This window comes from Schistocerca serialis, chromosome 4 (assembly GCF_023864345.2).
Source record: "Schistocerca serialis cubense isolate TAMUIC-IGC-003099 chromosome 4, iqSchSeri2.2, whole genome shotgun sequence".
Lineage (NCBI taxonomy): Eukaryota > Metazoa > Arthropoda > Insecta > Orthoptera > Acrididae > Schistocerca > Schistocerca serialis.
The window spans coordinates 707,327,780-707,391,022 of NC_064641.1; the positions used below are offsets into that span (position 1 = coordinate 707,327,780).

At 52.0% G+C, this 63,243-nt stretch overlaps 9 non-coding genes across 9 annotated transcripts; 3 read left to right on the plus strand and 6 right to left on the minus strand.

Moving 5' to 3' along the window:
* Positions 1-25,566: 25,566 nt before the first annotated feature.
* Positions 25,567-25,638, minus strand: Trnaw-cca (transfer RNA tryptophan (anticodon CCA)). The gene has a single exon. It is a non-coding gene; the product is annotated as a tRNA-Trp (tRNA).
* A 118-nt stretch (positions 25,639-25,756) lies between these two features.
* On the plus strand, positions 25,757-25,828 carry Trnaa-cgc (transfer RNA alanine (anticodon CGC)). The gene has a single exon. It is a non-coding gene; the product is annotated as a tRNA-Ala (tRNA).
* A 4,283-nt stretch (positions 25,829-30,111) lies between these two features.
* Positions 30,112-30,183, minus strand: Trnaw-cca (transfer RNA tryptophan (anticodon CCA)). The gene has a single exon. It is a non-coding gene; the product is annotated as a tRNA-Trp (tRNA).
* A 118-nt stretch (positions 30,184-30,301) lies between these two features.
* Positions 30,302-30,373, plus strand: Trnaa-cgc (transfer RNA alanine (anticodon CGC)). Its single transcript has one exon. It is a non-coding gene; the product is annotated as a tRNA-Ala (tRNA).
* A 6,016-nt stretch (positions 30,374-36,389) lies between these two features.
* Positions 36,390-36,461, minus strand: Trnaw-cca (transfer RNA tryptophan (anticodon CCA)). Its single transcript has one exon. It is a non-coding gene; the product is annotated as a tRNA-Trp (tRNA).
* A 9,110-nt stretch (positions 36,462-45,571) lies between these two features.
* Trnaw-cca (transfer RNA tryptophan (anticodon CCA)) lies at positions 45,572-45,643 on the minus strand. Its single transcript has one exon. It is a non-coding gene; the product is annotated as a tRNA-Trp (tRNA).
* Positions 45,644-45,761: 118 nt separating this feature from the next.
* On the plus strand, positions 45,762-45,833 carry Trnaa-cgc (transfer RNA alanine (anticodon CGC)). The gene has a single exon. It is a non-coding gene; the product is annotated as a tRNA-Ala (tRNA).
* A 276-nt stretch (positions 45,834-46,109) lies between these two features.
* On the minus strand, positions 46,110-46,181 carry Trnac-gca (transfer RNA cysteine (anticodon GCA)). The gene has a single exon. It is a non-coding gene; the product is annotated as a tRNA-Cys (tRNA).
* An 11,846-nt stretch (positions 46,182-58,027) lies between these two features.
* On the minus strand, positions 58,028-58,099 carry Trnaw-cca (transfer RNA tryptophan (anticodon CCA)). The gene has a single exon. It is a non-coding gene; the product is annotated as a tRNA-Trp (tRNA).
* Positions 58,100-63,243: the final 5,144 nt, after the last annotated feature.

The window sequence follows — 63,243 nt, forward strand, 5'->3', positions numbered from 1 at the left end:
TCATTGCAAATCGCTTAGCAGAGCATTTTGCTACGAGTTCCGCTTCTGCGCATTACCCCCAGGCCTTCCGCTCCATTAAAGAGCGGCTGGAACGTCGGAGCCTTTCGTTTCGCACCAACCACCCGGAATCTTACAATGCTCCATTCAGTGAGTGGGAATTTCGCAGTGCCCTAGCTGCTTGCCCTGATACCGCTCCTGGGCCAGATGGCATCCACTGTCAGATGCTGAAACACCTTTCAGTGGACTGCCAGCGGCGCCTTCTCGATCTTTACAACCGTCTTTGGGTCGAGGGGGAGTTTCCGTCGCAATGGCGGGAAGGCATTGTCATACCCGTTTTGAAACCTGGAAAGAACCCTTTAGAGGTGGACAGCTACCGTCCCATTAGCCTCACCAACGTTCTTTGTAAGTTGCTTGAACGGATGGTGAGCCGGCGCTTGAATTGGGTACTGGAGTCTCGGGGCCTTCTGGCTCCGTCTCAGGGTGGGTTCCGTAAAGGCCGCTCCGCCGCCGACAATCTGGTGAGCCTGGAGTCGGCCATCCGTACTGCCTTTTCCCGCCGTCAGCACCTGGTCGCTGTCTTTTTCGACATGCGGAAGGCGTACGATACGACGTGGCGTCATCACATTCTTTCTACGCTCCATGGATAGGGTCTTCGGGGTCCTCTGCCGATTTTTATCCGCAATTTTCTGTCGTGTCGTACCTTCCGCGTAAAACTCGCGGCCTCGTATAGTTCCTCCCACGTCCAGGAGAACGGTGTGCCACAGGGTTCCGTTTTAAGTGTCTGTCTGTTTTTAATAGCCATTAACGGTCTTGCTGCGGCCGTGGGAAACTCTGTCTCCGCTTCCCTGTATGCTGACGACTTCTGCCTTTATTACAGCTCTCCCGGCATTGCAGCTGTTGAACGTCAGCTACAGGGCGCTATCCGTAAGGCGCAGTCTTGGGCTGTAGCCCATGGGTTTCAGTTTTCGGCAGCCAACACCCGCGTTATGCATTTCTGCCGGCGCCGAACAGTCCATCCTGATCCGCGGCTTTATCTTGCCGACGAACTCCTTGCTGTGGTGGAGACCCACAGGTTTTTGGGGGTGGTTTTCGATGCCCGGTTGACTTGGCTGCCTCATATCCGGCAGCTTAAACAGACGTGTTGGCGGCATCTAAACGCTCTGAGATGCTTGAGCCACACCCGCTGGGGCGCCGACCGCTTTACCCTGTTGCGGCTCTCCCCCTGCGGGTTCGGGGGTTAGAATAGGCCCGCGGTATTCCTGCCTGTCGTAAGAGGCGACTAAAAGGAGTCTCAAACGTTTCGGCCTTATGTGATGGTCCCCTCTCGGGTTTGACCTCCATCTATCTAAATTATTCCGAAGAGCGAGCCAATTGGGGAAGGGCACCTTACATGGTGCACTGTATCCTTCGTGCAATTAGACCTATAGCCGTCTTTCTCGTCGTTGCCATGGTGTCCCGCTCGTTTTCGATCTCTTGGGCGATTACCACGCTGCCCTCTGCAGTGTTTCTTTTAACTGTGACGACGACCTTGGCCATTTTTGCACCTAAGATCCAGCACGGTAGCCAGTCCGTTGTGGTGGGGTCGCCATGTACCCTCTTGGTTGTAGCCCCCTGACAACACAGGGATCGCTCTACTGATGCCTGCGCCGTTCACTCCCCACGTATGCCAAGGAGTAGATGCCCATCTCCGTGGGGCATCAGGACTCCCGGCAATGGCCATCCTGCCAGGTGGCCTTTGCTGTGGCTGGGTGGCGCCCGTGGGGAGGGCCCTTGGTCGGAGTAGGTGGCATCAGGGCGGATGACCCGCAATGAAGCGTGGTACATCATCTCTCGCTGGTGGGCCTCCACCAGCAGTCTCTAAGCGATCGAGGTCTAACCTCAACGTGAAGAAATTGGATCAGAGATCGTTTCCCTCCCTAGCTACTCCATGGGAGGAACGACTTGCTAGAGAAGGCAGTGGAGAATATTCACCCCGGTACCTCGTGTGTACGCGGGTTGATGGAGAATCTTTCATGTCGACCAAGCCCCAGTTTTTTGTGGAGCATTTAGAGGACAAGTTCGGGGAGGTGGAGGGCCTGTCCAAGATGCGCTCGGGTTCTGTGCTCATCAAAACGGCATCCTCTGCCCAGTCCCGGAGGTTGCTCAATTGTGACAAGTTGGGGGATGTTTCAGTTACCATCACGCCGCATAAGAGTCTCAACATGGTCCAGGGTATTATATTCCACAGGGATCTTCTTCTGCAGTCCGACGATGAATTACGCGCCAACCTCGAACGACGAGGTGTTCACTTCGTCCGGCGCGTCCATCGGGGTCCGAGGGATAATCAGGTAGCCACCAGTGCCTTCATCTTGGCCTTTGAGGGTGATGTCTTACCCGAAAAGGTTAAGGTGATGGTTTACCGTTGTGATGTGAAACCATATATCCCTCCTCCGATGCGGTGTTTTAAATGCTGGAAGTTCGGGCACATGTCATCTCGCTGTACTTCCAGCATCACGTGTCGGGATTGCGGACGTCCTTCGCATCCTGATACTCCATGTGCTCCGCCTCCCATTTGTGTTAACTGTGGAGAACACCATTCCCCCTGCTCACCGGACTGTCGGATCTTCCAGAAGGAAAGGAAGATAATGGAATATAAGACCCTGGACCGCCTGACCTACACTGAGGCAAGGCGGAAATATGAGCGGCTACATCCCGTGCCCATGATATCCACCTATACCGCTGCTGCACAAGCAGTCCGATCCTCTCCCGTGTCGTCACGTACTGCTGCCTCTCAGCCATGTCTCAATGCACCGGCCCCCTTGGTTGTTGGGGGCACTTCGCCCACTGTTGCTCCATCTACTCCAGGAGCAACACCACCCCAACCATCGGGGACATTCGTCCCCCCTTCCCAGCCGGAGAAGCGTAGGGCTTCTTCGGCCACTCCAGCCGGGAAGGGGTCCCTTGGGGCCCTCCCTTCCCAGGCTTTGCCCAGTGTCAAAGCGGATACCCGCAAAGTTTTGAAACAACAACCGGTCGCTGGTCATAGGGCTTCACGGTCGTCGTCCGTCCCTGAGACTGACCCAGTGGGGCCCTCCCAGCCAGACCCTCCCAAGGCACAGCGTGCGAAGCCGTTGAAGAAAAAGGCTCCCAAGCAACCTGACATTGCGGTGGCACCTGTCCCACCGCCACCCTCAAACTCTGCGTCTGAGGACGAGGTGGAGATCCTGGCGTCCGCTGAGGACCTCGATCTCGCCAGTCCCTCCGGCGCCATGGAAAGCACTGGCGCAGGTGCTCACTTGGAGGCAGCAGGTGACCCAGCGGCGTAATCTGCCTTCCCAGTCCCGTCACGCCTTTCCCAGCCATGGACAACACCATCCTCCAGTGGAACTGCAGCGGTTTCTTCCCCCATCTAGCTGAGCTCCGCCAACTTATCAGCCTTCACCCTTTCTTCTGCATTGCTCTCCAGGAAACTTGGTTTCCAGCAATGCGAACCCCCGCCCTCCGTGGCTATCGGGGTTATTACAAGAACCGAGCAGCTTATGAAAGGGTGTCTGGTGGCGTCTGCATATATGTTCTTCACACTCTGCACAGCGAGTCTGTCCCTCTCCAGACGCCTTTAGAGGCTGTCGCTGTCCGCGTGTGGACGCCACAGGCTGTTACCGTCTGCAGTCTTTACATTCCACCGGATGGTGATGTCTCGCAGCACGTCCTGGCTGCACTGGTCGCCCAATTGCCGCCACCTTTCTTGCTATTGGGCGACTTCAACGCCCATAACCCTCTGTGGGGTGGGTCCGTGGCAACAGGTCGAGGCACCATCGTTGAGCATTTATTGTCGCAGCTCGATCTCTCGCTGTTAAATGATGGTGCCTTGACACACTTCAGTGTGGCGCATGGCACCTACTCCGCCATTGACCTTTCAATCTGTAGCCATAGCCTCTTACCATCTGTCCAATGGAGTGTGCATGACGACCTGTGTGGTAGTGACCACTTTCCGATCTTTTTGTCACTACCACAGCGCCACTGTTCTGGGCGCCCTAGCAGATGGGCTCTGAATAAGGCTGACTGGGACTTGTTCTCCTCCACTGCCGCTTTTGAGCCTCTCTCTACCGATGACATTGATGCGGTGGTTCAATCGGTCACCACCGGCATCGTTACTGCCGCCGAATCTGCCATTCCCCATTCCTGTGGGTCCCCTCGGCGGAAGGCTGTGCCTTGGTGGTCGCCTGAGATCGCTGAAGCGATTAAAGATCGCCGGCGGGCGCTCCAGCGTCACAAGCGACATCCCTCCTTAGCGCACCTTATCGCCTTCAAACGGCTGCGTGCGCGGGCCCGCCTCCTTATCCGCCAAGGCAAGAAGGAGTGCTGGGAGCGGTATGTGTCCACCATTGGCCTCCATGTTACTCCCTCGCAGGTCTGGGCCAAGATTCGACGCGTCTACGGCTATCGGCCACCTGCCAGCGTCCCTGCGCTCTCACTGAATGGAGCCGTTTGTACCGACTCCGACGTCATTGCAAATCGCTTAGCAGAGCATTTTGCTACGAGTTCCGCTTCTGCGAATTACCCCCAGGCCTTCCGCTCCATTAAAGAGCGGCTGGAACGTCGGAGCCTTTCGTTTCGCACCAACCACCCGGAATCTTACAATGCTCCATTCAGTGAGTGGGAATTTCGCAGTGCCCTAGCTGCTTGCCCTGATACCGCTCCTGGGCCAGATGGCATCCACTGTCAGATGCTGAAACACCTTTCAGTGGACTGCCAGCGGCGCCTTCTCGATCTTTACAACCGTCTTTGGGTCGAGGGGGAGTTTCGTCGCAATGGCGGGAAGGCATTGTCATCCCCGTTTTGAAACCTGGGAAGACCCCTCTGGAGGTGGACAGCTACCGTCCCATTAGCCTCACCAACGTTCTTTGTAAGTTGCTTGAACGGATGGTGAGCCGGCGCTTGCATTGGGTACTGGAGTCTCGGGGCCTTCTGGCTCCGTTTCAGGGTGGGTTCCGTAAAGGCCGCTCCGCCACCGACAATCTGGTGAGTCTGGAGTCGGCCATCCGTACTGCTTTTGCACGCCGTCAGCACCTGGTCGCTGTCTTTTTCGACATGCGGAAGGCGTACGATACGACATGGCGTCATCACATTCTTTCTACGCTTCATGGATGAGGTCTTCGGGGTCCTCTGCCGATTTTTATCCGCAATTTTCTGTCGTGTCGTACCTTCCGCGTGCAAGTCGCGGCCTCGTATAGTTCCTCCCACGTCCAGGAGAACGGTGTGCCACAGGGCTCTGTTTTAAGTGTCTGTCTGTTTTTAATAGCCATTAACGGGCTTGCTGCGGCCGTGGGAAATTCTGTCTCCGCTTCCCTGTATGCTGACGACTTCTGCCTTTATTATAGCTCTACTGGCATTGCAGCTGTTGAACGTCAGCTACAGGGCGCTATCCGTAAGGCGCAGTCTTGGGCTGTAGCGCATGGTTTTCAGTTTTCGGCAGCCAAGACCTGCGTTATGCATTTCTGCCGGTGCCGAACAGTCCATCCTGAGCCGCGGCTTTATCTTGCCGACGAACTCCTTGCTGTGGTGGAGACCCACAGGTTTTTGGGGGTGGTTTTCGATGCCCGGTTGACTTGGCTGCCTCATATCCGGCAGCTGAAACAGACGTGTTGGCGGCATCTAAACGCTCTGAGATGCTTGAGCAACACTCGCTGGGGCGCCGACCGCTCTACACTGTTGCGGCTCTACCAGGCGTTAATCCAGTCCCGTCTGGATTATGGGAGCCTGGCTTATGGCTCAGCCTCCCCATCTGCGTTACGGGTGCTGGACCCGATTCTCCACAATGGTATCCGCCTTGCCACTGGTGCTTTCCGCACCAGCCCTGTGGACAGCGTACTAGTGGAGGCAGGTGTACCTCCACTGCGGTTCCGACGCCAACGTTTGCTGGCCGCTTATGCTGCCCATGTTCTCAGCTCGCCCGGGCATCCAAACTATCGCCTCCTGTTCCCGCGGTCGGTCGTCCGTCTGCCAGAACGTCGGCCCCGGTCTGGTTGTACCATAGCGGTCCGCGTCAAAGAGCTTCTCTCTGGGCTCCAGGGTTTCACTGTTCCACCTCCTTTCCGGGCTACTTTGCATACACCCCCATGGTGTGTTCGTTGCCCTAGCCTTCGGCTCGACCTGGCACAGGGCCCTAAGGACTCAGTCCCTCCAGAGGCCTTCCGGCGCCGCTTTTATTCCATCCTGGCCATGTATCAGGGCTCTGGTGTTGTTTACACTGACGGTTCGATGGTTGCTGGTCGTGTCGGATATGCGCTCACTCTAGGGGACCTTTCCGAACAACGTTCCTTGCCGGATGGCTGCAGCGTTTACACTGCTGAACTGGTCGCCATCTTTCGTGCCCTAGAGTATATCCGCTCCTGCTCAGGTGAGTCCTTCGTTATCTGTAGCGATTCCCTGAGCGGTTTACGAGCTCTCGACCAGTGTTTCCCTCGTTCTCGTCTGGTGATGGCTATCCACGAGTCTCTGCATACTCTCGCCTGTTGCGGCCGCTCTGTGGTCTTTGTGTGGACCCCCGGTCATGTCGGTATCCCGGGTAACGAACATGTTGACCGCCTGGCGAAAGAGGCCACCAGCAAGCCATCTCTGGATGTTGGCCTCCCAGAGACTGTTTGCGGGCAGTCTTCCGCCGCAAAATCTTGGCGCTATGGGACAATGAATGGCGCGAACTGACACTGCGCAATAAACTCCGTGCTGTCAAGGAGACGACGGCTGTGTGGCGGTCATCCCTGCGAGCCACTCGCAGGGACTCAGTAGTTCTTTGCCGGCTCCGCATTGGCCACTCCCGGCTGACACACAGTTATTTACTGCGCCGGGAGGACCCTCCTCTATGTCGCTGTGGGGCAGCTTTGACAGTGGCCCACATTTTGCTGGCCTGCCCCCTTTTAGCTGTGGTCCGGCAGACATTTGCGCTGCCTGCTACGCTCCCTGCCCTTTTAACAGACGACTCCACTATGGCTGACTTAGTTTTACGTTTTATTCGGGCAGGGGGATTTTATCATTTACTCTGAGTGTTTCTGTTTTATTTTATTGTTTTGTGTTGACTCTGGCCTTTGGCCTATGATTTTCCACTGGTTTTTTAATGTGTTTCTAAGTGGTTGGCTTTTCCTTATTTATTTCTATGGTCGGCCAACCACCGTCACACTATGTGTGGTTTTAGTTCGATTTGTCTTGTCCTTGTCTCCGTCTCTCTTGTTCTGTCTCGTCTGTGATCTCTTCTGTTCCTCTTTTTTTATTCTCTGTGGGTGTTCTTTGTCTTTGGAAAAAGGGACCGATGACCATGGCAGTCTGGTCCCTTTCATCCCCCAAACCAACCAACCAACCTGTTGCGGCTCTACCAGGCGTTAATCCAGTCCCGTCTGGATTATGGGAGCCTGGCTTATGGCTCAGCATCCCCATCTGCGTTACAGGTGCTGGACCCAATTCTCCACAGTGGGATACGCCTTGCCACTGGAGCTTTCCGCACCAGCCCCGTGGACAGCGTATTAGTGGAGGCAGGTGTACCTCCCCTGCGGTTCCGACGCCAACGTTTGCTGGCCACTTATGCTGCCCATGTTCTAAGCTCGCCCGGGCATCCAAATTATCGTCTCCTGTTCCCGCGATTGGTCGTCCATCTGCCAGATCGTCGGCCCCGGTCTGGTTGTACAATAGCGGTCCGCGTCAAAGAGCTTCTCTCTGGGCTTCAGGTTTTCACTGTTCCACCTACTTTCCGGGCTACTTTGCATACACCCCCGTGGTGTGTTCGTCGCCCTTGCCTTCGGCTGGACCTGGCACAGGGCCCGAAGGACTCAGTCCCTCCAGAGGCCTTCCGCCGCCGCTTTTATTCTATCCTGGCCACATATCAGGGCTCTGGTATTGTCTACACTGACGGTTCGATGGTTGCTGGTCGTGTCGGGTATGCGCTCACTCTAGGGGACCGTTCCGAACAACGTTCCTTGCCGGATGGCTGCAGCGTTTACACTGCTGAACTGGTCGCCATCTTTCGTGCCCTAGAGTATATCCGCTCCTGCTCAGGTGAGTCCTTCGTTATCTGTAGCGATTCCCTGAGCGGTTTACGTGCTCTCGACCAGTGTTTCCCTCGTTCTCGTTTGGTGATGGCTATCCACGAGTCTCTGCATACTCTCGCCTGTTGCGGCCGCTCTGTGGTCTTTGTGTGGACCCCCGGTCATGTCGGTATCCCGGGTAACGAACATGTTGACCGCCTGGCGAAAGAGGCCACCAGCAAGCCGTCTCTGGACCTTGGCCTCCCTGAGATTGATTTGCGGGCAGTCTTCCGCCGCAAAATCTTGGCGCTATGGGACGAGGAATGGCGCGAACTGACAATGTCCAATAAACTCCGTGCTGTCAAGGAGACGACGGCTGTGTGGCAGTCATCCCTGCGAGCCACTCGCAGGGACTCGGTAGTTCTTTGCCGGCTCCGCATTGGCCACTCCCGGCTGACACACAGTTATTTACTGCGCAGGGAGGACCCTCCTGTATGTCGCTGCGGGGCGGCTTTGACAGTGGCCCACATTCTGTTGGCCTGCCCCCTTTTAGCTGTGGTCAGGCAGACATTTGCGCTGCTGATACGCTCCCTGCCCTTTTAACAGACGACTCCACTATGGCTGACTTAGTTTTACGTTTTATTCGGGCAGGGGGATTTTATCATTTAATCTGAGTGTTTCTGTTTTATTTTATTGTTTTGTGTTGATTCTGGCCTTTGGCCTATGATTTTACACTGATTTTTTAATGTGTTTCTAAGTGGTTGGCTTTTCCTTTTTTATTTCTATGGTCAGCCAACCACCGTCATTCTCTATGTGGTTTTCGTTCGTTTTGTCTTGTCTTTGTCTCAGTCTCTCCTGTTCTGTATCGTCTGTGATCTCTTCTGTTCCTCGTTTTTCTTCTCTGTGGGTGTTCCTTGTCTTTGGAAAAAGGGACCGATGACCATAGTAGTCTGGTCCCTTTAATCCCCCAACCAACCAACCAACCTGCTATACGCCCATTAATCTGTACCAAGGATTGTGCGCCCCCATAAAACCTTCGAATGAGACCAGTAAAACGGTCTGGAAAACCCATTTGTTCCAGTACAGCATACAGATAGTTGTGGCGCACCTTATCAAAAGCACTGTCAAAATCAACCGCCACCATCGCCGCTTTAAGCCGGCACTCCTCCGCCAGCGCTATCACATCACGGCATTCGCCAGTAGCTGTTTGCACATTCACCGATCCACCCGGTGTCGTCTGTTCTGGAGAGAGAACGCTACGAATTAACATACGACATCGGGACGCTAGCAACCGTGCAAAGATCTTATAGTCGGCATTAAGCAGGGTGATGGGGCGATAATGTGTGACCGTAATTCCTGGCTTCGGTTTATGTACTGGCACCAGGAGGCCGTCCATAAAAGCCGGTGGAATAGGCGCATCGGAATTTAACATCTCGTTGTACATTGCCGTCCATCGCGGTTCCATTTCGTTGCGAAATTCTCGATAGAATTCAGCAGGAAGCCCATCAATGCCTGGGGACCGATTCAACTCACCTTGTGCGATCGCATCATGTACTTCCTCACAGCTAATGGCTTCCAGCAAGGTTCCCGCGGCTTCCACCGTCAGTGTACGGGAGACGGACGTGGCTATACGGTCGATGTCATCGACAGAGGCTGCTTCTTCCCGATAGATGTGGTGGTAATGGTCGACGAATGCAGAGACAATGTCCGCTTGACGCGTCACTCTTCTGTCTTCGCGGGTAATTAATTCTCGTACCAAAACTCGTCGTCGGTGCTTTCGTTCATTCACGACGTGGTGCATGGAAGGAATCTCGTGCCTTATCGTATCGTGACATCTGGCGCGCACCATGGTTCCCTGAAGATGGGAGACGACCGCCGTGTGGCGTTCCTCCCTGCGGGCTTCTCGCAGGGACTCGGTAGTCCTGTGTCGGCTGCGCATCGGCCATACGTACCTGACGCACGGCCATCTCTTGCGTCAGGAGGATCCCCCCCTGTGTCAGTGTGGGTCCCGGCTGACGGTCGGCCACATTTTGCTGGAGTGTCCTCGACTGCGCACACTCCGGCAATCTTTTAATCTCCCGGGCACTTTGGCTTTGGTTTTATCTGACGATGCCTCCAGGGCTGATGACGTTTTAAATTTTATCCGTGGTAGTCCGTTTTATGGTTCGATTTAGGGAGGTCCTGCACCTTTCCCTTTCTGTGTCTTTTGTCCTTGTGTCTGTTGCTGTTCTTGTGTGCCGTGAGATGGTTGACTCTTTCCCATTTTTGTTCTCGTGGTCAGTCAACCAGTCTCCGGCCATCTTCCTTTCTTCTGTTTCTTTCTGTCTGGTGTGCCTCTGTCCTGTTCTTGTTTGTAGTGCTTGTTGCTGCATTTGTGTTCTTTTAGCGCCTGGGGGGACGTCTCCCCCCCCTTTGGTTTTTACCTGCTCCGTCGCTTTTGGGCTCACCTGATTTTGGAATGGGGGACTGATGACCTTCGCTGTTTAGTCCCCGTTAAACATCCCAACAACCACCACCACCCTGAAGATGTTTCCGAGCTAAAGCCACTAGTTTAGCTTTTATCCTTTTGCGTTCGATCCAGATGTCCTGTCCCGGCGGACCATCATCCAGGTCGCGCAGTGCTGCAAAATAAAAGTCGGTGGTACGGCGGCGCCATTCTGCCATCTCCCTGCTATACGAGATGAACGTACGGCGAAGTGCCGGTTTAGCACCAGTCAGCCACCAATCAAGCATCGTCGTATACCTTCCAACCCTTCGCTCGCACATCGTCCATGTCTCAAGGATCCGTTGACGGCATTCAGGATCATGTAGATGTTGAATATTTAGTTTCCACGGGGCCTTACTGTTCCACACCTCTCTACGGGGAAGAAGCACCGTACAGATGTAAGCGCTGTGATCGGAAAATGCCAATGGCCAGCGTTCCGCGTCCTGGACATCATTTGCATGAGCCCGTGAGATATAAATGCGATCTAATCTGCTCGCCGAATGACTTGTCACATAGGTGTATCCCGGTGCAACTCCATGTCGTAATTCCCACGTGTCGCTAAGTACAAGATCGTTGACAACGATTAGCAACTCCTGGCTGATGTTTGCTTGTGGCCATTGGTCTTTCTGGCTGAGAACACAGTTGAAATCTCCACCAACTATTACACATTCATAACGTCCATGGAATAGCATAAAATCGCGCCCTTTCCCGCCGCCGATTGTTTCCCGACGGTGCATAAAGATTGATGATGCGTGTCCCAAACGTCGTGAAAGCCATTCCCCTGGCCGACGGAAGATAACACACGTTTTCCACTGGGAAGCCATCTCGCACGTAAATTGCCACCCCACTCCCATTGTGATCTCCATGTGACGAATAGGCTCGGTAGCCTGCGATGTATGGGAGTGCAGCTATGTGGACTTCCTGCAGCAAAGCAATATCCACATCAGATGCCCAAATCGTTTCCTTCAGTAGGTGTATTTTGGCCGTGACGTGAACGCACGTCATTGATATTTAATGTCGCAATACGGTTCGCATGGCGTTGAATCCCACTCTGTCGAGGCGCAACAACATCTCCCTGCATCGGCGCTAGGGGCTGAGTGAGAAGACGTTCTCTCGCCCCTCTCCCTTCACCGTCAGCAATTATTAGGCCACCCCCTGCGGGTTCGGGGGTTAGAATAGGCCCGCGGTATTCCTGCCTGTCGTAAGAGGCGTCTAAAAGGAGTCTCCAACGTTTCGGCCTTATGTGATGGTCCCCTCTCGGGTTTGACCTCCATCTTTCAAAATTTATCCGAAGAGCGAGCCAATTGGGGAAGGGCGCCTTACATGGTGCACTGTTTCCGTCGTGCAATTAGACCTTTAGCCGGATTTCTCGTCGTTGCAATGGTGTCCCGCTCGTTTTCGATCTCTTGGGCGATTACCACGCTGCACTCTGCAGTGTTTCTTTTAACTGCGACGACGACCTTGGCCATTTTTGCACCTAAGATCCAGCACGGTAGCCAGTCCGTTGTGGTGGGGCCGCCATGTACCCTCTTGGTTGTAGCCCCCTGACAACACAGGGATCGCTCTACTGATGCCTGCGCCGTTAACTCCCCACGTATGCCAAGGAGTAGATGCCCATCTCCTTGGGGCATCAGGACTCCCGGCAATGGCCGTCCTGCAAGGTGGCTATTGCTGCGGCTGGGTGGAGCCCGTGGGGAGGGCCCTTGGTTGGAGTAGGTGGCATCAGGGCGGATGACCCGCAATGAAGCGTGGTACATCATCTCTCGCTGGCGGCCAGCCGCCAGCAGTCTCTAAGCGTTCTCGGGCTCAATTTAATGCTGAAAAGTACAATCCGAAAACGTTCCCCTCTCTGGCCACGCCGTGGGAGGAACGTAAATCTCAGGATGGCAGTAGCACTTATTCGCCCCGATTCTTAGTTTGTACGAGAGCTGATGGGGAGTCTTTTCTCTCAACAAAGCCTCAGTTCTTCGTCGAGCATTTAGAGGACAAGTTTGGGGAGGTGGAGGGCTTGTCAAAAATGCGCTCTGGATCGGTCCTGATCCAAACGGCATCCTCTGCCCAGTCACGACGGTTACTTGCTTGTGACAAGTTGGGGGATGTTGCTGTTACGATCACACCGCATAAGAGTTTAAATATGGTCCAGGGAGTTATTTACCATAAGGACCTTCTTTTGCAGTCTGATGACGAGCTGCGCGCCAACTTAGAGCGCAGAGGTGTACATTTCGTCCGGCGCGTTCATCGGGGTCCGAAGGAAAATCAGATAGCTACCGGTGCCTTCATCTTGGCCTTCGAGGGTGATACGTTACCGGAAAAGGTCAAGGTGATGGTCTACCGATGTGACGTCAGGCCCTATATTCCTCCCCCGATGCGGTGCTTCAAGTGCTGGAAGTTTGGCCATATGTCTTCCCGCTGCACTTCCAGCCTCACATGTCGAGATTGCGGACGCCCGTCTCATCCCGATACTCCATGTGCCCCGCCTCCCATCTGTGTCAACTGCGGGGAGCACCATTCACCTTGCTCGCCAGACTGCAGAATCGTCCAGAAAGAACGCAAAATCATGGAATATAAGACCCTGGACCGCCTGACCTACACCGAGGCAAGGCGGAAATATGAGCGGCTACATCCCGTGCCCATGACGTCCACCTATGCCGCTGCTGCACAAGCAGTCCGATCCTCTCCCGTGTCGTCACGTACTGCTGCCTCTCAGCTATGTCTCAATGCACCGGCCCCCTTGGTTGTGGGGGGCACTTCGCCCACTGTTGCTCCATCTACTCCAGGAGCAACACCACCCCAACCATCGGGGACATTCGTCCCCCCTTCCCAGCCGGAGAAGCGTAGGGCTTCTTCGGCCACTCCAGCCAGGAAGGGGTCCCTTGGGGCCCTCCCTTCCCAGGTTTGCCCAGTGTCAAAGCGGACCCACGAAAAGTTTTGAAACAACAACCGGTCGCTGGTCATAGGGCTTCACGGTCGTCGTCCGTCCCTGAGACTGACCCAGTGGGGCCCTCCCAGCCAGACCCTCCCAAGGCACAGCGTGCGAAGCCGTTGAAGAAAAAGGCTCCCAAGCAACCTGACATTGCGGTGGCACCTGTCCCACCGCCACCCTCAAACTCTGCGTCTGAGGACGAGGTGGAGATCCTGGCGTCCGCTGAGGACCTCGATCTCGCCAGTCCCTCCGGCGCCATGGAAAGCACTGGCGCAGGTGCTCACTTGGAGGCAGCAGGTGACCCAGCGGCGTAATCTGCCTTCCCAGTCCCGTCACGCCTTTCCCAGCCATGGACAACACCATCCTCCAGTGGAACTGCAGCGGTTTCTTCCCCCATCTAGCTGAGCTCCGCCAACTTATCAGCCTTCACCCTTTCTTCTGCATTGCTCTCCAGGAAACTTGGTTTCCAGCAATGCGAACCCCCGCCCTCCGTGGCTATCGGGGTTATTATAAGAACCGAGCAGCTTATGAAAGGGTGTCTGGTGGCGTCTGCATATATGTTCTTCACACTCTGCACAGCGAGTCTGTCCCTCTCCAGACGCCTTTAGAGGCTGTCGCTGTACGCGTGTGGACGCCACAGGCTGTTACCGTCTGCAGTCTTTACATTCCACCGGATGGTGATGTCTCGCAGCATGTCCTGGCTGCACTGGTCGCCCAATTGCCGCCACCTTTCTTGCTATTGGGCGACTTCAACGCCCATAACCCTCTGTGGGGTGGGTCAGTGGCAACAGGTCGAGGCGCCATCATTGAGCATTTATTGTCGCAGCTCGATCTCTCGCTATTAAATGATGGTGCCTTCACACACTTCAGTGTGGCGCATGGCACCTACTCCGCCATTGACCTTTCAATCTGTAGCCATAGCCTCTTACCATCTGTCCAATGGAGTGTGCATGACGACCTGTGTGGTAGTGACCACTTTCCGATCTTTTTGTCACTACCACAGCGCCACTCTTCTGGGCGCCCTAGCAGATGGGCTATAAATAAGGCTGACTGGGACTTGTTCTCCTCCACTGCCGCTTTTGAGCCTCTCTCTACCGATGACATTGATGCGGTGGTTCAATCGGTCACCACCGGCATCGTTACTGCCGCCGCATCTGCCATTCCCCATTCCTGTGGGTCCCCTCGGCGGAAGGCTCTGCCTTGGTGGTCGCCTGAGATCGCTGAAGCGATTAAAGATCGCCGGCGGGCGCTCCAGCGTCACAAGCGACATCCCTCCTTAGCGCACCTTATCGCCTTCAAAAGGCTGCGTGCGCGGGCCCGCCTCCTTGTCCGCCAAGGCAAGAAGGAGTGCTGGGAGCGGTATGTGTCCACCATTGGCCTCCATGTCACTCCTTCGCAGGTCTGGGCCAAGATTCGACGCGTCTACGGCTATCGGACCCCTGCCAGCGTCCCTGCGCTCTCACTGAATGGAGCCGTGTGTACCGACTCCGACGTCATTGCAAATCGCTTAGCAGAGCATTTTGCTACGAGTTCCGCTTCTGCGCATTACCCCCAGGCCTTCCGCTCCATTAAAGAGCGGCTGGAACGTCGGAGCCTTTCGTTTCGCACCAACCACCCGGAATCTTACAATGCTCCATTCAGTGAGTGGGAATTTCGCAGTGCCCTAGCTGCTTGCCCTGATACCGCTCCTGGGCCAGATGGCATCCACTGTCAGATGCTGAAACACCTTTCAGTGGACTGCCAGCGGCGCCTTCTCGATCTTTACAACCGTCTTTGGGTCGAGGGGGAGTTTCCGTCGCAATGGCGGGAAGGCATTGTCATCCCCGTTTTGAAACCTGGAAAGACCCCTCTGGAGGTGGACAGCTACCGTCCCATTAGCCTCACCAACGTTATGTGCAAGCTTCTCGAACGGATGGTGAGCCGGCGCTTGCATTGGGTACTGGAGTCTCGGGGCCTTCTGGCTCCATCTCAGGGTGGGTTCCGTAAAGGCCGCTCCGCCACCGACAATCTGGTGAGCCTGGAGACTGCCATCCGTACTGCCTTTGCCCGCCGTCAGCACCTGGTCGCTGTCTTTTTCGACATGCGGAAGGCGTACGATACGACATGGCGTCATCACATTCTTTCTACGCTTCATGGATAGGGTCTTCGGGGTCCTCTGCCGATTTTTATCCGCAATTTTCTGTCGTGTCGTACCTTCCGCGTGCAAGTCGCGGCCTCGTATAGTTCCTCCCACGTCCAAGAGAACGGTGTGCCACAGGGCTCTGTTTTAAGTGTCTGTCTGTTTTTAATAGCCATTAACGGGCTTGCTGCGGCCGTGGGTAATTCTGTCTCTGCTTCCCTGTATGCTGACGACTTCTGCCTTTATTACAGCTCTACTGGCATTGCAGCTGTTGAACGTCAGCTACAGGGCGCTATCCGTAAGGCGCAGTCTTGGGCTGTAGCGCATGGGTTTCAGTTTTTGGCAGCCAAGACCCGCGTTATGCATTTCTGCCGGCGCCGAACAGTCCATCCTGAGCCGCGGCTTTATCTTGCCGACGAACTCCTTGCTGTGGTGGAGACCCACAGGTTTTTGGGGGTGGTTTTCGATGCCCGGTTGACTTGGCTGCCTCATATCCGGCAGCTCAAACAGACGTGTTGGCGGCATCTCAATGCACTCCGATGTTTGAGCCACACCCGCTGGGGAGCCGACCGCTCTACCCTGTTACGGCTCTCCCAGGCGTTAATCCAGTCCCGTCTGGATTATGGGTGCCTGGCATATGGCTCAGCATCCCCGTCTGCGTTGCGGGTGCTGGACCCAATTCTCCACAGCGGGATACGCCTTGCCACTGGTGCTTTCCGCACCAGCCCCGTGGACAGCGTACTAGTGGAGGCCGGTGTACCTCCCCTGCGGTTCCGACGCCAACGTTTGCTGGCCGCTTATGCTGCCCATGTTCTAAGCTCGCCCGGGCATCCAAATTATCGTCTCCTGTTCCCGCCATCGGTCGTCCATCTGCCAGATCGTCGGCCCCGGTCTGGTTGTACAATAGCGGTCCGCGTCAAAGAGCTTCTCTCTGGGCTTCAGGTTTTCACTGTTCCACCTACTTTCCGGGCTACTTTGCATACACCCCCATGGTGTGTTCGTCGCCCTTGCCTTCGGCTGGACCTGGCACAGGGCCTGAAGGACTCAGTCCCTCCAGAGGCCTTCCGCCGCCGCTTTTATTCTATCCTGGCCACGTATCAGGGCTCTGGTATTGTCTACACTGACGGTTCGATGGTTGCTGGTCGTGTCGGGTATGCGCTCACTCTAGGGGCCGTTCCGAACAACGTTCCTTGCAGGATGGCTGCAGCGTTTACACTGCTGAATTGGTCGCCATCTTTCGTGCTTTAGAGTATATCCGCTCCTGCTCAGGTGAGTCCTTCGTTATCTGTAGCGATTCCCTGAGCGGTTTACGAGCTCTCGACCAGTGTTTCCCTCGTTCTCGTCTGGTGATGGCTATCCACGAGTCTCTGCATACTCTCGCCTGTTGCGGCCGCTCTGTGGTCTTTGTGTGGACCCCCGGTCATGTCGGTATCCCGGGTAACGAACATGTTGACCGCCTGGCGAAAGAGGCCACCAGTAAGCCATCTCTGGACGTTGGCCTCCCAGAGACTGATTTGCGGGCAGTCTTCTGCCGCAAAATCTTGGCGCTTTGGGACGATGAATGGCACGAACTGCCAATGCGCAATAAACTCCGTGCTGTCAAGGAGACCACGGCTGTGTGGCGGTCATCCCTGCGAGCCACTCGCAGGGACTCAGTAGTTCTTTGCCGGCTCCGCATTGGCCACTCCCGGCTGACACACAGTTATTTACTGCGCCGGGAGGACCCTCCTCTATGTCGCTGTGGGGCAGCTTTGACGGTGGCCCACATTTTGCTGGCCTGCCCCCTTTTAGCTGTGGTCCGGCAGACATTTGCGCTGCCTGCTACGCTCCCTGCCCTTTTAACAGACGACTCCACTATGGCTGACTTAGTTTTACGTTTTATTCGGGCAGGGGGATTTTATCATTTACTCTGAGTGTTTCTGTTTTATTTTATTGTTTTGTGTTGACTCTGGCCTTTGGCCTATGATTTTCCACTGGTTTTTTAATGTGTTTCTAAGTGGTTGGCTTTTCCTTATTTATTTCTATGGTCGGCCAACCACCGTCACACTCTGTGTGGTTTTAGTTCGTTATGTCTTGTCCTTGTCTCCGTTTCTCTTGTTCTGTATCGTCTGTGATCTCTTCTGTTCCTTGTTTTTATTGTCTGTGGGTGTTCTTTGTCTTTGGAAAAAGGGACCGATGACCATAGCAGTCTGGTCCCTTTAATCCCCCAAACCAACCAACCAATATGGATTCCACGGTCGGGTTCAGTGTCCTCGTTTCGGGTCTTCGTTTTTGTTGTTCGATCTTCCGGAGGAGCTGCTTGTGTCGTCTCCGCCAATTCTTGGCCTATCTGTTTCGCCTTTTCACGCAAGATTGGCGCGATTTCTGCAGCTCCCTGACGGGCTATTCGACGTTTCTTCCGTTTCTTTGGTGAAACAGTTGTAGGCTGCTGGTCATTATCCTCCGATGTGGCAACTGTGTCCTCTTTGTGGTACCCGACTTCTTCGAGTGGTTTGCACATGCCTTCTTCTGCCGTCTTTGACAGGTGTGCAGAACAAGACCAGGCTGTTTCCTCGTCTTGTGAGTGTGCTGGACCTGTAGCTTCTATGCTGCTAGTATCCATGGCTACGGTACCATCGCGAACGTCGGCATAAGCAACTACCGCCTTGTCGAAACACATATCTGGGGCGACGTCACTGCGAATTGCGGCGGCGTACGTCACGGGTAGCGTGGCCATCTGACTAGGCGGGTCTCGCTCCCCAGTCGGCAGTTGCGTCACACGCCGTTGAACACACTGCGCGCGGACGTGTTGGGTCGAACCACAACCGCCCCCTGCGGGTTCGGGGGTAAGAATAGGCCCGCGGTATTCCTGCCTGTCGTAAGAGGCGACTAAAAGGAGTCTCAAACGTTTCGGCCTTCTGTGATGGTCCCCTCTTGGGTTTGACCTCCTTTTTTCTTCCAAATTTCCGTCGTCAGTGCGTGCCATTTGGGGAAGGACACCTTACGTGGTGTTTTTGTATTGGTCCATCATGCTCAACCATCTTGCATGTTCCCTATTGTCGTGTGGGGGGGACTACGCCCAATGTCTTCTGGGTTGTCTCCTTCTCGCCTTGTGCGCGCTCTTATTCTTAGCGCCTACGACAACTGTGGACCCTTTAAACACCTAAAATCCAGCACGGTAGCCAGTCCGTTGTGGTGGGGTCGTCATGTACCCTCTTGGTGGTAGCCCCCTGACCACGCAGGGATCGCACTACAGATGCCAGAGCTGTTTCCTCCCCATGCATGCCAAGGAGTATGTGCCCATCTTGTCTGGGGCACGGGGACTCCAGGCAACGGGATATCGGCCAGGTACCCGTTGCTTTGGCTGGGTGGCGCCCTTGGGGAGAGCCCTCGTTCGGAGTAGGTGGCATCTGGGCGGATGTGGCGCAATGAAGCGCAATAAATCACACCAAGCTGGTGGTCGCACGGCCACCAGCGTCTCTAAGCGGGGTAGAGTCGACTTCGATGCTGCGCAATATGACCCTCAGACGTTCCCCTCGTTGGCTGCGCCATGGGAGGGACGCCGGTCTAGTGCCAAGCGGGAGCCTTATATACCGCAATACCTTGTCTGCAGCAGGACAGATGGTGACTCCTTTCTTCCGACGAAGCCTATGTTTTTTGTGGAACACCTGGAGGATAAGTTTGGGGAAGTGGCAGGGTTGTCAAAAATGAGGAATGGGTCCATCCTCCTCAAGACGTCCTCCCCAGCCCAGTCACGAGCGTTGCTCTTGTGTGATAAGCTGGGTGACGTCCCTGTTACCGTCACTCCCCACAGTAGCTTAAATATGGTCCAGGGGATTATTTACCATCGTGACCTCTTGTTACAATCCGATGACGAGCTGAGAGCCGACTTGGAACGACGTGGTGTGCATTTTGTCCGTCGTGTCCATCGAGGACCCAAGACAAACAGGGTGGCCACCGGTGCCTTTATCTTGGCCTTCGAGGGTGATGTCTTGCCCGAGAAGGTCAAGGTAATGGTTTACCGTTGCGACGTGAAGCCATACGTCCCTCCCCCGATGCGGTGCTTCCAGTGCTGGAAGTTTGGGCATATGTCCTCCCGTTGCCCATCCAGCGCTACATGTCGAGATTGCGGACGCCCGTCTCATCCCGATTCTCCATGTGCGCCCCCGCCTGTATGTGTCAACTGTGGGGAGCACCACTCTCCATGCTCGCCGGATTGCCCCGTTCTTCATAAGGAGCGGAAAATAATGGAATTTAAGACCCTGGACCGGCTTACTTATCGAGAGGCTAAACAGAAATATGAAAGGTTGTATCCTGCTCCCCTTCGAACATCTTATGCTGCAGCCACGTTATCGTCGCCCGCACGAGCGACGGTTGTCGCTTCATCTGTGCCGCCTTCAGTGGGCCCTCGGGGCCATGTATCTCTGTCTGCCCCCCTTGTGCCTGGGGGCAAGCCTTCCTCTCTTGCCCCCTTAGCAGTTGGGGGCAAACCCTCTTCTGTCGCTCCCCCCAAGCTTACTTCGGGAGTGACATCTGCTCCACAACCGGGAGGCTCGATTCCTCCCCCTCCTTCTCCGGCGGCGTTGCCTCCGCCGGTTCCTCTCTCGCGGAAGGGGTCCCTCGGGGCTCTCCCTTCCTCCGTTTCTTCTCCTTCCCAGCCAGATGTCAGCCAGTGGCTGAAGGTTCCGCCACCTGCTGGTCGTAGGGCTTCTGCGTCGTCGTCAGCCTCTGACGCTCCTTCAGAGAAGCTCTCCCAGCCCTCTCACCCTAAGGGCAGACGCGAGAAGAAGGAACGGAATGTGTCCAAGAAGAAGGACGTTCCGGCGGTTTCAGCACCGCCTGCTGTACATAGTCCTGGCTCCGGGGATGAGGTGGAGATCCTCGCCTCTGCCGCGGATCTCGCCCTCACGGAACCCTTGGGGGCCTCTCCTATGGACTCCGCTGACTCTCCCCCAGTGGCGGCGGTTGGCTCTGAAGCGCTGTCTGCCTCTTAGTCGCATTCACGCCCTCCCAGTCCCTTCCTGCTTCCATTCTCCAATGGAACTGCGGCGGTTATTTCCGCCACCTGCCAGAGCTCCGGATGCTTCTGAGTGATTCCCCTGTTCTCTGCATTGCTCTGCAGGAAACTTGGTTTCCTGCACTGCGGACCCCCGCCCTTCGCGGTTATCGGGGATACTATAAGAACCGTGCTGCCTGTCAACGAGCGTCAGGTGGGGTTTGCCTCTTTGTTCACCACTCTGTCTGTAGCTCGCCAGTACCCCTTCAGACGCTCTTAGAGGCAGTTGCTGCCAGGGTTGAGCTCTCGCCGGCTGTTACTGTTTGCTCTGTTTACATTCCTCCGGATGGGGAGCTCCCCCGACATGTCTTGGCTGAGCTGCTGGCTCAACTCCCGCCACCATTGCTGCTTCTGGGCGATTTCAACGCCCACAATCCTCTATGGGGTGGGACTGTCTCCGATGATCGCGGTCGGGCCGTGGAGCATGTGTTGGCTCAGCTCGACCTTAGCCTCTTGAACACCGGTGCTCCCACGCATTTCAGTGTGGCCCATGGCTCGTTCTCGGCCATCGATCTCTCTATTTGCAGCCCTGGACTTGTCCCATCCCTCCACTGGAGGGTGCATCCTGACCTGTGTGGCAGTGACCATTTTCCCCTCTATTTGTCACTGCCACAGTGTCATTCTTCTGGGCGCTTGCCCCGCTGGGCTCTCCACAGGGCTGACTGGCCAGCTTTTACTTCCGCTGTAACCATTGCGTCTCCCCCACAGGGTGACATTGACGAGGTGGTCCGTGTTTTCACCACGTCCATCATTTCGGCGGCCGAGGCTGCTATCCCCCGTTCCTCTGGCCTCCCTCGGCGGAAGGCTGTCCCCTGGTGGTCGCCGGAGATTGCTGAGGCTATTCGCGACCGTAGGCGGGCTCTCCAGCGTCATAGGCGGCACCCGTCTCTGGAGACCCTCATCGCCTTTAAGAGGCTCCGTGCCTTCGCCCGTCGTCTTATTGCACGGCGTAAGCAGGAGTGCTGGGAGAGGTACGTCTCCTCCCTGGGCTCCCGTGTCTCGTCCTCGCACGTGTGGTCCCGGATCCGGCGGATTTATGGCTCCCAGACCCCTATGGGTGTCCCTGGGCTCTCCTTGGACGGCGCTGTCTGCACGGACGCTGCCGCCATTGCTGAACGGCTAGCCGCGCACTTTGCTCAGAGCTCTGCGACTGCATCCTATCCCCCCGCCTTTCGCTCTCTAAAGGAGCGAGCCGAGCGGACGCCGTTCTCATTCCACACGCGTCATTATGAAACGTACAATGCTCCTTTCAGCGAGAGGGAACTCCTCGCTGCCCTCGCCGATTGCCCTGATACAGCACCAGGACCGGACTGCATCCACGCGCAGATGCTGAGGCATCTCTCCAGGGACTGCCAGAGACACATCCTCACCATCTTTAACCGCATTTGGAGCGAGGGCGTGTTCCCGTCGCAATGGCGAGAGGGTCTTATTGTCCCCATCGTGAAGCCCGGTGCGGACCCACTGGCGGTGGACAGCTATCGTCCCATTACCCTCACCAACGTTTTGTGCAAATTGCTCGAACGTATGGTGGGGCGGCGTTTGTGTTGGGTCCTTGAGTCGCGCGGTCTCCTCGCTCCATCCCAGGGTGGCTTCCGTCGGGGCCGGTCTGCAGTGGACAATTTGGTGCGGCTGGAATCTGCTGTCCGTACGGCTTTTGCCCGACGTCAGCACCTTGTTGCTGTATTTTTCGATCTGCGGAAGGCGTATGACACCACATGGAGGCATCACATCCTCGCCACGTTGCATGGGTGGGGTCTTCGTGGTCGGCTCCCGGCTTTTCTTCAAAGCTTTTTATTGCGCCGCTCTTTCCGGGTGCAAGTCGGTGCCACCTCTAGTTCCTCTTATATACAGGAAAATGGGGTCCCGCAGGGCTCGGTGTTGAGCGTCTCGTTATTTCTAGTGGCCATTAATGGTCTGGCTGCAGCAGTGGGGTCGTCGGTGTCTCCTTCTTTGTATGCCGACGACTTCTGCATCTCATTTAGCTCCACGACTACGGGAGTCGCCGAACGCAGGTTGCAAGTCGCCGTTCGCAAGGCAGCATCATGGGCTCTGGCTCATGGTTTTCAGTTCTCTGCTGCCAAGACACGGGTTATGCACTTCTGCAGGCGTCGGACGGTCCACCCTCATCCTGACCTTTACCTCGACGGCCACCTGCTTGAAGTGGTGGACACTTGCCGCTTCTTGGGACTCGTGTTTGATGCCTGGCTCACATGGGTTCCTCATGTTATTCAGCTGAAGCAAAAATGCTGGCGGCACCTCAACGCCCTCCGCTGCCTTAGCCACACGTCTTGGGGTGCAGATCGCTGCACGCTACTGCAATTGTACAGAGCTCTTGTGCAGTCCCGGCTTGATTATGGGAGCCTGGCCTATGGGTCTGCGTCCCCCTCAGTGTTGAAGTTGTTAGACCCCATACATCACTGTGGGGTTCGGCTTGCTACTGGCGCTTTTCGCACCAGCCCCGTGGATAGTCTACTGGTGGAGGCCGGGGTTCCCCCGCTGCGGATTCGCCGCCATCGTCTGCTCGCCGACTATGCTGTCCACGTGCATTGCTCGCCAGGCCATCCCAATCGTCGCCTGCTTTTCCCTGCCTTGGTCCACCACCTGCCCGAACGGCGACCTCGGTCTGGGCTTTCCGTAGCTGTCCGTGTCCAGTCCCTGCTGTCAGAACTGGGGTCATTCCCTCTTCTGCCTCCCTTCCGGGTCCATACACCTACGCCTCCCTGGTGTTTGTCCCGGCCGTCCGTCCATCTGGATTTGGCACAGGGACCTAAGGACTCGGTTCCGCCTGTGGCCCTCCGTCGCCGTTTTCTTGCGCTCCTCGACTCATTTCCGGGCTGTGAGCCTGTCTACACTGATGGTTCCCTGGTTGATGGTCGCACTGCCTACGCTTTTGCTCACGCTGCCCATGTTGAGCAACGCTCCTTGCCGGCTGGCTGCAGTATTTTTACTGCAGAGCTGGTGGCCATCTTGCGAGCTCTTGAGCATATGTGATCCTGCTCAGATGCGTCCGTCGTCATCTGCAGTGACTCCCTGAGCAGCCTCCAGGCCATCGACCGCTGCTATCCCTCTTCTCCTCTGGTGTCCTCTATTCGGGAGTCTGTTTCCACCATTACCCACTCTGGTCGTTCGGTGGTTTTTGTTTGGACGCCAGGTCACGTTGGCATCCCAGGGAACGAACGTGTTGACAGGCTGGCCAAAGGGGCGATCGACGCCCCAGCTTTGGAGATCGGCCTTACGGCTCGCGACCAGCAGCTGGTGTTGCGCCGTAAGGTACTTGGGATGTGGGCTGCTGAGTGACGTGGCGTGACAGCCCCGAATAAACTACGGGCTGTCAAGGTGACGACCGATGTGTGGCGTTCCTCCCTGCGAGCTTCTCGCAGGGACTCGGTAGTCCTGTGTCGGTTGCGCATCGGCCATACCTACCTGACGCACGGCCATCTGTTACGTCAGGAGGATCCCCCCTTGTGTCAGTGTGGGTCCCGGCTGACGGTCGGCCACATTTTGCTGGAGTGTCCTCGACTGCGCACACTCCGGCAATCTTTTAATCTCCCGGGCACTTTGGCTTTGGTTTTATCCGACGATGCCTCCATGGCTGACAATGTTTTACATTTTATCCGTAGTAGTCGTTTTTATGGTTTGATTTAGGGAGGTCCTGCGCCGTTCCCTTTCTGTGTCTTTTGTCCTTGTGTCTGTTGCTGTTCTGGTGTGCCGTCAGATGGTTGACTCTTTCCCTTTTTTTTCTCATGGTCAGTCAACCCGTCTCCGGCCATCCTCCTTTCTTCTGTTTCTATCTGTCTGGTGTTCCTCTGTCCTGTTCTTGTCTATAGTGTGTGTTGCTGCATTTGTGTTCTTTTAGCGCCTGGGGGGACGTCTACTCCCCCTTTGGTTTTTACATGCTCCGTCGATTTTGGGCTCGCCTGATTTTGGAATGGGGGACTGATGACCTTCGCTGTTTAGTCCCCCTTAAACATCCAACAACCACCACCACCACCACCGAACCACAACCCGAGCAGGTTCTCGGCTGGCCATCGTAAATGATGATCGCTCGATATCCACCAATCCAGAGATACGATGGGATATGTTTCAGCATGTCAATCTTAACTTGCCTGACTCCATTTAATACTGGATACTTGTGCAAGCTAGACCATTTTTCGGCGACATTGCTGACAATGGCGCCATAGTCTCTCAGTTTACTGTTAATCTCCTCGGACGTTATTTCAAAGGGGAGCTCAAAGATTCGAACCGTTCTTATTCCCATTCCGGCACGCGAAACCGTGACCTGCCCTATGTGTCCGTCTGAATGTTTGAATTTTGCCACCCCACCACATGTTTCTACAATTTGGTCGCACTTGTCAGAACTGGATAACTTAAGGAACACAATCGGACAATCGACAGGTGAATTCCAATCAATTCATCCACTTTGATCTGAAAAGTTTCTTCGATAAATGCCTCAACTTCGTAAGATTTCGGTCGGGCGTAGCTCAGATCGAAAATCAACTTCAAAGTATCGCGTCGCGTTGTCTGTTCCATTATGTCATTCTAGAATGTGATCGTGGAATATGACTAACGCAGAAAGCGCGCACTCACCACACAGCACCGGCCGCTCGCAGCGACGATGTAAACACAACAGCCGCTCCGCACGGCCGCACAGCACGGCCGCCGGCGGCGGAATGATGACTGAGCTATACCCCCTTTCACAATCTTTCTATTCCCATAACTTAAGGAAAAATATTATACTCTGCCTGGCTAAAGACTTCTAATCGAGCAAAATATTGCGTAATCATTATCTCTCAGTTATATATTAGCGTTAAACGATATAAATATCAAAAAAACTAGACACTTCGCGCCTGGAGAAAGTGCGAGTCGGCGCCTTCACCTTAATGTCAGAACGCGAAAATTGCACTAGTAGCTTTTTTCAAGCAAGTTCTGTTCTTCCGTTCTCTGTAATCGTTTGGTATCTAATTAAACTGACATACCCGCCTATGGCTTTCGTAAACGAAAATTTCATTGTGACCCCGACGTGATTTGAACACGCAACCTTCTGATCTGGAGTCAGACGCGCTACCGTTGCGCCACGGAGTCGACACTGCTTAGGTCTTGTCATGAATAGGTTCCTCGAACACTTACTGTACCGTTCAAACCTAAGAAATAATGACAGTAGGATCCACGAGACACTCGTCCCAGATGTACTTGCTCTGGCGGGGGTGTAACTCAGTGGTAGAGTGTCTGCTTCGCATGCAGATAGTCCTGGGTTCAAATCCCAGCTCCTCCAATTTTTGTTTCTCCGTGCAGCAGTACATGAAAACTTTTGCCTATCACCATATTCTATAAAATTCAGTGTACAAGATTCTTCCCCCAAGCAAGTGGATTTCGTACAGTTCGACCTCATGGCGGGAGGACGATGACCTGCAAGACCCTGGGCTGCGATCCCCCCCATTGAAATGTTGCTCCAAACCTTCGGTATGGCGTGCAGGGTGCATCTCAAACATGTATTTGCAACTCACCGCGACAATCGTCATTTGTTTTTTCGAGGTACTGAAAAATAGAGGGGGCACCCGGGATTGAACCGGGGACCTCTCGATCTGCAGTCGAATGTTCTACGACTTTTTTTTTTTTTAAGCGTTTCCACCGCTACCAGACGAATCGCTACCAAAGTATTAAAATTTCCGCCCGCACAGGGACTCGAACCCTGGACCCTTAGTTTAAAAGCCTAATGCTCTACCGACTGATCTATCTTTTTTTTTTTTTTTTTTTTTTTTTTTTTTTTTTTTTTTTGGTTGCATTACCAGTGCTCTACCACTTTTTTTTATTTTCAAATTTTTTCCGCCTTAACCACTTTTTTTTGTGTGTCTTTTAGGAAGCATATCAGTAGGCCGAATGACGGGGACAAAGAGGGCAGGGGTCAAAGAACTTGAGGCCTGGCCACGATGCCCCCGCCATTACTCCCACCGAATGTCTCCTTCAGTACATTTTACATGTTACAGAAAATCGGTTGTAGTCGTGTGTGGTCTTTGCCTGCTCTTTTTATTATGGTGCTGAGCACTGGTTGTACGACGTCTGGGTGGAGATCTCATTGGAAGGCTGTCATTCGAGTTATCATTCAACAGTCATTTGAGTAGGAAACATGTTATTTTACTGCAATATACATCGAATATTTATGAGACACATATTGGGGGGACCGACATAACAGAAATGGATAAAAGAAGAGGCATTTCCTCCATCTTGAACGTAGATCTCATACTTCATTCCTTCAGTACCCCTAAAACAGTAACTTTAGTGTTAGACTGTGCTTTTTAACCAACACCTATTCTTTCGAATAAAATGATTAACATGTTTCCATACATTTTTCTGTGGTCTGCATAGTGCTTAACTTTACTGTACTCCATTTTCATAAAGAGCTTGAATTCCGTTTCATCGTCACCACCTATTTTATTGACAATGTAATGGACAAACTGTCCCATTAACCAGTGTATTGCATTATTTTTGGTTTTGGGGTAATACTTAATTTCAGGTCTGAAAAGCATCATAGGAGTAATAGAATTGGGTGACGTTCGCTGCAGTAGTGCAAGACGTTTCCTAAGCCAAATCCAATTGTTGAAATTTCCACCACACGTGAATCTATGAATCACGGTGTCAACCAGTTTACATGTCTGACATAAGGGGGTTTCAGCTTTCCCAATTTTATAAAGCCGTTCGTTGGTGCTGACAATATCATTGACGGCTTTGTACCATGCCGTTACCACGTGTGAATTGAGCCCGTTAAAACTAGTATTCTCCCAAATTGCATCCCAGTTGTAAATCATATATTTCGTGGCAATTTTATTTTGGCCTTCGTATTGTTGTCTTTCTCTCATGATATCTCGGGCTGTAATGTGCAGTGAAGTTCTGAGTTTCTCGTTAACATAGCTCAATTCTGTGTACAAGATCCTAACGTATCGCAGTCGGGGGTTAATCTTTTGTACGTCTGCCGGTGGCTGAAGGCTTTCTGGTTGGACACATAGAAACAATTGTGTAGTAATACCGCCTGGGTTGGCGTGAAATATGTTTAAAGACCGTTTTATGAAAAGCGCAGAAGCTTTATTGCGTATGTCCACCAGCCCGAGGCCTCCATTTCTAGGATGTAAGGTCGCAGTTTGTAGGTTAACCCTGTAAATTTCCCCCTTCCATAAGAAACTGCAACTCTCGACATTATTTTCTGAGCTATCAACTTCGGCAAGGGAAAACTAGTGCCATGTAGAATGCCTTTGAGAGAATGCATAAGTTAATGAACTTGACCCTCTGCACCTGGTTCATAAGTCGTTGTGAATTCTCAATGAGTCCCCCTTGAATCTTTGTTGAAACATCTTTCCAGTTGAGGGCTGTCATCCTCATGGGACATGCCGTCAGGATTGTCCCCAGGGTTGTATGGGTGGTAACTGACTTCGCCCAATTGATGTGTATCCGTTCAAGACCCCGCATTCCCAAGATTGTACTTTTATTTTCGTTCTTTGTCGCACCCGATGCGCGGCAGTAGTTTTGAAGAATGGCCCCTAGTCGAATTACATCATCTTGCCCTCTTATGACGACACCAACATCGTCAGCATAGGCTCTCACTACAGTTTCCCTGCCAGTTATAGTTATGCCCTTTAACCTTTCATGAACACTTCGTAAAAAGGGCTCTAACGACACAACAAACAAAAACATAGATAAGGGACTTCCCTGTGGGATTCCGCGGTTTATTTGAATTTGCCGCGACAGTTGACAGTTGACGGCTAATTTAGCGTGCAGACCAGTAGCAATGTTTTTTATAACATTAACAGTTTTGTGGACGAATCCCATTTTTGTCAGTACCCCAAACAGGAAACAGTTAAAATCACCGCCATTATAAAACTGTTTGGGTTTCGACGTAATAAATATATAATTTCCTCTTTATAAAATGCTGCCCTGTCCTGTCTATTACTATTTCCTGAGGGCGCATATAAGTTAATCAATGTGGTACCTAAAACGTTTATACTAATTGCCCTTCCAGATTCCAAACGCTCGACTTGAGACACGGGAATTCCTTCCCTGAGCAGAAACGCTGTTCCTGTATGTGTTTCACAAGATACGTTAACAATGGCGGTGTATCCTGGTATTACAAGTGACGTCGTTACAACCTCCTGTAGCAACGCGATATCGGTTCCAGAGTCATACAAAAATTCCTTGAGAGCAGCTAGCTTTAATGAGGTTCGAATTTTATTTATATTTATCGTTGTGATAGAGTATGCTTGCATCTGTAACTGGCTATTGGCCACCTGCAACCTTGGTCAAAAACTGTTGTACTTTTGGTATGCTGAAATCCGTTGTAGAACTACAGTCGTTTAGAATTCTGCATTATTCCTCGTAACACGGTTGCTAAACGTTAGCTTGTCTTCCATTGTCATCCCGTACCTTAATACTGATGGGCTGTTCGACATTGAGTGTATTAGGAGGCTCATCTGGAGCACTTTCTCTGACAATGTTATATCGTATATTTTTCTGCGATTTTACATCTGACGTTTCGGCTTTTTGTTTGGCTTGGGTGCGAGAAACAGTAAGATTCGGTTGTGGGTTTAGCGTACGGCGGTGTACGCCCTGAAAACCCTGACCTGACTTTGTTGTGGCAGCACTCGGCGTGGCCGCTTCAGCAACAGTGTCTCGAGAGATCTGGTTTGTAAACACCCGAACAGATCTATAAAGAGCATCAGCTCTCCTGATAGCCACTTTACTTGTAGTGCCGTCTCTATGCAAAAATTCTACATGATACCCGAATTTTCCAATAATTTTATCTACCGAAACGGGGCTCAAAAATTTTACGAAAACACAGTAGTTGTCAGTATCCAGCTGAGTGGTATGCACCATATCAGAATTAATGCCAAGTACCTGATCAAGCCAATCATGAATTTCCAGAGCAGTCGGCTGAACACGTCGTGTTTCCTTGGCGAAAGCAAAAACCAGCGTATTCTTCCTCACAGTTGTAGCCATGGTATGCAGTAATCAAGGGGAGATTCCGGTAATTACCGAAAACTCCACAAACGATAAATAATCGTCGGTACAAAACACAAAAACAGAACACAGTAGGCAGAAGAAACACAAGTTACACACGAAGAAAATCACAAAAAGCAAAGACACCGAAACGCAATGTAAACACTGGCGAAGCACTGACTACACGCAGCAAACGGTGGCACGTCCGTACGCGGCGGCAGCTAGAGCCAGAATTGTTGACTGAACTATACCCCCTTTCACGATCTTTCTGTTCCCATAACTTAAGAAAAAATATTATACCCTGCCTGGCTAAAGACGTCTAATCGAGTAAAATATTGCGTAATCATTATCTCTCAGTTATATATTAGCGTTAAACGATATAAATATCAAAAATACTAGACACTTCGCGCCTGGAGAAAGTGTGAGTCGGCGCCTTCACCATAAGGTCAGAACGCGAAAATTGCACTAGTAGCTTTTTTCAAGCAAGTTCTGTTCGTCCGTTCTCCGTAATCGTTTGGTATCTGATTAAACTGACATACTCGCCTATGGCTTTCGTAAACGAAAACTTCATTGTGACCCCGACGTGATTTGAACACGCAACCTTCTGATCTGGAGTCAGACGCGCTACCGTTGCGCCACGGAGTCGACGCTGCTTAGGTCTTGTCATGAATAGGTTCCTCGAACACTCACTGTATCGTTCAAACCTAAGAAATAATGACAGTAGGATCCACGAGACACTCGTCCCAGATGTACTTGCTCTGGCGGGGGTGTAACTCAGTGGTAGAGTGTCTGCTTCGCATGCAGAAAGTCCTGGGTTCAAATCCCAGCTCCTCCAATTTTTGTTTCTCCGTGCAGCAGTACATGAAAACTTTTGCCTATCACCATATTCTACAAAATTCAGTGTACAAGATTCTTCCCCCAAGCAAGTGGATTTCGTACAGTTCGACCTCATGGCGGGAGGACGATGACCTGCAAGGCCCTGGGCTGCGATCCCCCCCATTGAAATGTTGCTCCAAAGCCTTCGGTCTGGCGTGCAGGGTGCATCTCAAACATGTATTTGCAACTCACCGCGACAATCGTCATTTGTTTTTTCGAGATACTGAAAAATGAAGGGGGCACCCGGGATTGAACCGGGGACCTCTCGATCTGCAGTCGAATGCTCTACGACTTTTTTTTTTTTTTTTTTTTTTTTTTTTGCGGTGGTAGATCTCAGGATCACTACGTCTCAAGCTCGTCTTCACTTAATAATAGCATAAATGTTTCCGTGTCGTTCTGCATTCGTCGATGATTCAGTTTCCTGAAGGCATTATTCAAAGTTGTCATCTCTTAGCGTTGAGAGTAAGTTCGTCGAGATTACCGCCGTGTTGTTTTGTTGTAGTTATTAACGAAAGTAACTGGGTACTAGTGTGTGTTCCTTGAGTTAGTGGAGACAAAAACAACAAGATCAGAGGTTTCTCTTTCAGCATCGTAAATAATAATAGAAAATAAAGTTCCATATACAGGAAAGATGGGTATCTAGAAAGAAATACTGCCCCGTCTGTTAAACTTCGTCAAATTAAACTATACTTGTCTTCTGAGTAACGTAAAAAACCAGAAATAAATACTGACTCCACAAATTTGGCATCTTGTTGCATGCTGCTTCTCGTTGACCTTAGGTGCACACATTGTACAAGCTATGAAGCAATGGAGTCCTGAAAACTGACAATTAGATACCCTGATAATAGAAGAAATAAATTTAAAAAAAGCAATGATCGTACCCATTGGTTCGCACACTTAAAGCTTCCCATCATTCAAAGCAACGGTGAGTAAATTCTGAAACTTTTCTTTATACTTTCGTAATAGTTTGATCGCGTAATATTCGGCAATAAGATACATATGAAAATCAGAAAGTGTAGGCGGTTTAGTCGTCAGCATATAATATAGGTACTGTCCAATTAACCAGGTATAGCTATTATTTTTAGATTTCGGAAATAATTACCAGTCCGGGTGGAATATATCTTGCAGTTGTATTGCGGATGGCGTCGTTCTATTAATAAGAGCCAGTTTCATTCTCGTCCAATTCCAGATTTGCGTCTGATCTCTGCAGTATAATATGTGTTGCAATGTTTCCACATGGCCACATGTGTCGCAAGTCGGTGTAGGCCGTAGTTGGATCTTAAACAATTTCTCCCCCGTGGGCATCACCTCGTTCACAACATCATACCAAACGGAACGAACTCGGGAATGAAGAAGAGGAGTGCTGATATTCACCCAAATTTGTCGCCAGTTCTTGCCAGGATACTTCATTCCTATAGAGTTATTCTGTTGCCGATTTGTAAATACACTGTAGACAGCAGCAGCAGTGAGTGGTTGCAGGTGTTGATGCACATAGCTGGACTCCACGTAATATCGGCGAATATGAACGAGCTCGGGATGGATATGTCCAACATTTATCGGTGGCGTCATATCCTGTGGTCGTAACTGCTGGAATAGACGCGCTGTAAGACCTGTCTGACTATATCGTAAGATCCTTGTTGTTCGAGCTAGAAAAATCGCTAAGCACTGTAATTCAACATTTTTAAGGGCTAAACCACCTTTATACCGAGGTAAAGCGGTAGCCTTGAAAGCGACTTTAAAAATATTACCTCGCCAAACGTACCAGCCTGCAAGGGCTAAGATTCTGTTTGCAATAGCAGGAGGAATAGGGAGAACAGCGGCAACATGGTAAATCTTGCTGAGAACATAATAATTGACGAAATGTGCTCTCTGAATCCTGTCTAAACACCGCATATTGTGCTGTCGAATCAAAGCTCGAAGGACGTTGAGCTTCTGTTCCCAATTCACTCTTACCATTTCCCGTGGATTCGGAGTGAGAATCAAACCAAAGTGCTTCAGCTGGTTGGTTGCCTCTAACCAAACGGTGTCCGCGAAGCGAGCCTGCGGACCTAAATGCAAGACTTTGGATTTCCGTTCGTTAAGGCGTGCACCGCAGGCGCTGGCATACCGGTGGACAAGCCGTCGCACGGTATCGAACTCTTCGTCGTTGTTGATAAGGACGCTGATATCGTCCGCATAGACATGACAGACGGTCTTGGTATTCAGCGTTTGAAGACCCGGTAAGGTGACGCAAAACGTTTTCAGTAGTGGCTCTATAGCAATGGCGAAAAGAGTCGTGGAAAGCGGGCACCCTTGTCGCAAACCTTGTTGAATGGTCACAGGGGCTGTTAACTGGCCGTTGAATTTCACGCGGGAAGACGTATTGCAGATACAGTTCCTGATTATCTGTACGAAATGCTGGTTGAAACCCAGTTTGTCCAGCGTTCTGAATAGAAATCCACGGTTAGTCCGATCAAATGCTTTGTCGAAGTCAAAAAAGATTATTGCCAACGTGGTCTTGCAAATTTAAGTCAAATATGCAATATCTCGGTATTCGCACAGGGCGTCTATCATCGATCGACCAGTAACCACGTCCATGTGGTATGAACCAAGCACTTTACTAAGGACTGGCTTGAGTCTGGCATTCAGAATCCGAGTAAAGATTTTGAAATCTGCATTGAGTAGGGTGATTGGTCGTAAGTTATTGAGTGAAGTCCCTGGTGACGGTTTGGAGACTAAGACTATCAGGCCCTCAGTGAACTGCGATGGAAAAGCAGTATGCGTTAACAGTTCATTATACATGATAGTCAGTTCGTCGCCGAAAACATCCCAATACCGAAGATAAAATTCAACCGGCAAACCGTCTGATCCTGCGGCTTTTCCTTTCGCCGCAGACGTAATGATAGACTTCACTTCGAAGTTAGTTATGTTTGCCAGGAGCTGTGCGTGGTCGTCCGGATCCACCGATGCCGTAATGTTAGACAAAAATTCCTCTCCCGCCTCTACATCTGTGTCAGGCAGTGAGTAAAGTTGCCGGAAATGATTCCGAATAAAAGCCTTAAGCTCGCCTTGCTCATCATAAACACGACCATCGTCATCCGTCAGTTGAGTAATGATTTTTTGTCTGCCTCTTTTAGCTTCCCGTATGACGTGGTACAAGGACGCTGACTCGTTAAAGGTGTCATCGAAAGCACGTGCCCTGACTTGGGCTCCTGCCAGAGACTCACGAACCAATGCGGTGATTTTGGCTTTGGTACGTTTAATGCAAAGGAGATTGCCAGGCAGTGCAGAGGAATCGTTATACAACTGGCGGAGAGCGGTAAAATAAAATTCCAACGTCTGTTTCTTCCAGTACGCCTTGGCCCTGGCAAACTGACAAATACATTTCTTTATGTGCGGTTTTACTAGCTCTGTCCACCAATGAACACGCTCCCTATACCTTTGTCGTCGCTGGAGGCACCATTGCCACGTTGCAATGAGATCCTTCTTCAGGTCGACGTCGTCCAACAGTGCGACGTTCAGGTGCCATACGCCTCGACCCAAAAAGGTTTTCTGCGAGACGTGCCTAAGCGTGATGTGATACGCACAGTGGTCGCTAAAATTAACAGGCCATATTTCACAATCCCTGGCAGCGCTTAAAATGTCTTTAGATACATAGAACCTATCCAGACGACTAGCGGAGGTAGCGGTAACATACGTATATCCGGTCACCTGCGGGCGAAGTGAGCACCAGGTGTCTTGTAAGTCCAGCCCATCAATTAAATCTCGCAACTCCAAACAAAAATTAAAATTCGGACACTGGTCTTCTCTGCGTGCAACACAATTAAAATCGCCGCCCAATAAAATCTTCGAACAACCACAGGATAATAATGGCACAATTTCATCGCGATAAAAAACACTCCTACCCCTTCGGCCTGCAGATCCAGTCGGGGCATAGACGTTGACCAAAAGCAAATCTTCGAATTGTACGACAATCCCTCGACCCGTTTCTAAAATCGCTCGAGGTTTACAAGTGATGCCCGCTTTGTACAAAATTGCAGTCCCTGCCTCATCGCCAATATTTATGAGGGCCTCATAGCCTGTGACAGTCCCGACCTTGGGTGTGACGACTTCTTGTAGGAATACGACATCTATATCGGCGGCATACACATAGTCAGTCAAACATTTTAATTTTACATCAGATGTTATTAGATTTATATTAGCAGTTGCAATTTTGTAATCCCGCATAAGAAGGGTGATGCCATGTTAATGCGTATCGTCAGCCCAGGAAGGCTGCCTGCTCGACCCCGGCGAGTGAGCGGTATCCATAAATGCATCGGGTCCAGAACTGTCGACATGCATCCCCATATCGGGTTCCTCTGAATGCTACACGACCTGTACTCCATCGTCTGTGACGAGTCTCTCACATTCATCCGTCCGGAACTGCTTGATAGTACGCTGCAGTTTCTGTTCAAGAGTACGAGTTTCCTCGTCACTCTGCTTACGGACCGATTTCTTTTGTCGTCCTTTCCTCTGAGGACGGGTGTCCTCGACTTGTTCGTTGTCGTCAGATTTCGCAGCGGTAGGGGTAGCTCCCGTGGGAGACTGTTCTTTGCCGGAAACTACGCTGACTGGAGAAGACACTTCAAGGGGATGGGAAACTCGCGGCTGGTCATCAGAGTCCTCAGGTGGAAGACTCTCCACAGATGGGAGCAAATGTTGATCGGGCAACCGAGGCGGAAGTTCCAGCATCGGAAGGGCGCGAATTTCCCGCCCCGTCGTTTGCATAGTTTTCCACGTCAGAAGCAACGGGCAGTCGGCTCGCCGTAGCTGTGTTTACATCGGCGGCGGTCACGTCTGGCACAACCTCAGCCGCGTGCAGCTGTGGCGCGCTAACGACAGACGGACCGACAAGGCTCTCGGCATACGTCGGCCTATTACCATCCTGCCCAACTACAAGGCCATCACGTTGTCGGAAAACACAACGCACTGGTTTAGCACGGGGACACGCGGCCTTCATATGGTCCGGAGAGCCACAAAGGACACATGTACGTGGTTGCCCCTCGTACATTACGAGTGCCCGGAAGCCTTGTACCACGACATTTGACGGGATATGCTTGCATAGATCAATTCGCGCTACCCGGACACCATTATCCACATTGAAGTGTTTAAGTCCGCTCCACTGCTCTTGGTGAATTTCCAATACGTTCCCATACTGGGACAGACATTGCCGAATACGTTCAAGATCAATTTCAAATGGTAGGTTGAATACACGGACCGTGCGCAGGCCTAACCCAGCATGGGTAACGACAACTTTACAAATTTCACCATCAGAATTAACGAACTCGGCGGTACCCTTAGTTAAGTCCATTATACGTAAACAGGGCTCGTCACTAACAAGTTTCACGCAGACGGCATTCGCCAGAAAATCGTATGAAAATCCTAAAACTTCCTCGTCTTTAAGACCCAATCTGTCGAAGAAAAAATCGACTAATTCGTAGACATGAGGTCGGCCAAACCCGAATGGAAATTGGAAACGCAACGTCTAACGGCGTAACTGATCATCCATGACAAAGGCCATGATGTACTCACAAGACTAAACCAGCTGCAGGCGCCGCCAAACACGCGCGGAGCGAGCACTCCGGCACGTCTGCACACGGCCGCTGCTGCGGCGGAACTGACGACTGAGCTACACCCCCTTTCACGATCTTTCTGTTCCCATAACTTAAGGAAAAATATTATACTCTGCCTGGCTAAAGACGTCTAATCGAGCAAAATATTGCGTAATCATTATCTCTCAGTTATATATTAGCGTTAAACGATATAAATATCAAAAATACTAGACACTTCGCGCCTGGAGAAAGTGCGAGTCGGCGCCTTCACCTTAATGTCAGAACGCAAAAATTACACTAGTAGCTTTTTTCAAGTAAGTTCTGTTCGTCCGTTCTCCGTAATCGTTTGGTATCTGATTAAACTGACATACTCGCCTATGGCTTTCGTAAACGATAATTTCATTGTGACCCCGACGTGATTTGAACACGCAACCTTCTGATCTGGAGTCAGACGCGCTACCGTTGCGCCACGGAGTCCACGCTGCTCAGGTCTTGTCATGAATAGGTTCCTCCAACACTTACTGTACCGTTCAAACCTAAGAAATAATGACAGTAGGATCCACGAGACACTCGTCCCAGATGTACTTGCTCTGGCGGGGGTGTAACTCAGTGGCAGTCGGTTTTTAACGGCCGTGGTGTGCGGAGCCCCGGCGTGTGCTGTGCGCTGCGGTCTGCTGCGCTCCGCTCGGTATGTCAAGCGCCTGTTGCAGTAGTTACTGCGTTATTTGAGACTCTTGATGGATTCATATTAGAAGGAGAGATGGATCAGCCAAATAGAAGAGACACATTGAAATTTGTTTTTGACCAGAAAGGGCAGAGACCGAATTCGTTCGAAATTGAGACATGGTTAGAAGAATCTGTGAAAATTTCGTTTGATGATATTATAGGTATTCACCTTTCAATTGTGAGTAGTATTGTGTATGTCAAGCTTAAAAACACGGAATTGTGTGACAAAATTGTTCAATCTAGCGGCGGAACATTTAAGTTCAAACAACACGATGGCAATGTTAGTGAAGTTCGTGTTACGCATGCTGGCTTTGGATTAAGAACTGTCCGTATCTTTGAGCTACCATTTGAAATCACCGCTGAGCAGATCAATTCCGTGATAGCTCCTTGTGGGAGAATAATTAGCAATTTTGCAGAAAAGTGGTCTCCTGCTCACAAGTTCCCCGTCTTGAATGGTATCAGGCAACTGCGAGTGGATTTACACAAGCACATACCCTCGTATATAAATGTTTGTGGTTATCGGGCTATAGTCATATATGATGGGCAGCCAAGAACCTGCGCGTCTTGCGGCGGCACAGGCCATCTCCGCTCGCAGTGTATACAACGCCGAGTGGCCCAGCTACCTGCGGGCGAAGCAGTGAGACCCCCGGCCATGTCGACGTTGCCTGTAACTTACGCAGCGGCAGCCGCTGGACAACTCCATACGCGTGACGCTCCTGACGCTACTCGGGACGCTACCCAGGATGATGCAGCTCGCGACAATGAAGTGATAGTGGAAGTTAGCGACTCGACGGTGACAACACAGCCAAAGAGTCAAGAAAAAGAACCAAATATCTCTGTTCAAATAGAACAAACTCCTGAACCGGTTATAGTCCTTCAGAATGAGCAGTCTCCAGAAAACCACAAGGAAACCAACCCATCACTTGCCAGAGAACAGGACCGAGCGCAAGAAACCCAAGATGTAATGGAAAACGATGAAACCTCCCCAAGAGTCAGTCCTCCAAGGAAACATAAAGAGAGGATACGCCCCCCTGCGGGTTCGGGGGTAAGAATAGGCCCGCGGTATTCCTGCCTGTCGTAAGAGGCGACTAAAAGGAGTCTCAAACGTTTCGGCCTTATGTGATGGTCCCCTCTCGGGTTTGACCTCCATCTATCTAAATTATTCCGAAGAGCGAGCCAATTGGGGAAGGGCACCTTACATGGTGCACTGTATCCTTCGTGCATTTCGACCTATAGCCGTCTTTCTCGTCGTTGCAATGGTGTCCCGCTCGTTTTCGATCTCTTGGGCGATTACCACGCTGCACTCTGCAGTGTTTCTTTTAACTGTGACGACGACCTTGGCCATTTTTGCACCTAAGATCCAGCACGGTAGCCAGTCCGTTGTGGTGGGGTCGCCATGTACCCTCTTGGTTGTAGCCCCCTGACAACACAGGGATCGCTCTACTGATGCCTGCGCCGTTCACTCCCCACGTATGCCAAGGAGTAGATGCCCATCTCCCTGGGGCATCAGGACTCCCGGCAATGGCCATCCTGCCAGGTGGTCTTTGCTGTGGCTGGGTGGCGCCCGTGGGGAGGGCCCTTGGTCGGAGTAGGTGGCATCAGGGCGGATGACCCGCAATGAAGCGTGGTACATCATCTGTCGCTGGCGGCCAGCCGTCAGCAGTCTCTAAGCGTTCGAGAGCCCATTTTAAAGGTAACGTTTATGACCCCAAATCGTTCCCCTCCCTCGCCACACCATGGGAGGAACGACAGGCATTGCGTGACACTGAGACGTATTCGCCCAGATATCTTGTCTGTACCAGAGCTGATGGGGAATCTTTTCTATCCGTGAAGCCGCAGTTCTTTGTAGAGCATTTAGAGGACAAGTTCGGGGAGGTGGAGGGCTTGTCCAAGATGCGGTCTGGATCGGTGTTGATAAAAACGGCATCCTCTGCCCAGTCACGGAGGTTGCTCAATTGTGACAAGTTGGGGGATGTTTCCGTTAGCATCACGCCGCATAAGAGTCTGAACATGGTCCAGGGTCTTATATTCCACCGGGATCTTCTTCTGCAGTCCGACGATGAATTACGCGCCAACCTCGAACGACGAGGTGTTCACTTCGTCCGGCGCGTCCATCGGGGTCCGAGGGATAATCAGGTCGCCACCGGTGCCTTCATCTTGGCCTTTGAGGGTGATGTCTTACCCGAAAAGGTTAAGGTGATGGTTTATCGTTGTGATGTGAAACCATATATCCCTCCTCCGATGCGGCGTTTTAAATGCTGGAAGTTCGGGCACATGTCATCTCGCTGTACTTCCAGCATGACGTGTCGGGATTGCGGACGTCCTTCGCATCCCGATACTCCATGTGCCCCGCCTCCTATCTGTGTTAACTGCGGAGAACACCATTCCCCCTGCTCGCCGGACTGTAGGATATTGCAGAAAGAACGGAAGATAATGGAATATAAGACCTTGGACCGGCTGACCTACCCCGAGGCTAGACGGAAATATGAGAGGCTCCATCCTGTGGCAATGCCGTCGACCTACGCCGCTGCTGCAACGACGGTTCTCCCGTCATCACGAATCGGCCCTAAGATCGGTCAGCATCCACCGGCCCCCTTGCTTGTGGGGGGCACTTCACACCCTGTTGCTCCTGCTCCATCTTCTTCAGGAGCAACACCCTCCCACCCTTCGGGGACATCAGCTCCCCCTTCCCAGCCGGAGAAGCGTAAGACTTCTTCGGCTGCTCTCGCCAGGAAGGGATCCCTTGGGGACCTCCCTTCGCAAGTTCCGACCAGTGGCAAGGCGGACGCCCGCAAGTGGTTGAAACAACCGCCAGTCCCTGGTCGTCGGGCCTCGCGGTCGTCGTCTGTCCCTGAGACTGACCCAGTGAAGCCCATGCAGCCTGAAGAGCCGAAGGCACAGCGTGATAAGCAGAAAAGGAAGAAAGTCCCCAAGACCAACGGTAATGCGGTGGCACCGATCCCGCCGCTCCCTACAAGCTCTGCCTCTGAGGACGAGGTGGAGATTCTGGCGTCCGCTGAGGACCTCGCTCTTGCCGGTCCCGCGGACGCAATGGATGGCATTTGCACGGATGCTCCATCGGAGGCAGCAGGTGCCCCAGTGGCGTAATCTGCCTTCCCAGTCCCGTCACGCCTTTCCCAGCCATGGACAACACCATCTTCCAGTGGAACTGCAGCGGTTTCTTCCACCATCTAGCTGAGCTCCGCCACCTTATCAGCCTTCACCCTTTCTTCTGCATTGCTCTCCAGGAAACTTGGTTTCCAGCAATGCGAACCCCCGCCCTCCGTGGCTATCGGGGTTATTGTAAGAACCGAGCAGCTTATGAAAGGGTGTCTGGTGGCGTCTGCATATATGTCCTTCACACTCTGCACAGCGAGTCTGTCCCTCTCCAGACGCCTCTAGAGGCTGTCGCTGTACGCGTGTGGACGCCACAGGCTGTTACCGTCTGCAGTCTTTACATTCCACCAGATGGTGATGTCTCGCAGCATGTCCTGGCTGCACTGGTCGCCCAATTGCCGCCACCTTTCTTGCTATTGGGCGACTTCAACGCCCATAACCCTCTGTGGGGTGGGTCAGTGGCAACAGGTCGAGGCGCCATCATTGAGCATTTCTTGTCGCAGCTCGATCTCTCGCTATTAAATGATGGTGCCTTCACACACTTCAGTGTGGCGCATGGCACCTACTCCGCCATTGACCTTTCAATCTGTAGCCATAGCCTCTTACCGTCTGTCCAATGGAGTGTGCATGACGACCTGTGTGGTAGTGACCATTTTCCGATCTTTTTGTCACTACCACAGCGCCACTCTTCTGGGCGCCCTAGCAGATGGGCTATGAATAAGGCTGACTGGGATTTGTTCTCCTCCACTGCCGCTTTTGAGCCTCTCTCTACCGATGACATTGATGCGGTGGTTCAATCGGTCACCACCGGCATCGTTACTGCCGCCGAATCTGCCATTCCCCATTCCTGTGGGTCCCCTCGGCGGAAGGCTGTGCCTTGGTGGTCGCCTGAGATCGCTGAAGCGATTAAAGATCGCCGGCGGGCGCTCCAGCGTCACAAGCGACACCCCTCCCTCGACCACCTTATCGCCTTCAAACGGCTGCGTGCGCGGGCCCACCTCCTTATCCGCCAAGGCAAGCAGGAGTGCTGGGAGCGGTATGTGTCCACAATTGGCCTCCATGTCTCTCCATCGCAGGTCTGGGCCAAGATTCGACGCGTCTACGGCTATCGGCCACCTGTCAGCGTCCCTGCGCTCTCACTGAATGGAGCAGTTTGTACTGACTCCGACGTCATTGCAAATCGCTTAGCAGAGCATTTTGCTTTGAGTTCCGCTTCTGCGAATTACCCCCAGGCCTTCCGCTCCATTAAAGAGCGGATGGAACGTCGGAGCCTTTCGTTTCGCACCAACCACCCAGAATCTTACAATGCTCCATTCAGTGAGTGGGAATTTCGCAGTGCCCTCGCTGCTTGCCCTGATACTGCTCCTGGGCCAGATGGCATCCACTGTCAAATGCTGAAACATCTTTCCGTGGACTGCCAGCGGCGCCTTCTCGATCTTTACAACCGTCTTTGGGTCGAGGGGGAGTTTCCGTCGCCATGGCGGGAAGGCATTGTCATCCCCGTTTTGAAACCTGGAAAGACCCCTCTGGAGATGGACAGCTACCGTCCCATTAGCCTCACCAACGTTATGTGCAAGCTTCTCGAACGGATGGTGAGCCGGCGCTTGCATTGGGTACTGGAGTCTCGGGGTCTTCTGGCTCCGTCTCAGGGTGGGTTCCGTAAAGGCCGCTCCGCCACCGACAATCTGGTGAGCCTGGAGACTGCCATCCGTACTGCCTTTGCCCGCCGTCAGCACCTGGTCGCTGTCTTTTTCGACATGCGGAAGGCGTACGATACGACATGGCGTCATCACATTCTTTCTACGCTTCATGGATGGGGTCTTCGGGGTCCTCTGCCGATTTTTATCCGCAATTTTCTGTTGTGTCGTACCTTCCGCGTGCAAGTCGCGGCCTCGTATAGTTCCTCCCACGTCCAGGAGAACGGTGTGCCACAGGGCTCTGTTTTAAGTGTCTGTCTGTTTTTAATAGCCATTAACGGGCTTGCTGCGGCCGTGGGAAATTCTGTCTCCGCTTCCCTGTATGCTGACGACTTCTGCCTTTATTACAGCTCTACTGGCATTGCAGCTGTTGAACGTCAGCTACAGGGCGCTATCCGTAAGGCGCAGTCTTGGGCTGTAGCGCATGGCTTTCAGTTTTCGGCAGCCAAGACCTGCGTTATGCATTTCTGCCGGCGCCGAACAGTCCATCCTGAGCCGCGGCTTTATCTTGCCGACGAACTCCTTGCTGTGGTGGAGACCCACAGGTTTTTGGGGGTGGTTTTCGATGCCCGGTTGACTTGGCTGCCTCATATCCGGCAGCTCAAACAGACGTGTTGGTGGCATCTCAATGCACTCCGGTGTTTGAGCCACACCCGCTGGGGAGCCGACCGCTCTACCCTGCTACGGCTCTACCAGGCGTTAATTCAGTCCCGTCTGGATTATGGGTGCCTGGCATATGGCTCAGCCTCCCCGTCTGCGTTGCGGGTGCTGGACCCAATTCTCCACAGCGGGATACGCCTTGCCACTGGTGCTTTCCGCACCAGCCCTGTGGACAGCTTACTCGTGGAGGCAGGTGTCCCTCCCCTGCGGTTCCGACGCCAACGTTTGCTGGCCGCTTATGCTGCCCATGTTCTCAGCTCGCCCGGGCATCCAAATTATCGTCTCCTGTTCCCGCGATCGGTCGTCCATCTGCCAGATGGTCGGCCCCGGTCTGGTTGTACAATAGCGGTCCGCGTCAAGGAGCTTCTCTCTGGGCTTCAGGTTTTCACTGTTCCACCTACTTTCCGGGCTACTTTGCATACACCCCCATGGTGTGTTCGTCGCCCTTGCCTTCGGCTGGACCTGGCACAGGGCCCGAAGGACTCAGTCCCTCCAGAGGCCTTCCGCCGCCGCTTTTATTCTATCCTGGCCACGTATCAGGGCTCTGGTGTTGTCTACACTGACGGTTCGATGGTTGCTGGTCGTGTCGGGTATGCGCTCACTCTAGGGGACCGTTCCGAACAACGTTCCTTGCAGGAAGGCTGCAGCGTTTACACTGCTGAATTGGTCGCCATCTTTCGTGCCCTAGAGTATATCCGCTCCTGCTCAGGTGAGTCCTTCGTTATCTGTAGCGATTCCCTGAGCGGTTTACGAGCTCTCGACCAGTGTTTCCCTCGTTCTCGTCTGGTGATGGCTATCCACGAGTCTCTGCATACTCTTGCCTGTTGCGGCCGCTCTGTGGTCTTTGTGTGGACCCCTGGTCATGTCGGTATCCCGGGTAACGAACATGTTGACCGCCTGGCGAAAGAGGCCACCAGCAAGCCATCTCTGGACCTTGGCCTCCCAGAAACTGATTTGCGGGCAGTCTTCCGCCGCAAAATCTTGGCGCTATGGGACGATGAATGGCGCGAACTGACAATGTCCAATAAACTCCATGCTGTCAAGGAGACGACGGCTGTGTGGCGGTCATCCATGCGAGCCAACCGCAGGGACTCCGTCGTCCTTTGTCGGCTCCGCATTGGCCACTCCCGGCTAACACACGGTTATTTACTGCGCTGGGAGGACCCTCCTCTATGTTGCTGTGGGGCAGCTTTGACAGTGGCCCACATTTTGCTGGCCTGCCCCCTTTTAGCTGTGGTCAGGCAGACATTTGCGCTGCCTGCTACGCTCCCTGCCCTTTTAACAGACGACTCCACTATGGCTGACTTAGTTTTACGTTTTATTCGGGCAGGGGGATTTTATCATTTACTCTGAGTGTTTCTGTTTTATTTTATTGTTTTGTGTTGACTCTGGCCTTTGGCCTATGGTTTTACACTGTTTTTTTTAATGTGTTTCTACGTGGTTGGCCTTTCCTTTTTTCTGTCTATGGTCGGCCAACCACCGTCACACTCTGTGTGGTTTTAGTTTGCTTTGTCTTGTCTTGTCTTTGTCTCAGTATCTCTTGTTCTGTCTCGTCTGTGATCTCTTCTGTTCCTTGTTTTTATTCTCTGTGGGTGTTCTTTGTCTTTGGAAAAAGGGACCGATGACCATGGCAGTCTGGTCCCTTTAATCCCCCCAAACCAACCAACCAACCAAGGAACATCGGCACCGGCATCAGAAGGTGTAGGTATTGGAAGTGTAGGGGGTGGAGAGATAGGTTTGGAATCCGCTGAAGCGGAGCGCGCAGTTCTAGGAGCGATTTTCCGACAAACAGCTGGCTGCACCGAAGTGTCGTCAACATGTTGTGATGCCTGTGTCGGGGGGGGGGGGGGGGGGATGTCAACACCACCTCGACCGTATGTTTGGGGCTCTTGCGCCGACGGCGTGGCAGCAAGTTTGACGTCATCAGCCAAAGCAGGAGACACAGCGGGAACAGAATCCGAAACAAGCATGGGAGATTCCGGAATTCTCTCGTCAGATTCGCAAACCGGCTGCGAAACAGCAGCTTCGTCATCAGTGCTACCGGTATCACTAGCACGACGGCGTTTGTTATTGGAAACAGACGGGATCAGTGTAGAAGCAGCCGATACACCTGGCCGAGTGGGTAACGGGGGAAAACCTGCATCAGAGGAAGGTGTCACCCGTTGTGAAGAATCTACTGCAGGAGGCTGACAGGAGACAGTGGAGGAAGCTGCTGGCACAAGATCGGCAACCATTAATTTGCGGCGTTGTGCTAGCCCATTTTTAAGCACAAACATCCGCTTTGGGCAATTAGCACGAACATGACCATTTTCATTACATAGAAAACACGTACCAACTTGCCCCTCATAAGTAAGATGAACACGATAACCACATACAACCAGATGGGACGGTATATTCGACTTAATATGTATTTCAACCGATCTGACACCATTATAAAATTGCAGCTTATGTTGTCCAGACCAACGTTCATTTCGAATTGACCGAACGGTACCATAACCAAGCAAAGCTTCCTTGAGATAACTGTTTTCAACTTCAGGGGTTAAATTATAAACCCGAACTGTGGTATACGTAATTTCAGCATTTGAAACAGTAACACTGCTAACAGAACCATCTCTATGACGGAACGACACTTGCTCACCATGTTTAAGTAAAATCTTATCTAGCAAAACCGGGTTCAACAATTTCACAAAAAAGCAGTAAAGTTCTGTATCATAATACGCCGTATGTACCTGGTCCGATGTAATGCCAATCGTATCCACAATCCATTCGTGAATTTCCAACGAAGTTGGTTGAACATTCCTGGTGGCCTTGTTAAACTGAAAACTGAGAGTACACTTGCGCGGAAACAACCGGGAAGCCATAACACTTAATTAATGCGGCAAAAGCCGCTATACAGCACAAGACACAACACAAACACTAAGGCGACGAAACAACGAAGAAAAGAAGACAAAGAAACGTCACACACAGAAAGTAAAGAGTCACAACCCGAGGGAAACGGCGGATCGAATACACAGCACGTCCGATCGCTGTCGCGTCTCAAGCGGAACTGTGCGACTGAGCTATACCCCCTTTTATGATCTTTGTGTTCCCATAACTTAAGGAAATATGTTATACTCTGCCTGGCTAAAAACGTCTAATCGAGCAAAATATTGCGTAATCATTATCTCTCAGTTATATATTAGCGTTAAACGATATAAATATCAAAAATACTAGACACTTCGCGCCCGGAGAAAGTGCGAGTCGGCGCCTTCACCTTAATGTCAGAACGCGAAAATTGCACTACTAGCTTTTTTCAAGCAAGTTCTGTTCGTCCGTTCTCCGTAATCCTTTGGTATCTGATTAAACTGACATACTCGCCTATGGCTTTCGTAAACGAAAATTTCATTGTGACCCCGACGTGATTTGAACACGCAACCTTCTGATCTGGAGTCAGACGCGCTACCGTTGCGCCACGGAGTCGACGCTGCTTAGGTCTTGTCATGAATAGGTTCCTCAAACACTTACTGTACCGTTCAAACCTAAGAAATAATGACAGTAGGATCCACGAGACACTCGTCCCAGATGTACTTGCTCTGGCGGGGGTGTAACTCAGTGGTAGAGTGTCTGCTTCGCATGCAGAAAGTCCTGGGTTCAAATCCCAGCTCCTCCAATTTTTTGTTTCTCCGTGCAGCAGTACATGAAAACTTTTGCCTATCACCATATTCTACAAAATTCAGTGTACAAGATTCTTCCCCCAAGCATGTGAATTTCCTACAGTTCGACCTCATGGCGGGAGGACGATGACCTGCAAGACCCTGGGCTGCGATCCCCCCCATTGAAATATTGCTCCAAAGCCTTCGGTATGGCGTGCAGGGTGCATCTCAAACATGTATTTGCAACTCACCGCGACAATCGTCATTTGTTTTTTCGAGATACTGAAAAATGAAGGGGGCACCCGGGATTGAACCGGGGACCTCTCGATCTGCAGTCGAATGCTCTACGACTGAGCTATACCCCCTTTCACGATCTTTCTGTTCCCATAACTTAAGGAAAAATATTATACTCTGCCTGGCTAAAGACGTCTAATCGAGCAAAATATTGCGTAATCATTCTCTCTTTGTTATATTTTAGTGTTAAACGATATGATGATGATTAGTGTTTTAGGGCGCACAACAGCGAGGTTATCAGCGCCCGTTCCCAAAAGTTCAATTCAGAGCCGAATCGTGAGAGAAGTGGTATTGTTCAAATTGCAAGATTGGACACAGCACATCAAAACAGGGAGATAAAACTAAAAATAAAATAGCAGTACAAACAGGGAAAAATAAGTAACGGTGGCTGAGTGACCACTTACAAATAATGGGCGACCAAACCACTGGACAGCACATTAAGACTGCAATCCCAATATTTTGGGAAGAAGGCCAGACATCACACAAAAACGTAAAACTCTAGCGACACTCGCCTCATTATTAGTTAAAAGAGAGGGTAGGTCTGGTGGGAAACTGAAATCTTCCCTCAAACCTGCATATAAAACACACTCAGTTAAAATATGCCTTATCGACAACTGTGTCCCACATGTCTGACACGTTGGTGGCTCCTCACGACGTAACAGAAAACCATGTGTCAAAGGACAATGTCCTATTCTAAGCCGTATAAGGGCTACTTCCTCAGCGCGTCGTTGTCGGAAGGAGGTGAGCCACGGTCGGACAGAATCCTTCACCGCTCGCAACTTATTATCCCTCACGTCCAGCCACTGAGCCTCCCACCAACGCATGACCTTCCGAGTCACGAAAGACATAATGGCCTGGCCTGCAGGGGGACGGAACAGCGAGCAGGAGGTGGGATGGAGCAAGCCTCCTTGGCAGCCGCATCTGCAAGTTCATTTCCAGGAATCCCTATGTGCCCTGGAACCCAGCAGAAAATCACATCCTTACCCTGCTGTTGCAAGAGCAGGAGTGCGTCCTGCACCTCTTGCACCATCCGATCTGCTGGGTACATTTGTTGAAGAGCGTGTAGATCACTTTGGGAATCGGAGCAGATGATGAATTTCGTGCCACGATGTCGGCGCATATGCTCTAATGCTTGCAGAATGGCAAACAGTTCTGCATACTAAACTGAGAACTGCTCCCCCCTGCGGGTTCGGGGGTTAGAATAGGCCCGCGGTATTCCTGCCTGTCGTAAGAGGCGACTAAAAGGAGTCTCAAACTTTTCGGCCTTCTGTGATGGTCCCCTGTTGGGTTTGACCTCCATCTCTCAAAATTATTCCGAAGAGCGAGCCAATTGGGGAAGGGCACCTTACATGGTGCACTGTATCCTTCGTGCAATTAGACCTATTGCCGTCTTTCTCGTCGTTGCGATGGTGTCCCGCTCGTTTTCGATCTCATGGGCGATTACCACGCTGCACTCTGCAGTGTTTCTTTTAACTGTGACGACGACCTTGGCCATTTTTGCACCTAAGATCCAGCACGGTAGCCAGTCCATTGTGGTGGGGTCGCCATGTACCCTCTTGGTTGTAGCCCCCTGACAACACAGGGATCGCTCTACTGATGCCTGCGCCGTTCACTCCCCACGTATGCCAAGGAGTAGATGCCCATCTCCCTGGGGCATCGGGACTCCCGGCAATGGCCATCCTGCCAGGTGGCCTTTGCTGTGGCTGGGTGGCGCCCGTGGGGAGGGCCCTTGGTCGGAGTAGGTGGCATCAGGGCGGATGACCCGCAATGAAGCGTGGTACATCATCTGTCGCTGGCGGCCAGCCGCCAGCAGTCTCTAAGCGTTCTCGGGCTCAATTTAATGCTGAAAAGTACAATCCGAAAACGTTCCCCTCTCTGGCCACGCCGTGGGAGGAACGTAAATCTCAGGATGGCAGTAGCACTTATTCGCCCCGATTCTTAGTTTGTACGAGAGCTGATGGGGAGTCTTTTCTCTCAACAAAGCCTCAGTTCTTCGTCGAGCATTTAGAGGACAAGTTTGGGGAGGTGGAGGGCTTGTCAAAAATGCGCTCTGGATCGGTCCTGATCCAAACGGCATCCTCTGCCCAGTCACGACGGTTACTTGCTTGTGATAAGTTGGGGGATGTTGCTGTTACGATCACACCGCATAAGAGTTTAAATATGGTCCAGGGAGTTATTTACCATAAGGACCTTCTTTTGCAGTCTGATGACGAGCTGCGCGCCAACTTAGAGCGCAGAGGTGTACATTTCGTCCGGCGCGTTCATCAGGGTCCGAAGGAAAATCAGATAGCTACCGGTGCCTTCATCTTGGCCTTCGAGGGTGATACGTTACCGGAAAAGGTCAAGGTGATGGTCTACCGATGTGACGTCAGGCCCTATATTCCTCCCCCGATGCGGTGCTTCAAGTGCTGGAAGTTTGGCCATATGTCTTCCCGCTGCACTTCCAGCCTCACATGTCGAGATTGCGGACGCCCGTCTCATCCCGATACTCCATGTGCCCCGCCTCCCATCTGTGTCAACTGCGGGGAGCACCATTCACCTTGCTCGCCAGACTGCAGAATCTTCCAGAAAGAACGCAAAATCATGGAATATAAGACCCTGGACCGACTGACTTATACTGAAGCCAAGCGGAAATACGAAAGATTACATCCCGTGCGAATGACGTCATCCTACGCCGCCGCTACGGCATCTGTGCCCGCCCCATCAGTTTCACGACTTCCAGCCAGCTCGATAACCAGTAAGACTCCTCCTGCCCCCTTGCCAGTGGGGGGCTCTACCCACCGGGTTGCTCCTGCGCCACCTACCTCAGGGGCAACACCATCCCCCCCATCAGGGACGTCCGTCCCTGCTTCTAAGCCGGAGAAGTGTCCAACTTCTTCGGCTTCTCACGCTCGCAAGGGGTCCCTCGGGTCCCTCCCTTCCCAGGTTTCCACCAGTGGGAAGGCTGACGACCGCCAGTGGCGTAAGTGCCCGCAATCAGCTGGTCGACGGGCTTCACGATCCTCCTCAGTCCCGGAGACTGAATCGGTGAAGCCCTCCCAGCCAGTTAAACCCAAGGAGCAGCGTGAGAAATCAAAGAAGAAGAGCTCTAAGCCCAAGGAACTCGCGGTGGCAGCCACCCCACCGCCACCTTACAGCTCTGCGTCTGAGGACGAGGTGGAGATCCTGGCGTCCGCTGAGGACCTAGAACTCGCCGGTCCCTCAGACGCCATGGATAACACTAGCACGGGTGCTCAATCGGAGGCAGCAGGTGACCCAGCGGCGTAATCTGCCTTCCCCGTCCTGTCACGCCTTTCTCAGCCATGGACAATACCATCCTCCAGTGGAACTGCAGCGGTTTCTTCCACCATTTAGCTGAGCTCCGCCAACTTCTCAGCCTTCGCCCTTTCTTCTGCATTGCTCTCCAGGAAACTTGGTTTCCGGCGATGCGAACCCCCGCCCTCCGTGGCTATCGGGGTTATTACAAGAACCGAGCAGCTTATGAAAGGGTGTCTGGTGGCGTCTGCATTTATGTCCTTCACACTCTGCACAGCGAGTCTGTCCCTCTCCAGACGCCTTTAGGGGCTGTCGCTGTACGCGTGTGGACGCCACAGGCTGTTACCGTCTGCAGTCTTTACATTCCACCGGATGGTGATGTCTCGCAGCCTGTCCTGGCTGCACTGGTCGCCCAATTGCCGCCACCTTTCTTGCTATTGGGCGACTTCAACGCTCGTCACCCTCTGTGGGGTGGGTCAGTGGCAACAGGTCGAGGCGCCATCATTGAGCATTTATTGTCGCAGCTCGATCTCTCGCTGTTAAATGATGGTGCCTTCACACACTTCAGTGTGGCGCATGGCACCTACTCCGCCATTGACCTTTCAATCTGTAGCCATAGCCTCTTACCGTCTGTCCAATGGAGTGTGCATGACGACCTGTGTGGTAGTGACCATTTTCCGATCTTTTTGTCACTACCACAGCGCCACTCTTCTGGGCGCCCTAGCAGATGGGCTATGAATAAGGCTGACTGGGACTTGTTCTCCTCCACTGCCGCTTTTGAGCCTCTCTCTACCGATGACATTGATGCGGTGGTTCAATCGGTCACCACCGGCATCGTTACTGCCGCCGAATCTGCCATTCCCCATTCCTGCGGGTCCCCTCGGCGGAAGGCTGTGCCTTGGTGGTCGCCTGAGATCGCTGAAGCGATTAAAGATCGCCGGCGGGCGCTCCAGCGTCACAAGCGACACCCCTCCCTCGACCACCTTATCGCCTTCAAACGGCTGCGTGCGCGGGCCCGCCTCCTTATCCGCCAAGGCAAGAAGGAGTGCTGGGAGCGGTATGTGTCCACCATTGGCCTCCATGTCACTCCCTCGCAGGTCTGGGCCAAGATTCGACGCGTCTACGGCTATCGGCCACCTGCCAGCGTCCCTGCGCTCTCACTGAATGGAGCAGTTTGTACTGACTCCGACGTCATTGCCAATCGCTTAGCAGAGCATTTTGGTATGAGTTCCGCTTCTGCGAATTACCCCCAGGCCTTCCGCTCCATTAAAGAGCGGATGGAACGTCGGAGCCTTTCGTTTCGCACCAACCACCCAGAATCTTACAATGCTCCATTTAGTGAGTGGGAATTTCGCAGTGCCCTCGCTGCTTGCCCTGATACCGCTCCTGGGCCAGATGGCATCCACTGTCAGATGCTGAAACACCTTTCAGTGGACTGCCAGCGGCGCCTTCTCGATCTTTACAACCGTCTTTGGGTCGAGGGGGAGTTTCCGTCGCAGTGGCGGGAAGGCATTGTCATCCCCGTTTTGAAGCCTGGAAAGAACCCTCTGGAGGTGGACAGCTACCGTCCCATTAGCCTCACCAACGTTCTTTGCAAGTTGCTTGAACGGATGGTGAGCCGGCGCTTGCATTGGGTACTGGAGTCTCGGGGCCTTCTGGCTCCATCTCAGGGTGGGTTCCGTAAAGGCCGCTCCGCCGCCGACAATCTGGTGAGCCTGGAGTCGGCCATCCGTACTGCCTTTGCCCGCCGTCAGCACCTGGTCGCTGTCTTTTTCGACATGCGGAAGGCGTACGATACGACATGGCGTCATCACATTCTTTCTACGCTTCATGGATGGGGTCTTCGGGGTCCTCTGCCGATTTTTATCCGCAATTTTCTGTCGTGTCGTACCTTCCGCGTGCAAGTCGCGGCCTCGTATAGTTCCTCCCACGCCCAGGAGAACGGTGTGCCACAGGGCTCTGTTTTAAGTGTCTGTCTGTTTTTAATAGCCATTAACGGGCTTGCTGCGGCCGTGGGACATTCTGTCTCCGCTTCCCTGTATGCTGACGACTTCTGCCTTTATTACAGCTCTACTGGCATTGCAGCTGTTGAACGTCAGCTACAGGGCGCTATCCGTAAGGCGCAGTCTTGGGCTGTAGCGCATGGGTTTCGGTTTTCGGCATCCAAGACCTGCGTTATGCATTTCTGCCGGCGACGTACTGTCCACCCGGAGCCGCAGCTTTCTCTTAACGGCGCACTTCTTTCGGTGGTGGAATCCCACAGGTTTTTGGGGGTGGTTTTCGATGCCCGGTTGACTTGGCTGCCTCATATCCGGCAGCTCAAACAGACGTGTTGGCGGCATCTCAATGCACTGCGATGTTTGAGCCACACCCGCTGGGGAGCCGACCGCTCTACACTGTTACGGCTCTACCAGGCGTTAATCCAGTCCCGTCTGGATTATGGGTGCCTGGCATATGGCTCAGCATCCCCGTCTGCGTTGCGGGTGCTGGACCCAATCCTCCACAGCGGGATACGCCTTGCCACTGGTGCTTTCCGCACCAGCCCTGTGGACAGCTTACTCGTGGAGGCAGGTGTCCCTCCACTGCGGTTCCGGCGCCAACGTTTGCTGGCCGCTTATGCTGCCCATGTTCTAAGCTCGCCCGGGCATCCTAACTATCGTCTCCTGTTCCCGCAGTCAGTCGTCCGTCTGCCGGAACGTCGGCCCCGGTCGGGTTGTCCGATCGCCATACGCGTCAAGGAGCTTCTCTCCGGGCTTGGGCTTGTCCCTGTTCCACCTCCTTTCCGGGCACCTCTGCGTACACCCCCGTGGTGCGTTCCTCGCCCTTGCCTTCGGCTAGACTTGGCACAGGGCTCGAAGGACTCAGTCCCTCCAGAGGCCTTCCGCCGCCGCTTTTATTCCATCCTGGCCACGTATCAGGGCTCTGGCATTGTTTACACCGACGGCTCGATGGTTGCTGGTCGAGTCGGGTATGCGCTCACTCTAGGGGACCATTCCGAACAACGTTCCTTGCCGGCTGGCTGCAGCGTTTACACTGCTGAGCTGGTCGCCATCTTTCAAGCCCTCGAGTATATCCGCTCCTGCTCAGGTGAGTCCTTCGTTATCTGTAGCGATTCCCTGAGCAGTTTACGAGCACTCGACCAGTGTTTTCCTCGTTCCCGTCTGGTGATGGCTATCCATGAGTCCCTGCATACTCTTGCGCGTTGCGGCCGCTCTGCGGTCTTCGTGTGGACCCCAGGCCATGTTGGGATCCCCGGCAACGAGAATGTTGACCGGCTGGCGAAAGAGGCGACTAGTGCACCATCTCTGGACGTTGGCCTCCCGGAGACAGATTTGCGGGCGTTCCTACGCCGCAAAATTCTGGACCTTTGGGACACTGAATGGCGCGCCCTGCCTTCACGCAACAAACTTCGGGCCATCAAGGGGGCTACCGGTGTGTGGCGCTCCTCCTTGCGGGTTTCTCGCAAGGAGTCTGTTGTCCTCTGCCGGCTGCGCATTGGGCACACTCGGCTTACCCACGGCCACTTATTGCGCCGTGAGGATGCGCCTCTATGTCGCTGCGGCTCCGTTTTCTCCGTGGTTCATGTTTTATTGGAGTGTCCGTTTTTAGCTGCGCTCAGGCAGTCGTTCGCACTGCCTGACTCGCTCCCTGCCCTTTTAACAGATGACCCGGCTATGGCTGACTTAGTTTTACGTTTTATTCGGGCAGGGGGTTTTTATTCTTTACTCTGAGTGTTTCTGTTTTTATCTTATTGTTTTGTGTTGATTCTGGTCTTTGGCCTCCGGTTTTAAACTGATTTTTTTAATGTGTTTCCAGTGGTTGGCTTTTCCTTTTTTATTTCTCTGGTCGGTCAACCACCGTCACACTCTGTGTGCTTTTAGTTCGTTTTGTCTTGTCTTTGTCTCAGTTTCTCTTGTCCTGTATCGTCTGTGATCTCTTTTGTTCCTCGTTTTTATTCTCTGTGGGTGTTCTTTGTCTTTGGAAAAAGGGACCGATGACCATAGCAGTCTGGTCCCTTTAATCCCCCAAACCAACCAACCAACCAACCATAGCAGGGGAGGCGGAGGCATCCGAGGGAGGGGGACTGCTACCCCGTTCCGCGGATCCCTTACGCTTCGGTTTTTTACGAACAGCATTAGCGTTCGGCTGAACGCGTAACTTGCGTCGGCTGACGGGCAAGGAAGCTTCAGCCGCCGGTGACTTAGGAGGGTCAAGTTCTGTATCCGACACCACCCGCGCCGGTCCACATGCGGGATTCGGGGTCGCGGGGGAAACATCCGACAAAACGTAATGGTCAACACCTACACTAGCTTCCGGCAAACATGGACTGCACGGAGGCGAAACGTGAGCAGGAAGGTCCGAGGCCGCAAAGTTGGAGGGAAGCGGAGCAGCTCCGCTGGCAGATGTATGGGGTAGCGAAGCAGGAAGTTGTCGCTGCTCCACTTGTTGTGACATCGAAGTCGGTTCGGAAGACGGCGCCGACAGGCCCGACCGACGATCCGACTCGAGAGAAGCTGCGTCGGAGGCCGGAGGGGCGCCAGCAGCCGCCACCGGAACCGCTACCTCAGGAGGGCAGGGAGCAGCTACAGTACACAGTGGCTCGGAGGATGCCGGTCGCTCGGACTGGGGCATCTCAGGGAGATCCTCATCCGTACTATTTCCATCGTGTGGGCGACGCCTCTTATTATTCAAAAGTGGCACACCCACCTGAGGGACAGACGGAACAACATCAGATTTAGCACGCAAAGGAGGAAATTCTGTGTCAGGGGTGCGCAAAACCTGTGGCGGGGCGCTACTACCACTGGACTGTGCTACACCAAGAGCAGAACCACCTGCAACGAGGTCAGCGACCGTTAACTTGCGACGCTGTTCGAGAGAATTTTTTAAAACAAAAACCCTCCGCGGACAGTCGGTACGCACGTGACCACTTTCATTGCACAAAAAACAGGTGCCAACCTGACCACCATATGTTACATGGACACGATATCCACCGATCTGCAGGTGAGATGGAATATTCTGCTTAACGTGCATTTCGACTGAACGAATACCACTGTAACATTGCAGGCGATGTTGGCTTGACCAGCGTTCAAGGCGAATGCTCTTTACATCACCATACTTCTGTAGACCCTCCTTAAGATAGACATTATCCACCTCCGGTGGAAGGTTGTAAACACGAACATTGGTATACGTGATGGAAGCATTGGAAAGCAGCACGGTACTTACAGAATCATCCCGATGCCGAAAGAGAACTTGACGACCATATTTAGAAAGAATTTTATCAACCTGAAGTGGGTCATTAAACTTAACAAAGAAAACATACAGTTCGGTATCAAAATAAGCAGTGTGCACCTGATCCGAATGAACACCAAAGGTATCTACCAACCAATCATGAATCTCAAGGGAACTAGGCTGCACATGGCGGGCTGACTTGTCAAAAGTAAAACTAACTGTAGCCTGACGAGGAATAACCTGGGACGACATTTTCAAAACTATGCGGTCGAAACCGCTACACACAACACACTGAAATAAGGACAGAAAGTAACACAAGGTACGAAACAACGACGGAGAAACACTCACAGAAGTTGCAACACAACACGTAAACAAAAACGATAGTCCACTATACGTAACGCTACGGCGGAGCGGAAGACTAGGCACGTCCACACTGCACGGCGTCTAAAGCGGAACTACGACTGAGCTGTACCCCCTTTCACGATCTTTCTGTTCCCATAACTTAAGGAAAAATATTGTACTCTGCCTGGCTAAAGACGGCTAATCGAGCAAAATATTGCGTAATCATTATCTCTCAGTTATATATTAGCGTTAAACGATATAAATATCAAAAATACTAGACACTTCGCGCCTGGAGAAAGTGCGAGTCGGCGCCTTCACCTTAATGTCAGAACGCGAAAATTGCACTAGTAGCTTTTTTCAAGCAAGTTCTGTTCGTCCGTTCTCCGTAATCGTTTGGTATCTGATTAAACTGACATACTCGCCTATGGCTTTCGTAAACGAAAATTTCATTGTGACCCCGACGTGTCCTTGAGTTTAAGATCATAAACAAGACGGTTTAAATCAGGTGAATAATTAAAATTCGGTGTCTGATCTTTTCTGGACAATACACAATTAAAATCACCTCCAATGATCAGCTGCGGAGGATTGTTCCGCAGTAAATAAATGATATCTTCCTTATAAAAGCGTGCTCTGTCAGCTCTACGAGTACTCCCGGAAGGCACGTACAAATTAATAACAGTAACGCCAAAAATAGTGACACTCAGTCCTCGACCGGATTCTAATCTTTCAATGTGGGCAACTGGAATACCTTCCCTAATTAAGACGGCCGTCCCCACTTTCGTTTCTGGGGAAGAATTAAGTATTGCAACAAAACGGGTAAGGTTTATTTGCTGCAAGGCCACCTCTTGTAAAAGGGCGACGTCTGTATCCGACTCGTAGAGATATTGTTGTAGAGCACGCACCTTGACGTCAGAGCGGATCTTGTTAATATTTAACGTTGTTATTTTATATGCCTGTGACATACTGAGACCTATGCAGGAAGGGGGAGGAATTAATCATCGCCAACGGTCGGATCGTCATGCCATTCCATTTGTTTATCCGGTTGTAAAGCCAAGTCATGCTCGTTGTGTTTGCCCCCGGCATCTTTATTCTTAATTTTCTTTCGGACAACGTTCACATTTGGTTGGATTCTGTTCCTGCGGCGCCCACTATGAGCCATCTCGGCAGACGGCGGCGTGGGCGGGTCGTGGGGAATGTCAACGGCCGACGACGGTCCCGACACTACGGCCGGAATCACTCGCGGCGTGTCCTCCGGCGGCAACCCAGCTGCGGAAGTACTTTCGCTGTCAACACGTTTGTTATCAAACTCCACATGAAGTGGTGTGTTGACATTTTCCGTCACCGACTGCTGTTTATGTTCGCGTTCCGTGTTATGACAACATTCCTGTTGTGCTGCCGTGTTGCGAGCCGCCGCCGTTGGCTGTTCGGCATCCTCAGCTAGAGGCGTGGTCTGTTTACTATCACGACTGTCTACGCCGTGGTGAACCCCTGCAGCGACCTTGTGTTCACATGTCGGTCGGTCCACCGCAACATGTTGCTGTGGTTGGTTGGAGGGCCGACCATCCGTCCCCTGCGACGCCGCGACAGCAGCTGAAATGTCACTATGTGACATGCCAGAGGAAACTACTAGAACGTCTACTAGAACGGAACCTTTTAAGAACTTAGTATCAGATCTACGTTCCTGCGAGTCCTGTCTCTTTGATTCTGGTGTACTGTGGACTTCGTCCTCAGAACTACTACCGTCACAAGTCCTACGCCGTTTGTTGGTAGCAGTGTCTCCGGTCGCAGGTGTCGGTTCGCCCGTACTTGTCCGAGGCAAGGTTGGAAATTCCTCAATGCGCACGACTTCCGGTTCAGGCAACGCAGCTACACCCCCGGCTGTAGCACTTTCTGCCGCTTGATTATCGGTAATAATCTCCGCGAGCGTTAGCCGTTTCCGTTGCTGAAAGGAATTTTTTAAGACGAAAACCCGTTTAGGACAATCTTGACGCATGTGGCCACTCTCATTGCAGATGTGACACGTCAAAGTTTGACCAGAGTACGTAACTTGAACCCTGTAATCGCAAACCATAATATGGGAAGGAATATTGACTTTCACATGCATATCTACTGACCGAACACCACTGAAACACTGCAAGCGATGTTGGCTAGATCAGCGTTCATTTCGAATCTGTTTGACATCCCCATACTTGCTTAACACATCTTTTAAATAATAATTTTCAACTTCCGGGGGCAGATTAAAAATACGTACATTTTTATATTCTACGTCGGCATTAGTAACGGTGACGGTACTTACAGAGTTATCCCGATGCCGGAATTCAACTCGCCCGCCATGCTTCGTGAGTATCTTATCCAGCAACACAGGGTTCAGCAATTTGACAAAAAAACAATATTGCTCCACGTCGTAATATGCAGTGTGCACCTGATCAGAACTGATACCAATAACGTCCACTATCCAGTCATGAATTTCCAGTGACGTCGGTTGTACGTGACGGGTTGACTTTTCAAATTCAAAGCGGAGGGTACTTTTCCTGGGAAATAACCTGGCCATATCAGAAATTAACAAGCGGTTGAGGCCGCTAAATAATAACAACGAAAACGGTTAGAAACTCCAAAACAATTAACGGAAAATTTCACTGCACTTATAACAGAAAGTAAACACAACACAAATATCACAACTCGTAAACTCTCCGGTTAACAGCGCTCTCAGCACGTCCGTGTAGCTCCGTGTCTCAAGCGCGACTAGAATGCTCTACGACTGAGCTATACCCCCTTTCACGATCTTTCTGTTCCCATAACTTAAGGAAAAGTAGTATACTCTGCCTGGCTAAAGACGTCTAATCGAGCAAAATATTGCGTAATCATTATCTCTCAGTTATATATTAGCGTTAAACGATATAAATATCAAAAATACTAGACACTTCGCGCCTGGAGAACGTGCGAGTCGGCGCCTTCGCCTTAATGTCAGAACGCGAAAATTGCACTAGTAGCTTTTTTCAAGCAAGTTCTGTTCGTCCGTTCTCCGTAATCGTTTGGTATCTGATTAAACTGACATACTCGCATATGGCTTTCGTAAACGAAAATTTCATTGTGACCCCGACGTGATTTGAACACGCAACCTTCTGATCTGGAGTCAGACGCGCTACCGTTGCGCCACGGAGTCGACGCTGATTAGGTCTTGTCATGAATAGGTTCTTCGAACACATACTGTACCGTTCAAAACCTAAGAAATAATGACAGTAGGATCCACGAGACACTCGTCCCAGATGTACTTGCTCTGGCGGGGGTGTAACTCAGTCAGTCTCGCCGCGTCAGCCGTGCTGTGCGGACGTGTGCTGAGTTTCGTGCGCCGCGGTCTGCTGTGCTTCGGCGTGGTAAGTCGCAGTGCTTCTTGCATCGTTGCAGAACTTATACGCATATTGAAATTTGAAATATGAATCCGTGATGGCCCACTTGAACAGACAAGATACTTTGAAATTCTCGTTTGATCGTAATTACGCCCGACCTAAACTACACGAAATCGAAGATTGGTTGGAATACGAAGTGAAAGTTGATTCAGAGGATGTCATTGGAATGCATCTTTCGATAGTGAGCAGCATTGTATTTGTGCAATTGAGGAATGCTAACTTATGTGACAAAATAGTTGAGTCTTGCGGAGGAACTATGAAATTTAAACATTGTGATGGAAACGCAGGCGAAGTCACCGTAACGCATGCAGGGTTTGGAATACGAACGATCAGGATATTCGAAGTACCATTCGAAGTACCGTCGGAACAAATAAACGCAGTGATAGCGCCGTACGGAAAAGTTCTCAGCAATGTTGCCGAACGGTGGTCCAACGCGCGCAAATTCCAAGTTCTCAACGGAGTGAGGGAATTAAAGGTCGATTTGCACAAACATGTACCGTCATACATCAGCGTCTGTGGATACCGAGGTATCGTTATATACGACGGCCAGCCGAGGACGTGCGCGGCGTGCAACTCTCCCGGCCACGTCCGCGCGGAGTGTTTACAGCGGCGAGTGGCGCAGCTGCCGGCTGGCGAGGCGCCGCGACCGCCGGCTATGGCTGCGCTGCCAGCGACTTACGCTACGGCTGCCCGCGGCCAAGTCCTGTCCCCAAGCCCTGATGTGAATTCGGAGAACCATGCAACCCGAGAAGAAGCCCAGATTGCCACCACTGACACAACAGAAGCTAGACCACCCGAACCTAAGGAAATCGTGATAGCTGTAACGGTTTCAACACAACAGACACCGAAAGATATTGGGAGCCACAGCAAATTCTCCGATTCCTCCGCTGTTGAGAATGACATGCAAGAACCATCCCGGAATGAGCAACCTCATAGTGAACCGATTTCTCTATTGACTCCATCATCCACCAAGAGCACGGTCGACAATTTAGCTCGAAACACCACCCGCTTAGAAGATTTGAAGAATGCTGAGGAAGACAACATCAGACAGCAGCCGGTGAAACCTAAACGGCAAACACGAGAACAGAGCCCTGAAGAGATTCAAGAACTGGAGAAAAAACTCTCCCGTAGCAAAAAAATTCTTAAAACAGATCGAAGCGGAAAGCAAGGCGTGGTAGACATCGGAAAACCAGACATGCCCAGCCCGGAAGAGGACGTACAGATGAACCCCACCCCTCCAATTGAAGAACCAATGGACACTGTTCACTGCTGCGGAACTGATACGGGAACAGCGTGGTCTGACGACACTGAATGCGCTTAGTTGGACTACCGAATGACGCAGGCGTATAAAATCGCCACGCTCAATGTAAACAGAATAGTTTCGGACGTAAAGTTACAATCTGTGAAGGACTACTTATATGCCGCCGACATTGACATAGCGATGTTACAAGAGGTAGTTACGACCAAAATAGCGGATGTGTACGGATATGAGGCGATCTTAAACATAGGCAATGAATGTGGAACAAGAATACTGTTCAAACACGGCATACCATGTACAGCAAAAGCAATACTTGAATCTGGACGAGGCATAACTGCACAAATATATGATCTGCTTCTTGTTAATATATATGCTCCCTCTGGATCCAGCGGAAAACGAGCAAGGGGCAACCTGTTCCGGGACGAAATTGTCCCATTAATAACGGATCCTCGACTGCACATAATTTTGGGTGGAGATTTTAACTGCGTATTGCGTCCCGAAGATCAAATCCCGAACTTCAACTTTTGTGAGGAGCTGTTGCTGCTAATTAACGGGCTAGATATGATAGATGCTTGGTGCCACCTTCGCCCGCACACCCGAGGATACACGTACGTATCCAGTACTTCGGCAAGCAGACTAGACAGGCTGTATGTAACGAAAGGTTTTATCCATAATGTAACTGACTGTGAAATTTGGCCTCTTAACTTCTCGGATCACTGCGCATTTCATATAACCGCGAAGCATACTAAACAAAAAACATTCCTGGGAAGGGGCGTATGGCAGCTAAACGTGTCACTTTTGGAGGACGCAGTACTGAAACAGGAGGTCCGTGCTACATGGCAGCGTTGTATTCGGATGCAATCCAGATATCCAACACGCATCATGTGGTGGCTACGGTCTGCGAAACCGCAGATAAAAAAATGCATCGCACGATATGGTCGCATGAAAGCGTACTGGCGAAAACGCACCTTGGAGTATCACTTTCTTTGCCTCCGCGAACTATATGATGACCCCATGGGATTAGTAGCAAACAGCTCTAGAATAAAACGCACTAAAGCAAGAATAACGGTGTTGGTACGACGATCACTAGAAGGGAAAAAAGTTCGATCGCGTCCTCCGATTGAACTGACGCAGTAGAATACGTCCGTATATCACGTGATACGGGAAGCCAAGAGAGGTAAACAAAAGTTAATCCACACTCTCAGTGATGAACAGGGGAACGAATACGATCAACAAGTCACAGTAAAAAACTACGTGGTGCAACATTATACAGATTTTTACTCCGCATCGGCGACTGACCCGACGGCAAGTGAGCCGCTTTTATTCAACATTCAATCCACGGTCCATACGACTGACAACGCCGACCTTGTAGCCCACATAACTGAGGAAGAAGTCTGTTCCATAATCAAAGACTAGCCTACAAAGAAATCTGCTGGTTTAGATGGCCTACCCATAGAATTTTATGCTTGTTTTCGGCACATCATAGGACCGGAATTCACCAAAATATGCAATGCATTATTGGGAGACGTGCAGATGCCATCTCAGTTTACCGAAGGAATGATTGTACTGATCCCCAAAAAACCACGTAGCGCTACGCTGAAGGATTTTCGACCACTAACACTCCTCAATTCCGACTATAAAATCTTCACCCGACTCATAAGCTGTAGACTGAAGACGGTACTGCCGAAAGTACTTGGCCCTTATCAAATGAGTGCTGTCCCAGGGAGATCAATGTCGAATGCATTATGTGAATATAGAGACATAATATATTTGTCGTGGCTATGCAAATGCAATGTTGGTCTCATGTTTTTAGACTTCGATAAGGCTTTTGACCGCATCAACCACCAGTTTCTACTAACTGAAATGCAACGGATGGGATTCAGTGCTCATTTTATTCAGATCATACGCAAATGCATAGTCGGCACTTCCTCTCGAATCAAAATTAATGGTCAGCTAAGTTCACCAGTCCCGATCAAGCAATCAGTGAGACAAGGCTGCCCCCTTTCTATGGCACTATACGCAATCGCCGTAGAACCGTTACTGTTAAACCTGCACCACAGGTTACAAGGTCTACAGGTGTTGGGTACAAAAACCGTGTGTCACGCTTATGCTGACAACGTCAGTGTAGTAGTTAACACGCACTCAGAAATGGAAGTCGTTCAACAAATAATCCACGCTTACGCCACTTCTTCCGGAGCCAAACTCAATGAACCACTTAGGTATGATTCTAATGGCCAACCCAAGAGGGATGACAGTAGCCAACTGGGACCATAAACTATATATATATTCAGGGCTACTCTCCGTGAACACAAAACTAGAACCCCCCCTGCGGGTTCGGGGGTAAGAATAGGCCCGCGGTAGTCCTGCCTGTCGTAAGAGGCGACTAAAAGGGGTCTCAAACGTTTCGGCCTTATGTGATGGTCCCCTCTCGGGTTTGACCTCCATCTATCTAAATTATTCCGAAGAGCGAGCCAATTGGGGAAGGGCACCTTACATGGTGCACTGTATCCTTCGTGCAATTAGACCTATAGCCGTCTTTCTCGTCGTTGCAATGGTGTCCCGCTCGTTTTCGATCTCTTGGGCGATTACCACGCTGCACTCTGCAGTGTTTCTTTTAACTGTGACGACGACCTTGGCCATTTTTGCACCTAAGATCCAGCACGGTAGCCAGTCCGTTGTGGTGGGGTCGCCATGTACCCTCTTGGTTGTAGCCCCCTGACAACACAGGGATCGCTCTACTGATGCCTGCGCCGTTCACTCCCCATGTATGCCAAGGAGTAGATGCCCATCTCCCTGGGGCATCAGGACTCCCGGCAATGGCCATCCTGCCAGGTGGCCTTTGCTGTGGCTGGGTGGCGCCCGTGGGGAGGGCCCTTGGTCGGAGTAGGTGGCATCAGGGCGGATGACCCGCAATGAAGCGTGGTACATCATCTGTCGCTGGCGGCCAGCCGTCAGCAGTCTCTAAGCGTTCGAGAGCCCATTTTACAGGTAACGTTTATGACCCCAAATCGTTCCCCTCCCTCGCCACACCATGGGAGGAACGACAGGCATTGCGTGACACTGAGACGTATTCGCCCAGATATCTTGTCTGTACCAGAGCTGATGGGGAATCTTTTCTATCCGTGAAGCCTCAGTTCTTTGTAGAGCATTTAGAGGACAAGTTCGGTGAGGTGGAGGGCTTGTCCAAGATGCGGTCTGGATCGGTGTTGATAAAAACGGCATCCTCTGCCCAGTCACGGAGGTTGCTCAATTGTGACAAGTTGGGGGATGTTTCCGTTAGCATCACGCCGCATAAGAGTCTGAACATGGTCCAGGGTATTATATTCCACCGGGATCTTCTTCTGCAGTCCGACGATGAATTACGCGCCAACCTCGAACGACGAGGTGTTCACTTCGTCCGGCGCGTCCATCGGGGTCCGAGGGATAATCAGGTCGCCACCGGTGCCTTCATCTTGGCCTTTGAGGGTGATGTCTTACCCGAAAAGGTTAAGGTGATGGTTTACCGTTGTGATGTGAAACCATATATCCCTCCTCCGATGCGGTGTTTTAAATGCTGGAAGTTCGGGCACATGTCATCTCGCTGTACTTCCAGCATGACGTGTCGGGATTGCGGACGTCCTTCGCATCCCGATACTCCATGTG